Source organism: Malus domestica, chromosome 14, assembly GCF_042453785.1.
Source record: "Malus domestica chromosome 14, GDT2T_hap1".
In the NCBI taxonomy this organism is placed as follows: Eukaryota; Viridiplantae; Streptophyta; class Magnoliopsida; order Rosales; family Rosaceae; genus Malus; species Malus domestica.
The window spans coordinates 13119411-13191499 of record NC_091674.1 but is presented as its reverse complement, the minus strand read 5'-3'; the positions used below and the strand labels follow the sequence as shown (position 1 = coordinate 13191499).

The window sequence follows — 72089 nt, the reverse complement described above, 5'->3', positions numbered from 1 at the left end:
GTCCACAGCATCAGATGAAGGAGGAACTTCTTTTGCAATACTTCTACGAGGGGCTACTACCTATCGAACGTCAAATGCTAGATGCCTCGGCGGGAGGAGCCTTGGTGGACAAGACCCCCACGGCAGCAAAGACTTTAATTTCCAATCGTGCGTTGAATGCTCAACAATACGAAGGCGTTGGACAAATGAGTAACCCACGACCACATCAAGTCAATGAGGTAAGTGCCATAACCGAACTTCAAAATCAAATGGCTAACCTTACTACTTTGCTTTCTCAGGTAGTGGAAGGTCCAAAAGTGCAAAACGTGGCAGCTTGTGGCGTGTGTTCCATGCAAGGCCACCTTACGGACAAGTGCCCACAGTTGATAGAAAATGGAGGGTGGGAGACCCTCAATGCCGTGGGATTTGGCAACCAATACCAACCAAGGAATGACCCCTTTGCCAATACTTACAATCCCGGTTGGCGTGATCATCCAAATTTCAAATGGCGAGAACCCCTACAAGGCCAACAACAAAGAGGATTTAGGCAACAACCCCCGGGTTTCTATCAAAAGCCGTTTGCACCAACTCAACCCCAAGCACAATCTGCCCAAAAATCAGGTTCGTCTATTGATAATGATCAAATTTTTAATTTACTAACTTCTATGGCGCAGGGAATGCAAAATAGGGACAAAAAGGTGGACGAGTTGGAGAAACAAGTAGGGCAAATTGCCGAGTTCATGGGGCAGTTTCGAGAGCAAGGCAGGTTGCCTAGCTCAACCATTGCAAATCCAAAAGGAGGCTTTGAATCTGCCAAGGCAATCATGTTAAGAAGCGGGAAACAAGTTGGACCAGCCCCACCACCATCTAAATCAGCCCCAAACAAGGTGGAGGAAGTGATAATTGAAGAGGAGGAACAAGGGTTGGCCACGGCAAGGAAAGAGGTTCCTTTGCCGCAAGTCTCCATGGCTCCTAAGCCATCCAATCTGCCAAATAAAGGTACAACCGAGTCCAATTCCATTCCTACTAATGATTTTCCTTTGAATGTCCCCTTTCCTAGTAGGTTTAAGCAAACAAAGAAAGAAGAAGCTGAAAAGGACATTCTAGAGACGTTTCGAAAAGTTCAAGTCAACATTCCCCTTTTGGACGCCATCAAGCAAGTCCCGAGGTACGCCAAGTTCTTAAAGGAACTTTGCACCACAAGAAAGAGGATTTCGAACAAAGAGGTGGTTCAAGTAAGTGAAAATGTCTCTGCTGTGTTACAAAGGAAATTACCTCCTAAATGCAAAGATCCGGGAAGTTTTACAATTCCATGTGTTATAGGCAATACCAAATTTGAACATGCTATGTTAGATCTAGGAGCCTCAATTAACGTCATGCCATACTCAATTTATGCATCAATGAACTTAGGAGAACTTAAAAACGATGGTGTTATAATTCAATTAGCCGATCGTTCTAATGCATATCCGAAAGCAGTTTTGGAGGATGTATTGGTGCAGGTGGATAACTTGATATTTCCAGCGGATTTCTACGTTTTAGAGATGGAGGACTCACTAAATGTCACCCCATTGCCGATTCTACTTGGGAGGCCATTCATGAAAACAGCATGCACCAAGATCGATGTGTTCAAAGGGACGTTGACAATGGAATTTGATGGGGAGATTATTAACTTTAACATTTCTGAAGCTATGAAATTTCCTAAAGATTATCATTCTTGTTTTTCTATTGATATATTGGATGAATTGGCGCAGGATTATCTTGATATGTTGGAAGACGATCCACTCGAAACGACAATTGCACAAGGATTTGGCACAAAACCCAACATGGCCGTACCAAATGATGAACATGCCGAGCTTGTGGCTGCCTTGGAATCATTGCCAAAACATCATGGTAAGCCGTCTAACCCAATTCCAATTCCCGTTTCCACTAATACGTTGTTACCTTCTGTGATTCAGGCCCCCGTTCTTGAGCTTAAACCGTTGCCGGATCATTTAAAGTATGCATTCTTGGGAGAGGAAGAGACGTTGCCCATCATTGTCTCTTCATCACTCACGGCATTAGAGGAAGAAAAGTTGATTCGGGTGTTGAAAGAGCACAAAACAGCCATCGGATGGACATTGGCCGATATTAAGGGAATTAGCCCTACAACGTGCATGCATCGCATCTTTCTAGAGGAGGGGGCTAAACCAACTCGAGAGGCTCAACGCCGACTCAACCCTCCAATGATGGAAGTCGTGAAAAATGAGATTATAAAGCTTCTCGATTGTGGGGTGATTTATCCAATTTCGGATAGCCGTTGGGTCTCACCGGTTCAAGTTGTCCCAAAGAAGTCCGGAGTCACTGTGGTGAAGAATGCCGAGGACGAGGTTGTGCCAACCCGTATTCAAACAGGTTGGAGAGTATGCATTGACTATAGGAAGCTCAACAACACCACAAGGAATGACCACTTCCCACTACCATTCATCGATCAAATGCTAGAAAGGTTAGCCGGTCATTCTTTTTATTGTTTTCTTGACGGTTATTCGGGATATAATCAAATTGTCATAGCTCCGGAAGACCAAGAAAAGACCACCTTCATGTGCCCATTTGGTACTTTTGCTTACCGCCGCATGCCATTCGGTTTATGCAATCTCGGCCCAGTAAAGCTCCATATGTGGAAGAACTATTGATAGGAGCATATTTATGCGCCGGAGTTAGCTTGTTCTCATGCATTTATGTTGTTATTCCTTAGTTAATTATGTATTTTAAGCCATTTTCGTGTGTTTGTAGGTCCATAGGCCTTATGAAGCAATAAGATGCATTTTGGTGCATTTTGGAGCAGTTTTGGGCTTGGAATGAATAGCACATGCATGGAGCAAGGTGGATGGACGAAATTGAAGACTAAAGAGGCTAGGAATGTAATAAAGAGAAAGAAGAATTAATGTAAAAAGGACAAAGAGCTCAGCCACAAAGGGGTGTCACTCCACCATTCATCTTTCCATCATTGTCGTGCACCACCATTGCACTCCCTTTGGATTCCTATGCCGTGCATCATCATCCATGTTCCCTCCATTGACTCATTTGTTGCATCATTCCACCTCCCTTTCCTTTCTCTACCATGTGCACAATCATTCATGTTCCCTAGCTGCAACACCACTCCATTTTACCCCCATGCTTTGCATAATCACTTCACTTTCACCTTTGAATCATTTCGAACACCACTCATTGCACTCAATTGCTACACCACTCCATGTTCCCCTCCATTGCCATGCACTTCCTCTATAAAAGGAAGTGTGTGTAACATAAATTTAGTTCATACTTTGTTAGATCATTCACTCCCATTTTCAACACAACCTTCATCCAAACACATCCATTGATCTTCACATCCATTCCTCTATACAAACAAACCTTCAAACACTCACCAACATCTTGTGCCGTAGCAAAGGAAGGGAAGGAAAGTGCTTGGACGTGCTTATTGTCCAACTTGGATCGTTGGAGCATTTAGGTGTTTTCTTTCTTTTGTTTCTAATGTTTAAATTCATTTCCTTTCGTTTTGTTGTAAATATGAGTGGCTAAACCCCTCTTGGCTAGGGGTGATTTCAAAGCCATGATTATGTGTGCAATATAATTTGATAAATTCCAGTTATGAACTCTTGAATCGTGAATGCAATTAGCTTAACTATTTGATTGATAACTTATTTGTATTTGTTAATTAAGGGTCGACACTTAATTGGCATGCATAAATTCGTTGCTAGAATATAAAGAAGTTTCACATAATCGTTACAAACTTATATTCACATGTAGTGAAGGTCGCTTATAAACGATCGCGTTAAGTTCAATTCCTAGCATGAGTGACATGATGTCATAGTTGCAAGTGCTTTGTCAATGCTTATGATTTTCATTAAACGTAATGATCTTTGATTGTATCTCTATTATGATGTCATGTAGGGAACTTTTGAAGAATGTTTTGGGTTGTCGAATGATGTCATCCAATCCAATAAAACAAGGAAAATCTGAGAGTTAATTAGTGATGTCACGGTTAATTTGGAGCATTGTCATTCATAATTCAATGAAGCAGTAACTGGAAATTAAGTTATTTGCATACATGTCATGTGTGGAGAAAAAACCTCTAGCTATCACATCCATCATCTTATTTCTCAAATTTGTTTTACAATCTGTCTAGTTTTTCATACTTGTTTGTTTGTTTCAACTTCGTCCAAAACTCAATCCCCCTTTACTTTAGAGTGTCTAATTAGCTAGAATCTATTTTAATTTGTGTTTTTAAATGTTTTGATTCAAGTAAAAGTCAATTTTCGTTCAAAGTCATTCCTAGTGTCTAGTTTAAGTTTATTTAGTTGTTTTAAGCTGTTTTGAGTATTTTAAGTTTGCTTTGAGTCTTGTGAGTCTTGTTAAGTATTTTTAAGTTTAGTTTTATGTTTTTGAGTCAGTTTAGAGGTTATTAGCAAGCCCTCTTAATCCCCGGTCCAGAACGATCCCTACTTATACTTATACTACAATTGTCAAAAGAGGGTTAAATTTGTGTGTTAAGTTAATTTTCGCATCAACTATCCACAACGAAGAAGGCTTGCATGATTTGCTTGGAACCCAAGTCAACCTCTAGGGGCAATATCCCATGAGTTCTAGTAATAGCTCTGGAGAAATTGGAAACTGTTAGATCCGTGGGGATGAGATATTCCTCACTTTTATACATTTTTTTCATTTGCTTGTACGGCAAAACATTGACTGCAGCTCCTTCATTAATCAAAACCCTCTTGAAGGGTATTCCCTTCAGATGAGCAGTTACATAAATAGGCTTGAGATAGTTAGCTAGGGTTAAACTCGGGCGACTGAAGACCATTTTGTCTGAGTACACTTTCTCAGGCTCTTTCCTTGTAAGCTCGGGCAAACCTATTATGCCCGACCCTTCTCTTCCTACTTCTTCAACACTAACATGTGCTATCATAGGTTCTGTTGCCAAGTAATCACCCTCTATTGTGGCAGGTTGGTCATGCTTGGGACAAAACATGGCAGATAAAACATATGCCATGTTTATGTGGAAATTGCTATGTCCAGGTAAGTCCTCATTCTTGCCCTTCATGTGGCTCATGAATTCATTTAACCAGGCTTCTGCTTCTTCGGGTTACATTAGCTCGGGCAACCTTTATTCCTGAGTTATGCCAAAGTTCTGTGTCCATGTTGAGTTTTCACAGAAAGTATCAACTAGCAATGGTGCGGGCAACCCCCTTTCAGGTGCGATAGTTCCAAAGCATATTGGTTCTGAACTCCATCTTGAGGTTGGCATCATTACCATATCCTCTTGAGCTCTCTTCAAGATTCTGTACTTCCTAAGATGGGGGCTTTGCGACACATGATCTCATTCCCCTTCGGTCTTGCTATTAGCTTTCTCTACTTCTTTTTTGCTTTTCCACTGAAGTTGATTTCTTCCCCAATGAGGTACTTTCTCAAACTTCACATTCTCGGAGGTGTATGAGATAATTGGGACTTTTAATGAGTTCATGTGGGCTTTGTGCTGCCTCCGAACTCTCCTGATCATAGAGGCTTCGATTTCCTTGACGGGTTTCCCATCATTTCCAACCACATACCATTTCTGCCCGAGTCGGGTAGGATTCTTCTTTATGACTGGATTTCACTATCATTTCCTTTCTTCTGACATCTCCACCAGCATAGCTTGGTTGGGTTGGGTTCACGTCCACCCATCTTGGTGTTTTGGATTCTTTGTCTTTCACTTCTTCAGAGGCTTCATAATTTCTGAATACTTCTGACAAGCTCTTTGGTTGAGAATCTCCTCCTAACCTTTGGAAAACATTTCTTGAGGTCTCTTTCTCAGCTGTTCGCAAGAAACTTCTACGGGCTTCTTGTTCTTCTTTTTCTCTTCTTTTGGTCAACTCCTGATCAATGATAGCTTCTGTTGCTGGCACTTCTAACTCACATTCACACTGACACCTGATACATAATACCATTCCTTTAACTATGGTTGCTTTGGCCTTTCCAGGCAACTTGATGGCTCATTCTGTTGACCTGTCAACTACTTGTCTCCCTTCTGATTTTACTTCTTAAGTGGACTTCCCTTTCCCTTTCTCAGCCCATGTTAGGTTGATCATGTTTATTGGGGCCTCTGGGAAATGATCTGTGTCAATCATCATGTTAACCTATGGTTTCTCCAGCAGCAACTTTCCTCTCACTATAAGGTATTGTATCCAATCCCTAAACTGGACATAGTTGGCTATGAAGTGATTGAAGGTATAGTGCAGCTTGCAGTACTTATTTCCTTTCAACTGTTCTGGCTTAGGCATTTTTTGGTGCTGTCGGGCACAATTACCCTTGCTCGCACTAACTCCTCATAGATTTCCACGACCTTGGTTAAATCAAAAGAGTAACTTTGATATTTAGGGGGTTTCATGGGGACAAAACCACCATCATTCATTACCATTTTCTAGTCTTTGACTGGCAGGACTAACCCATTTACTATTAAAAGTTTAAAGGGGGTAGTCATCTCTGCTGCACAGATGTCCATTCTCTCTCTTCCATCATTTTCTTCTAGCTCTCCTTCAAACTCCATTTGGTGGATGGCAGCTTTGCTTTTTTAGAAAAGAGGCACGTTAGACGAGTGATTCACTTGCTGTTCTTCAAGCAACAACTTCTCATACTTTGTGGTAGCAATCACCAACTATTGTAACTTATTGAACTGCACATCATAAAACTTCTTCCTCAAAGGCAGCCTGGCAGCCTCAAGGCCTTTTAAGCAATGGATATAAGTTGGGCATGAGTGATAGAGAACTAGCACCTCATTCTTGTCCTTCTAAACCTCATCATTAAGTCATCTGTAGGCTCATGTTCATATTGTTTCACCTCTACAAAGTCATTGATAAGAGCATATTTATGCAACTTAGTTGCTTGTTTTAGTGCTTTTATGTTATTAGTTCTTAGTTATTTTAGTTCTTTAAGCTTCTTTTGTGTGTTTTCAGGTTCATAAGACGTATTTAGCGAAAGGATGCATTTTGGAGCCTTTTAGAGCAGTTTTGGGCTTATTATGGATAGCTTGTATATGGAGCAAGGTGGATGGACGAATTTGGAGTCAAAAGAGGTTAGAAACATGCTACAAATCAGAAAAGGAAAGTTCATGACAAAGAAGATAAGGAAAGTGCAAGAAAAGAGGAAACATTATCCAAAACCTTATCCAACCTTATCTTGTCCAAACCTTATCCTATCTTATCCTAACCTAACTTGTTCCACCTTAATCCTAGCTACAAGTGGACCTAAAAACCTAATTTCTAGAGGCCCTATTTGACCCTAAAAGGGTGCCACACCTTCCCCCCCCCCCTTTTATGCCTTCTAGAATACCCAAAATCAGCCATAAGACACTTAGTTTCTAGAAGGCCCAATTTTGGACGAAAATTCTTAAACCTATTTCTAATTGGATTTTGATTTTATTTGGCCCTTTTTCTCTTGGATTTGGATTATTTAAGTCCATATCTGAAACCAATTGGGCTAGGACTTAAGTTCCCAACCTTTGCCGCAAGCCCTAAGGGCCCTAATCACTTGTATCTGCTAGGTTTAACCGTAATTCTGATCCTAGGGTTTTTACCATGCTATATATATATGGACCTTATGTTGCCTCACCCCCCGACACAGAACCTAAGCAGCCATTCATCATTCATCATAGAAATTTGTCCATACACACCCTAGGCAGCAAAACACCCCAAAAACACCATTCTAGTGCCCAGAAAATACAAGCAGCGGCTCCACCTTCTTCCACCCTCTTTGCCGAGTTCTCCACCACCTTCCAACCATCAAACACTCTTCCACACTCACCCTACACCCCTTGCTGTGCCTCTACACCCCCCAAAATCCAGTCTACATCATCAAAACAGCCCAGAAACCATCAACACCCAATCTGCCGCAAGCAAGGAAAAGGGACAGATTCACTCAATTGTTTGGCTCTTTATTCTGAGTTGTTGAACAATTTTAGGTGTATTCTATCTTATATTTCAATGTCTAATTCATGTAATCTTTGTTTTGCTTTAAGTATGATTGGCTAAATTCGTTTTGGCTAAGGGTGTATTCAAAACCATGATTATATATGTGAAATAAGTTGATTACTTCCAGTTATCGTTGCATAAGTCGTGAATACAATTTGCTTAACCGTTTGATTTAGAACTTATTCTTGTATGTTGATTGAGAGTGCACGCTTAATTTGCATGCTTGAATTTGGTGCTAGGATATAAGTTTGTTTCATCTAATCGTTATGAATTTATATTCGCAAGTAATGAAGGTCGCTAGTCACGATCGTGTTAAGTAGATTCCTGGCAAGAGTATCATGCTTTTCATAGTTACAAATGCCTTGTCGATGCTTATGATTTCCAAAGAACGTAATGATTCTAACTTGTGTCTTTATCATGCTGTTCATATAGAGAACTTGTTAGGAATAATTTGTTTGCGATGCATATTCATCCAATTCAATGATTCTAGGGAAATCTGAAGGTTAATTTAAGCGGACCTAATTAACTTGGAGTGTCGAGGTTCATAACTTATTAAATTGATAACTGGAAATTGATTTACGTTGATTCATCACAATTTTGTCTTACAATCTGTTTTCTTTACAATCTACCCATTTAATTTAATTTCGTCCAAACACAATCCCCCCCCCATATTTTGTTGAGTCTTAGTCATTCAAATCTGTTTTATTTTGTGTTTTTAAGCATTTGGAGTCATAAACACTTTCAAATTCGTCCAATCAAGTTCTAGTTTCTTTTTGAGTCAATTTGATTGTTTTAGGCAGTTTTGAGTGTTTCAAATCTGTTTTGAGTTATAGTAGTCTTGTTAGAGTCTTTAAGTTTAGTTTTTGTGTTTTTAAATCAATTTATATTAGATTAGCACCCCTAGTTAATCCCCGGTTAGAACGATCCCTACTTACATCATTACTACAATTGTCACAAATAGGGTTTAATTTGTGTGTCAACATAATTTTCACATCAGTCATTAATGGATATCTCGGGCTACATCTTATAGAACTGCTCATGGAAGGCCATCTCCATTTGCCCCCAGTTAGCAATATAATTGGGGGGTAACAAAGAGTACCACTGAGATGCTAAACCAACCAACGAGTTCCCAAACAACCTCAACTTATAGTTAGGATTATCTTCAAATGCCACGCAATGGTTGGAGAACTTGAAGATGTGGTCTCTAGATGATACACTGCCATCATCTCCACTGAAAGTTGGGAATGCGGACATCTTGAAATTGAGAGGAAAAGGATTACGCTCATCAATATACTCTTGATATGGCTTTTGGTAGGTGATCCTGAACAGCGGGCGAGCCTGGGGTTGAGCATTCTAGGCTATCATCATTCTTAACTCGGCTAATTCATCCCTGAGCTGCTGGTGAGCTGTATTATTCGGCGGGGTATGAGGAAGTTCCCACTTCGGGCTACGATCATTGCCCTGAGGAAGTTCCCACTTCGGGTTATGATCATTGCCCGAGAAAGTCTCATTTCTTGTTTTGGGCTTCCTTCACTTGGTCTCCCCTCCTTTAGTAACCAATGGTAGTGGCCTATAAGGGGGAGACTTGTCTACCTTAGTAGGCTTGCCTTTTCCACTGGTCTCTCCAATTGACTAGGGCATCCCATACTTCTTTCTTTCTTACCCAATGTGCCCCTACTATCTAGTGAAAATAATAGGGGGTCGGGCAACTCCACTTCTAAAATCTTTTCCAACACTGGCTGATCAATTTCAGATCCCTCATTGTTCTTCCCTTTATCCCTTTTTTCCTTAAGCAAAGGAAATAGAGGAATAACTGGCTGCTTCACAGGGCTATCTTCTCTCATCATTTCTCTAGCATAACCATTCTTTGGAGTAGAGTACTCCAGATATAGTCTTCTTTGCAAATTCCTCACTAAAGAACAGAGTCTGCTTACTTCTCATCTGGTTTCCAAAGTGATATTCTCCATACTTCTTAATACTTATACCATGGTGGCTTTCAAGTCCTCATTGGTCACCTTCCTTCCTGATTTCTCATATGAAGTCGGGCTTTCTAGAATAGCTAGTCCTTACAGGGAAGGAAAATCCTTTGGATGATTTGTCATGCTTGCTTTTGGTAAATACTGGGGTGACCCATATTCTGTATTCCAGTTGAATGTTTTCTCCTTCCTTCTTCTTCTTGGCATACAAGACTAAATGAATCACATCAAGTGTGCCAAAACTAGGTTCGGGTGAAGATTTCTCTAAAGAGGGCTCCTCGGCTCTCAACACAACTCCCCAAGGGATTGTCACCTTAGATATGTAGTCGCTCTTGCCTGCTGATGTGCTGCAAGAAAAGGACAAAGTTAGTTTTGAAAGGTGCCTTTGTGGAGCTTTAGGTGTAGGCCTTGAGGCTCACAATCAAAACTAACTAAGTGTTAGGCGTGCCACTGCTATCTTAATATAGCAGATGTAGAGCAAGATTATGTTTAGTTGATTACTTGCGCCCCAAGTTACTCAGACTTTTTGTTATCAAAGGATTTTCGTAGATAGATTAAGTCCACATTAAGTTTTTTTTCTTGCCTTGTGACCAAGTACTTTCAGTTCATAGTCTTGTATATTCGAATAAGGGGAGTCCAGATCCCTTAAGTCATTTGTTTGGTTCTTGATTGGTTTTAAATGAAAACATATCTATTAAATTGACCTAATCCAAATGCAAATAAGACTTTTAAAGTAGAAAACAGGCAGATATGACTAATACATACTGGAGAATGCATTAAGTAATAGATCTACAAATTCATAAAGCAAACAAAGAGCTTTGGGCAAGATTTCACCTTATTTGGCAAGGTTGAACCTCTTGCAGTCACTTATCTTTGAGTTTATAGTGGTTTCTATGCTAGAAAGGGATGGATGGTAAACCAATTTACACAAAGAAATTGATACTATGCCACTAGGGGTGATAGCAGAGCTTCTAATCAAGATAAAAGATAGCTTTTGTGAGGGAGTTATCCTAAAAATGACTAAGATCTGGGTTGATTACAGCTTTTAGATGCAAATCTGGCTTAAGAGCAGAGTTTGTATGTTTGTTTGTTTAATTGGTTGAGTGTCCTTGTTTCTGGGGCCTCTTCCTTCTTTTATTCAAATTAGCCTGATTGCAGTGACTTTGCTCTTGCCCGAAAGCATTTGGAGGGTAGTGAGTCATTAGCTTTTTACTTGTATTGCCACCAAAAAGTGCTTTTTGGTTGATTGTGAGTTAGTCCCTGATAGGAGCATATTTATGCGCCTTAGTTAGCTAGTTCTTATGCATTTTCGTTATGTTTTCTTTGTTAAAGTAGTCTTTTAAGCTACTTTCATGTGTTTTCAGGTTTAAAGGACATATTACATGAAATGATGCAATTTGGAGCTTTTGGAGCAAAAAGTGAGCTTGGAATGAAAAGGACATGCTTGGAACACAAGGTTGGGATGAAATTGAAGAGTTGAAGATTTGAGGTTCCCTACTTGAAGTAGGAAAGCTAAGCCTAAAAGTTTCCATTTTGGGTTGATCTTTCCTAAACCGGAATGGCCTTGCGTTTGAGCAACATTAGAAGGTTCCGAAGCGTTGGAAGACACAAAGAAAGGTGTTAGAATATTTTCTCATCCTTGTCGTGGGTTAGGGCTTAATTTCTCTTGGTTTTGGGCTTTTTAGAAGCCCTATCCACTTTCCCACTAACCAGCCGCACCTTTCCCCTTCTAGAACACATATTTCCTTGCCTTGCAAGGCTTTCTAGAAGCCCTAACCCTAGCCCACTTAATTGCCGCACCCTAGGCCCTTTTCTCACCAAATTTCTGATTGTTTAACCTATTTTTCTGGTGGATTTGGATTTCTAGAAACCCTAATCTGATTTGCTAGGGTTTTTAAGTGCCTATATATATATTTCTACACCTAGCCGCACTCATCATGCATACACAATTCAGAAATTCATCCAACCCTATTTCCCTACCTTGCCGCAGCCACCATCACCCTAATATCTCTTAGCCACCACTTCTCCATCACACCAGCCACTTCCCCCTCCTTGCCGCAGCCATTCCTCTAATCCAGCTAATGCGAAATAGATAAGCACACAAATTAAACCCTCTTTTTGTCAAATTGTAGTAAAGATGTAAGTAGGGATCGTTCTAGACCGGGGATTAGGAGGGATTGCTAAACACTTGGAAACTGACTTAAAAACTCTAAAACAAGGTTTAAAACACTAAACTAGACTCAAAGAATGCAAAACTAAACTTTAAAACACTTAAACAAACCTAAAACTCAAAACAGCAACCTAATGACTCAAAACTGCCTAAAAACCACTTTCTGGGCAGTTTTGAGAACCTAACAAGAACTTGGACGAATTTGAGTGAAAACTTGAATCAAAACACTTAGAAACACAAATCAAAACACTTTCTAACTAATCTAAGACTTCAAAATAAAGGGGGATTTGTTTTGGACGAAAATTGAAAACAAAACAGAAACTTTAAACTAAACAGATTGTAGAACGTTTTTGGATAAAAAGGATGGATAAAAGGCTAGTTAGGAGGTTCTTCTCCACACATGTCACACTTACAAACAAAACGATTTTCAGTTGTTCTTCCAATAAATTATAAATACTCAACGCCCCAAATTAACCGTGAATTGCACTAATTAACCCTCAGTTTTTCCACAAGTTATTAAGTTGGATGATTGCATGCGACAACCCGAAACATTCCCTACAAGTTCCCTACATGAATTGCATAATAGAGATACAAGCAAGAATCATTAAGTTCTATGAAAAACATAAGCATTGACGAAGCATTCGTTACTATGAATTGCATGAAACTTATGCTAAGAATTCATTCAACGCGATCGTTTTCAAGCGACCTTCACTACTTGTGATTATAAGATTGTAACTATTAGGTGAAACTCCCTCATAATCTAGCATCATATTCATGCATGAAAACTAAGCGTGCACTCTCAATCAACATACACAAATAAGTTATCAATCAAATAGATGAACAAATTGAATCCACAACTTATGAAATAACAACTGAATGTAATCAAATCATATTGCAAGCATGTACATGGTTTCGAATTACCCCCCAACTAAGGGGGTTTAGTTCCTCATACTCACAACACAAAGTTTATTGAATTGAAACATCGAAGACATAAGAAAGATTACACCTAAAACGCCCAAGAATTCCACTTTGAATTTCTGCACGTCAAGCTTCTCTTCTTCTTCTCCTTGCTGCGGCAGAGATGGTTAAAGGGATTTTTGGATGTGGTTTTGGTTTAGGAATGGAGTTAGGATGATATGGTGGTGCGGCAAGGGGTATGGATGGTGTATGGAGGTGTATAATGGTGGCTGGAGTAAAGGATGGTTGCGGCAAGGAGGGATTAAGGTGATGGTGGCTGCGGCAAGGTGGGGAAAAGGGTTGGATGATTTTCTGATTTTGAGAGGGTGGATCCCTGCGGCATGGTGGTAAAACACATATATATAGGCAGCCAAACCCTAAAGAAATCAGGTTAGGCAAATAGGCTAGGGTTTGGGTGCGGCAAGGGGTTGGAAATCCACCAGAAAATAGGGTTTCTAGAACATTAGGTGCGGCATGGGCTTAGGGTAGATAGATTAGGGTTTAACTTGGCAGAAATTAAATGATTAGGCCCTAGGGTGTGGCTGATTAAGTGGGCTAGGATTAGGGTTTAGGTGCGGCATAGGCTTAGGGTCCACAAGGAGTTTAGGGTTTATGTCATCTAAAAGCCCAAAGCCAAGAATAGAAACTCACGAAAATGGAAACCTCCAAGAATAGAAACTTCCAACTTTAGAAACTTTGGTTGCCAATTCCGACTTCTTTGTTCTTCACTTCCATTTATTCATTTCTTAAGCTCCTTTGACCTTCAAACTCGTCCATTCCTTGTGCTCCATTAGCATACACTCCATTCCAGCTCAATTTTGCTCTAAAATGCTCCATTTCGCACCTCTTTGCATACTTTGCCCTTAGAACCTGAAAACACATAAAACTAGCTTAAAAGACTACTTTACTAAGTAAAAACACTATAAATGCACAAGAACAAGCTAAACTAAGGCGCATAAATATGCTCCTATCACCAGCCACCACTCTACACCTCCATACACCATTCTACACCTCCATACACTACCCATACCTCTTGCCGCACCACCATAGCATCCTAACTCCCTTCCTAAACCAAAATCACATCCAAAAATCCCCTAAACCTTCTCTGCCGCAGCAAGGAGAAGAAGAAAAGAGGAGCTTGACGTGCAGAAATTCAAAGTGGAATTGTTGGGCGTTTTAGGTGTAATCTTTCTTATGTCTTCGATGTTTCAATTCAATAAACTTTGTGTTGTGAGTATGAGGAACTAAACCCCCTTAGTTGGGGGGTAATTCGAAACCATGTACATGCTTGCAATATGATTTGATTACATTCAGTTGTTATTTCATAAATTGTGGATTCAATTCGTTCATCTATTTGATTGATAACTTATTTGTGTATGTTGATTGAGAGTGCACGCTTAGTTTTCATGCATAAATATGATGCTAGATTATGAGGGAGTTTCACCTAATAGTTACAATTAGCCTGATTGCAGTGACTTTGCTCTTGCCCGAAAGCATTTGGAGGGTAGTGAGTCATTAGCTTTTTACTTGTATTGCCACCAAAAAGTGCTTTTTGGTTGATTGTGAGTTAGTCCCCATCACTTGACATTTAAATCATAGGCACATGGCTTTTGCATTAATGGGAAGGTACCAATTTGTCTATGGGCTTGATGCTTGGGCTTCGGGCAAGTTTCCCTTTAGTTGGTATCTCTGGGCTTCCATATATTTGCAGCCCAATGTTCAAATATTAACCCAAACAATGAGAATTTTTCCATGGCAGAAAGCTTCAATGCATGAAGTCATGAAGAATCTGAGGCTCATGGTTTGTTTGTTTCCGCATATGTTTATTTTTTTAATTTTTTTTAGGCTAGTTACTGCTTAACTATTTAGTTTATGAGCAAATATTTTGGTTGTGTGATCATTTTTAGATGTTTGACAACCCTTTTAAGAATTAAAGGCTAGTTTCACATTCGCATAATTTTACTAGAGGTGACTTTTTTTACTAGTTTAGGTCCTGGTTTGGTACTGAGGTGTTTTTGAAAAAAAAAAAGGGTATAAAAAAAAGCTGGGAGTTTTTTATGTTTGGTAAACATTCAACTTTAGCTTTTTTTCACAGTTTTTGATGAAAAAAAAACCAAAAACACAAAGCTGCATAACCCAGCTTTGAAAAATCTTCTTTTTTTTGCTTGCCCAGCTTATGCGTAAATTGATTTAGCAAGAGGCGTTGAGGCCTTTAATGAAAATTTCCAATACCCAAAATGGCCTTTAGCAATTAAATAAATTATACATTATACCTGTCGACTTCGTCGCCGACCCCGCCACGTCTCTCTTCTGTCCTTTTTTACTCTAAGGTTCTTCGGATTTCTGGGACAGGAGCGTCGGGAGGTTCGTCGGATTTCTAGGTTTTGTCAAAATTCGGGGCCTCTTGGCCAAATTTCTAGGCTTTGTCAAAATCTGGGTTGCACAAAGAATGCTAGATTTGCACCCTTCTGCTTGACACCTAAAATCTCAATGGGAAAGCCACGACGCCTTCACCGCTAACACCGACTGATGCGAAAATTAACTTAACACACATATTAAACCCTCTTTTTGACAATTGTAGTAAAGATGTAAGTAGAGATCGTTCTGGACCGGAGATTATGAGGGATTGCTAATCTATTAAAACTGACCTTAAAACATAAAACTAGGCTTTAAAAACACTTAACTAGACTCAAAGAACTTAAAACAAACTTAAAATACTCAAAACAACTTAAAACAACCAAATAGACTCAAATTAGACACTAGGAATGACTTTGGACGAAAATTGACTTTTACTTGACTCAAAACACTTAAAAACACAAACTAAAACGGATTCTAACTAATTAGACACACTAAAGTAAAGGGGGATTGGATTTTGAACGAAAATAAAGTAACAACAAAACAGAAACTAGAATTAGACAGATTTGCACAAAATTGGGGGAAAATATGGGTGATGGGCTAGCTAGAGGTCCATTCTTCACACATGACACACTTGTACATGAATCGATTTCCAATTGCTTTTCAATAAATTATGAAGCTCAACACCCCAGATTAACTGTGATGCACTAATTAACCCTTAGATTTTCCTTTACTCATTGAATTGGATGAATGCATGCAACAACCCAAATTATTCTCCAAAAGTCCCCTACATGAATGCATAATAGAGATACAATCAGAGATCATTACGTTCCATGAAAATCATAAGTGTTGACGAGACATTTGTAACTATGAATGCATGATACATTGGCCAAGAATTCAATTAAGGCGATTGTGACTAGCAAACTTCACTACTCATGAATATAAAATTGTAACAATTAGGTGAAACTCATTTATATTCTAGCATCAAATTCATGCATGAAAACTAAGTATGCATCCTTAATCAACATACAAGAATCAATTTTGAAGAAAATAGTTAACTGAATTGCATTCACAACTTATCAAATCACAATTGGAAGAAATCAATTCATATCTCAAGGATGTTCATGGCTTCGAACTTCCCTCTAGCTAAGTAGGGGTTTAGTTCCTCGTACTTGCAATTAAACAGAAACAATTGAAATTAAACATTGAAAACCAAAGTAGAATACACCTAGAATGCTCCAGCAATCCAAATTGAATGACTAGCACAACTCCAAGCAATCCTCCTTCCTTGCAAATATGTGGCACAAAGGTGTGAGTGGTGGTTTGTATGGGAGAATGGCTGAAAGTATTGATCGGATCATATTTATATATATTTTTACTTCAAATTCACTCGTCTTTTCTTAGTTAGTTCCTTATATTTTTGAGCTATTTACGTTATTTTTGTGTTTATAGGATTTGTTATGCAAAGAAAATAAAAATGGCACAAATGAGTTTTAAATAATAAACAGAAAGAATGAATAAAAATTAAAAGGAGCTGCCTTTGCAGCTGGAGGAAAGCAGGTCAGCAAGGGACAAACAAAAGGGGGAATAATAGCATAGACGAGGAAAGAAGACAGTGGGAAGGTAGTGGAACAAAAAGAATGGCAGAAAATAAGAGGAAGTGGACAGAGTTAGGTGAGATAGAAGAAGAATAATAAGGGGGGAGGAGACGGGAGACAGGGGGGGTAGCTGCCTTTGGCAGCTCATAGGAAAGAAAATAATAAAAAAAAAAAAGGAAAAGAAGTCAGACGGGGAGAGGGGATAGAAACCGGGGAGGAGAAGCAGAAACCGAGGGGGCAGCGGGAGAGACAGGTGGAAGGAGAGAGGGCTGCCTTGGCAGCGTGTGAAGAAAAGAAAACAGAAAGAATAAAATAGAGAGACGTGCGGAGAGAGAAGAGCTTAGCTGCCCTTGCAGCTTTGAAAAAGACTTGCAGCACGCAGAGGAGAGCAGGCTGCTTTGAGCGCAGGAAACGGGCAGACTGGTGAGGAACGAAGAGGACTGCGCAGAGCACAAAGCAGAGGCTTCACTCCATTCTTCTTGGTTTTATCTTCTCAAACTCATATTTTACTTTTGGATTAATTTGATAATAATGTGTAACTAAATTTATTTTGGCTAGAGGTTAATTCAAAGCCATGAATATATTTGTAATATGAATTGATTACCTTCAGTTGTGATTTCTGAGTTGTGATTTAATTTGCTTAACTGCTTGATTGATAACTTATTTTTGTATGTCGATTAAGAATGCATACTTAATTTACATGCATGAATTTGATGCTAGAATATAAGTGAATTTCACCTAATCGTTATGAACTTATATTCACAAGTAGTGAAGGTTGCTAGTCACAATCACGTTAAGTAAATTCTTGGCATAAGTTTCATGCAAATCATAGTAACGAGTGCCTCGTCAATGCTTATGTTTTTCATAGAACTTAATGATTCTTGCTTGTATCTCTATTATGCAATTCATGTAGGGAACGTGTAGGGAATGTTTTGGGTTGTTGTATGCAATCATCCAACCCAATAACTTAAGGAAAACTTGAAGATTAAAAAAGTGTTGTTCACGGTTAATCTGAAGTATTGTGATTTACAATTTATTGAAAGAACAACTGAAAATCAATTTAGGTTGCATATGTGTCATGTGTGGAGAAGAACCCTCTAGATAGTCCGTCACCTATCCTTTCACCTTAATTTCATGTTTTTGTCAATTCTGTAATTTATTTAAGTTTAATTTACTTTTCATCAAAACCAAACCCCCCATTATTAAATTATATTATTTAGTTAGTTTTCATTGTTGTTAGTCTTTTAATTCAATTTCCGTCCATTTCAGTTCCTAGTGTCTAATTTGATTGTTTTCATTATTTTGAGTCATTCTAAGTGTGTTTCGAGTTATTAGAGTTTTTAGCTTAGTTTTGTGTCCTTGAGTCTTGTTTAATATTTCTAAATTAATTTAGAATAGATTAGCAATCCCTCCTAATCCCCGGCCTAGAACGATACCCTACTTACATCTATACTACAATTGTCAAAAAGAGGGTTAAATTTGTGTGTCAAGTAATTCTCGCACCAAGTATGTATGGTGGTGAATGTGTGAGATGATGGCTCCAACAAAGATGTTTGTGTATGGCTTTCTAGTTGTGTGAATGGTGGTGAATGGTGTGTATGGAAGTGGATGAATGATGAATGCCCCATGGCTGTTACACACACTTACTTAAATAGCAAAATATGTCAAAACACTAATGAAATACAGCTAGGGTGCTGCAGAAAAACCAAGGGAAAGAAACTAATGATTGTAGAAGGATTTTTAACTTTAAATCAAATCAGAATCCAAGGAAAAGGTTAAGGGGACAAGGAAGGGGACACAAGGCAAGGGAAAGGGAAAGGTTATGACACAATAGTGAAAGTGAAAGTGAAAGTGAAAGTTGTGGCAGAAATCTAGAAAAAAGGGGAAGGAGTGCACAGCTAAGGAAAAGAAAGGGAGTGGTGTGACAAGGAAAAGGGAAGGAAAGGTAAAAGGTTAAAGCTGCAAGGAGACAAAGGATGAATGCACGACAAGGAAGGGGAAGGGTGGTGGAATGGTGCAGCAAGGAGACAATGAAGGGGACAAGGGTGGTGTGCAAGGCAATGAAAGGGGAAAAGTGGTGTGACACCCCTTTGTGGCTGAGATTAGGGTTTCTAGAATCCTTTATTTAGTGTCCTAATATCTTTGGGAACTCTCCTTGTGGCTGGAACTTAGTTAGATTAGGATTAAGAAAGGTTAAATCAAAATAAGGTAACTTGACTCATGTTTCTTCTTTTCTTGCTGAGTTCCTTATCTTCTTTAAATTAATTCTTCTTTCTCTTTAACACATTCCTAGCCTCTTTAGTCTTCAATTTCGTCCATCCACCTTGCTCCATGCATGTGTTATCCATTCCAAGCCCAAAACTGCTCCAAAATGCACCAAAATACACTTTCTTGCTACTTTAGCCATTTGGACCTACAAACACACGAAAATAGCTTAAAATACTAAAATAACTATGAACTAATAACATAAATGCAAGAAAACAAACTAAGTCGCATAAATATGCTCCTATCACCGATGGTAAGTCCTAAAATCGAAATTCATCCATCGTCTACGAATCGGTTAATGCGACCGAGCCTTCCTTTCCCCATGACCTAGCTTTCTTTAGGATTAGGTCGAGAGAGACAAAGAGAGGCAGAGAGAGAAGGGGAAGAGAGGGAGTTAGCGGCAGAAGATAAAATATACATATGTGATGCGAAATATATAAGCACACAAATTAAACCCTCTTTTTATCAATTGTAGCAAAGTATGTAAGTAGGGATCGTTCTAGGCCGGGGATTAGGAGGGATTGCCAAATCACTTGAAACTAACTCAAAACGTAAAAACAAAGTTTAAAACACTAAACTAGACTCAAAGAATGCAAAACTAAACTATAAAACACCAAAACAAACCAAAAGACTCAAAACAACAAATAAACACTCAAAACTGCCTTAAAAACACTTTCTGGGCAGTTTTGAACACCTAACACTAAATTGGACGAAATTGGGTTATGACTTGACTCAAGACACTTAAAAACACAAACTAAATTGATTTCTAACTAATCCAACACTTCAAAATAAATGGGGATTGAGTTTTGACGAAAATTGAAAACAAGAACAAACTTTGTAAATTGAACAGATTCTAAAACGAATTTGATAAAAGTTAATGGATGGAAAGCTAGCTAAGGGGTTCTTCTCCACACATGTCACACTTGCATACAAAACGATTTCCAATTGCTTTTCGATAAACCATGAATTCCCAACACCCCAGATTAACCGTGAATTGCACTAATTAACCCTCAGATTTTCCTTAAGTTATTGAATTAGATGAATTGCATACGACAACCCAAAGCATTCCCCACAAGTTCCCTACATGAATTGCATAATAGAGATACAAGCAAGAATCATTAAGTTCTATGAAAATCATAAGCATTGGCAAAGCACTCGTTACTATGAATTGCATGAAACTCATGCCAATAATTTACTTAACACGATTGTGATCAACAACCTTTACTACTTGTGAATATAAGTTCATAACGATTAGGTGAAACTCCCTTATATCCTAGCATCAAACTTATGCATGAAAATTAAGCGTGCACTCTCAACCAACATACACAAATCAGTTTTAATTCATGTAGATAAGTAAATTGAATTCACAACTTATGAAACGCAATTAGAAGTAATCAAATCATATAGCAAGCATAAACATGGTTTCGAATTCCCCCTAGCCAAGGGGGGTTTAGTTCCTCATACTCACAAAGCAAAGATACATAAATTTAGACATTAAAATCCAAAGAAAGAAAACACCTAGATGATCCAACTTGGACAGCAGGTGCATCCACAAGTCTTCTTTCCTCCTTACTGCGGCACTTGGTCTAAAGTCAGGTTCTAGGGTGGTATTTGTATGGGAGAATGGGTAGGGAATGGTATGGAAGGGTTTAGGATTGATAGGGGGTACGGCTAGGGTAAAAAGAATCAGAAAAATATGAAAGAATGGTGAAGGAAGGCTGCGGCAAAGAGAGGGAATGATTTCTGGCGAAAATTCTGAATATGGAGGGGTGGTTGATGTGTTTTTGATGTCCCCCTATGTTCTTCCCTTCACTCCCTATTTATAGAAGCTCCAAAGCAAAGAATCACTCAAGTGGCTTCAATAAACAATACAAACAAAGACCAAAATGATGCAAAAACAGCTACTTTACATGCTCTTTTATGATTGTGTCTTGCCTTTAACAAAAGGCAATCATTCCTCTCTTGCTAATTCAACTCCTTTGTAGCTGTCCATGTGCCTTCATTCTTCAATTTCTGATGCATTTGCCTTGTATTCCATCCCTTTTCCACATGTACTAGATGTTAGACAACTTTCACACACATGTTTTGCATCATTTCATCTTGCAAACATCAACTTTCGGCCACTTTACACCTCTACACACATGCTATGCATCATTTCAGCTTGTAATTATGTTTGTAGTTGCTGAAAATGTGAATACAACTTGTAAAGCAATCCAACAAATGGCATTTTTCACTTCTTTTCCTTTCAAATTGTTCCTTAAGTGTATGTATCTGCACACTTCCACACTTCAACTTCATTATTCGGATTTTTGCATGTGTTGAAACCCTTTTTAAAACACCAAAAACGTCCATCCCACTTGCTCCATATGCATGCAATCCATTTTGGCCCAAAATTGCTCCAAATTGCACCAAAATGCACTTTTTTTCCAACTTTGTTATTAGGACCTACAAACACACGAAAATAGCTTAAAACACTCCTATTAATAGGTTTTGCACAAATAAAATAAGGACAAGGTAAAGAAGAAATGACTCTTAAAGAAAAGAATAGAATAAATAAAATTATAAATATCTCTACTAATTAATAGAACACTCATTGTCAACCAAAATCTTATGAAATTACCAGTTTAACCTTCTAATTAAAACAGAACATGAATAAGAAATATGGGGTAGAAATGTAATTTCACACAACCAAATTTTGCTGTTGTTTTTTTCAAAGCCTCACCTACATGTAATCCTAACATATCTCTAATAAAAAAAAGTTAAAAAAAAATAGAACTTCCCACTCCCACATTCTCTTTCACTCTCTTCCTCTCTCCTTCTATTTCAAAAACAAAAATAAAAAAATTTCTCACACACTTTGTATGTGCCCATATGCTAGTCTTAATAAAAAAAAGGTAAAAGTACATTCTTCAAAGCTTACAATTGTTTATAAATAGTTTATATAATCTTATAAATGTCATACTAAAAGAAAAGATAAAAAAATTATTATATAATATTCAACATCATATCTTGTTTAGTCATTTTACATAGTCGCAGCGGTTTTACATAAAAATTTACCGAACACTTTAACACTACTTTTTTTGTTAAAAGCACTTTTACAAAATGGTTTACCAAACACTCTATTGCTTTATTTCATAGCCATTTATTCTCACAGCACAATAGAAACAATTTTTTTTTTCAAAGCACAGCAATACCAAACTAGTCTTAAGTATCATCTTTTTTGCCTGTAAGCAATTGAACTGCATATCTCACACTTTTTCCAGCCTTTTTTTGTATCTCATTTGATATTGAAATTGATACTAGGTGGAATAAGTTGCAATTTAAAAACTATGTACGTGTTTGTCTGACTAGTCAGCAACACTCATCAACTAAGCTCAGATATGTTAGTTTACTTGCAACGGAAGAAGTCAAATTAAAGTTCAATTTATTAAAATGTTCCTAGTTAACTAAGGTCCAATTTAGTGTACATTTTAATATTGACAAACTTAGTTGCAAGGACTTATCTATTTGTGGATAATGAAGAGCATATATCACAATCAAAAGGAAGATAAGTAAACTAGTAAAGCGATAAATTGCACAGGATGTTTTTGGCCGGAAAAACCTACCTCTGGGTTAAAAAAAACCTAGGACTCTCCACTCAGTCTAATCCAATAGTGAAATCAAGATTCTTACAAAGTAACCACACAAGCTCAATTCTTAGATCTCTATCTAGGAACAGCTTAGACCTTTGTGCAACCTTGCCTTTCACAAGATGGACTTCTTCGATCTTCATGAAGTGGCAGCTCCTCATGAGCTCTTCATCTTGTGGCACCGAGAATCAATCAATTTATACAAATGATATTATGATGAAGTTTATGCAAATTTGGATTCGTCGTCTAGTCAATTTCATCGGTCAAACACTTGAAAGAAGAAACTGAAGCGAATCCAAAAAAAGGTCAGTTCAAATATTTGAAACTTATAAAAACTTGACTTGAAACAAAGCTCAAAATCACAAAAGCAATGCTACACTAATATGTAATGATGTGGGTGTTGAGTGCATGAATGTGATTTTGTGGCTAGGGTTTTTAAGTAAGAACCAAAGGGCAGTGCCAAGCTAAAATCAACCTTTTTTTTTCTTCAGAAAATAAACTCTCCTAGCCAAGTTGAAATGAAACCCTAGATGAAGCTTTTATAGAGGGCTTGATTCAGATAAGAATCGGGACAAGAAAAGCCATGTGTCATGTGCAAAAACAATTTGGAAAGATCTAGGGCTGAAAAACCATTTTCAAGAAAAAGCTGTCAAATAACCCATGTGGGTTGTCTTAAAGTGTGTGCCCAGCTCAGGTGATAGCAGCGAGAATATTTGACTAGACAGAACTGTTGGAAATGTACCCTAAAACCAATCATATGATGATACTTTACGGACATTTCACATGTTAAACTAATCTAGTTTAATATTAAGGGCAAAGATTATTGTTTTAAGCCGTCACATATAAATGTTATATGCTTAAACGATAAGTCAAAGGAATATGTAATTACGAGAACGTAATTTAAAGAAGTTAGATTCATGAGACCATTCTCTTTCGTATACATATCGTAAACGTTCCTGATCATAGGATTGCCAATTGGGCATTGACAGTCCGTTAAGATCAGTACGTGTTGTGTCTTCTCTCAGGAAGAGTGACTGGTCTCGAGTCATTGGTGTGATTGACACCAAGACAAGCATGTAGGTGCTCAATAGAGAATGAGTCCACTAAACACGATCAACGAGGAGTTCTCATACTCATGTCACATGAGAACTCATGGTTGGGATAATGCAAAGTAGTCATTTGACCTGAGGCATCATAGTTGTCTTGTGGTTACGTCCTTGATCTTTGACTATGACAAAATCACTCTGTCAGAGGGTGTCCACGACATAGTTGGGGTTAAGCCACTTAGCCATGGAGGCAAGTGAATGTGCAACAAGGGATCTCTAACCTTCAAACCGTTTGAGGGAGAATGCTCTTTGATATGATTAAGAATCTCTGGCCAGAGTATGAATGAAATTTGGGAAGTCGTTCCAAATCACATTCAAGGTAATCATATAAGTAAATGAATCACATTGGATAGTAGACATGATTAAACTATCAAACCAAACAATGTGGTCAAGAGTATTGTATTAGAGAAAGACCGTATTGCATTGTAATCCTAAACTGAATAGGTTATCCACCTCTTCTGATTAGCTTGGGTAACCATGGTATATTGCTAGGTGTCACTCATGGTTTGTGGAAGCCATAAACGTGTATAATCACTAAAGGGAGAATTGAAAGTAAGTTTCAATTCACAATTGATCGTTAAGAGTAACAATCGCCAACTGCCTTGCTAAAAGGAACCTAATGGATCGTACACCGTGTAAGGTAGAGATTGAAGAAACAACGGAGATGATTAAGGATAATTAAATGGTTTAATTATTTATGGTTAGGATTAATTAATATGTTAATTAATCAAACGAATAAGTTCGTTATAGACATAGGGTTAGTTTTGGGCCGCAAAGGCCCAATGGGATTTGAATGTCAAGCCCATTAACTCAAGTTGTATGACAACTTGAATAAACAAAGGGCTTGAAAGCCCAATAAACCCTTAAGGCCGGCCAAATAGAGGAGGATAGTGAACTTACTTTAACTGCAAGTTTGCCACTCCATTATGAGATGGTATAAAGGCAACTTTATAATCATTTCATCCTTAGAGTTTCTTTTGGAGAAAAGATGAGAACACAAGCTCCATTTTTCTCTCTAAGAGGTCGGCCACCCTAGAGGATTTTAGCTAGCAATCTTACTTCCTCTAGGTCACTCATCTCTTCTTCAAGTCCTACCTTAGTGTGGAGACTTAGAGGTTCTCAACTTTGGGAACTTGGAGAAACCTTTCAACCATCCTTATCCAAGAAATCCATGGTGCTAAGAAGCAAGAATGAAGGCCCTCTCCTTGGGTGATTAGCTTTTGCTTATGCAAAGAGGAATCAACAAAGTATAAAGTTTCTCAACTCACTTTGTTTTGAGTTGAGTCTTGGTTCACCCTTCTACTAGGCTTTGAATTTCATGGGTATTGTTTTGTTTTTGAGTGCATACAAGCATGATTCTGCCTTTAATTGTTAATTGCATGCCATAGATGTTGCTCAAATGAACATGTTTTTCACAAAATTTCGTTCAAGAACTTGTTGAGTGCATAAAGTTATACTTTTGCTTAGGTTTTTTACTTAAAATTTCTATGTATAACAAGATATTTTGTTGTTTGTATTGTATTTCAGGATGAAAGTAAGGGCTTGAAGAAATTATCTTATTTTGAATATTTTAAGAGCCTAGAATAGATAGTTTGAAGACCAACTCACCCAAGACCAGACCATAGCCCACAAGTGGCCCAAGATCCGCCAGAAAAGTCCCTCATAGAGCAGCCAACTTATGAGCTTTGCCCCAAAGTGCTCAGAACGAATTAGAAAATGGGCCATATATGGTTAGAAATTCCTAGAAGTCTTCTTTCTGAGGATCTTTACAGCTTGTGATTTGGAGGTCTCTACAAGAAATTATGACAGAATAAAGAGGAGCTGTTTAGTTACAAATTCTGATAACAGCTAGTTTTCAACTACTCCTATACAAAACCTGATTGTAATGAGCTATAAATGAGAGTTAATTCAAGGATGTAAATGTGTCAAATGTTAGAAAACTTCTAAGCCTTTTAATAAGAGAGAAATACACAGAATCTGAAGGAGATAAAAAAAGGAGATACACAACATCAAAGAGGATGAGGAGTCCTGCACCTTGAGCTGTTTCTAGGTTCTAGCTTTCCTAACTTTTTATGTATTTTGTTTTTATGTATTTTTTTATGTTTTTAATTTAGGTTATGGATACTTAGGGCTGCTTTGAAGCCCTAGACATGATTGAATTAATGTTATGATGCAATTTTAGTTTATCAATTTCATTTGCAAACTAGAATTAGTTTTCTGTCTCAATTATTTCAAGCACATATTTGATAGGAGCATATTTATGCTCCTATGTTAGCTAGTTTTTATGCATTTTCGTTATGTTCTCTTCGTTAAAGTAGTCTTTTAAGCTACTTTCATGTGTTTTCAGGTTTAAAGGACATATTACATGAAATGGTGCGAAATGGAGCATTTTAGAGAAAAATTGAGCCGGAATGTTGTGTAGGCTAATGGTGCGCGAGGAATGGACGAGCTTGGAGGTCATAGGAGCTTAAGACATGAAGAAATGGAAGTGAAGAACAAAGAATTCGGAATTGGCAACCAAAGTTTCTAAAGTTGGAAGTTTCTATTCTTGGAGGTTTCCATTTTCGTGAGTTTCTATTCTTGGCTTTGGGCTTTTAGATGACATAAACCCTAAACTCCTTGTGGACCCTAAGCCTATGCCGCACCTAAACCCTAATCCTAGCCCACTTAATCAGCCACACCCTAGGGCCTAATCATTTAATTTCTGCCAAGTTAAACCCTAATCTATCTACCCTAAGCCCATGCCGCACCTAATGTTCTAGAAACCTTATTTTCTGGTGGATTTCCAACCCTTGCTGCACCCAAACCCTAGCCTATTTGCCTAACCTGATTTCTTTAGGGTTTGGCTGCCTATATATATGTGTTTTACCACCATGCCGCAAAGGGGATCCCTCTCCACAAATCAGAAAATCATCCAACCCTTTTCCCCACCTTGCCGCAGCCACCATCACCTTAATCCCTCCTTGCTGCAACCATCCTTTACTCCAGCCACCATTATACACCTCCATACACCATCCATACCCCTTGCCGCACCACCATATCATCCTAACTCCATTCCTAAACCAAAACCACATCCAAAAATCCCTTTAACCATCTCTGCCGCAGCAAGGAGAAGAAGAAGAGGAGCTTGACGTGCAGAAATTCAAAGTGGAATTCTTGGGCGTTTTAGGTGTAATCTTTCTTATGTCTTTGATGTTTCAATTCAATAAACTTTGTGTTGTGAGTATGAGGAACTAAACCCCCTTAGTTGGGGGGTAATTCGAAACCATGTACATGCTTGCAATATGATTTGATTACATTCAGTTGTTATTTCATAAGTTGTGGATTCAATTCGTTCATCTATTTGATTGATAACTTATTTGTGTATGTTGATTGAGAGTGCACGCTTAGTTTTCATGCATGAATATGATGCTAGATTATGAGGGAGTTTCACCTAATAGTTACAATCTTATAATCACAAGTAGTGAAGGTCGCTTGAAAACGATCGGGTTGAATGAATTCTTAGCATAAGTTTCATGCAATTCATAGTAACAAATGCTTCGTCAATGCTTATGTTTTTCATAGAACGTAATGATTCGTGCTTGTATCTCTATTATGCAATTCATGTAGGGAACTTGTAGGGAATGTTTTGGGTTGTCGTATGCAATCATCCAACCTAATAACTTGTGGAAAAACTGAGGGTTAATTAGTGCAATTCACGGTTAATTTGGGGCGTTGAGTATTCATAATTTATTGGAAGAACAACTGAAAATCGTTTTGTGTGCAAGTGTGACATGTGTGGAGAAGAACCTCCTAACTAGCCTTTTATCCATCCTTTTCATCCAAAAACGTTTTACAATCTGTTTAGTTTTAAGTCTCTGTTTTGTTTTCAATTTTCGTCCAAAACAAATCCCCCTTTATTTTGAAGTCTTAGATTAGTTAGAAAGTGTTTTGATTTGTGTTTCTAAGTGTTTTGATTCAAGTTTTCACTCAATTTTGTCCAAGTTCTTGTTAGGTTCTCAAAACTGCCCAGAAAATGGTTTTTAGGCAGTTTTGAGTCATTAGGTTGCTGTTTTGAGTTTTAGGTTTGTTTAAGTGTTTTAAAGTTTAGTTTTGCATTCTTTGAGTCTAGTTTAGTGTTTTAAACCTTGTTTTAGAGTTTTTAAGTCAGTTTCCAAGTGTTTAGCAATCCCTCCTAATCCCCGGTCTAGAACGATCCCTACTTACATCTTTACTACAATTTGACAAAAAGAGGGTTTAATTTGTGTGCTTATCTATTTCGCATCAAAATTTTCAACCTTAACTACCTTATTTATGTTTGCTTTTTGTTGAGAATGACAAGGATGACTGCTATATCTTCTTTCATTTATTAGCAACATGTGGTTAGGTTCAGAACTAATCATGTAAACTAATTCTATGAAAATCTAGCATAAATGTCATGTTCTAAGGTTCATGTGATGGTCATAATCCTCTTCGTTCTTAAAGAGTTTCTAGGTGCTAAATATGAGTATATGCCATACTAGGTTGCACCTACAAATATAAGTTTGATGAACATGCCACACATCTCACGTGCAAAGAAAGTGAGGATTCATACAATCTAGTTATATGCCATGCTAGATATGTGAAACATCTTAGTTGTGCATTTGAAATGGATAAGTTAAAAGATCATCTCAATGATTCATGAACGTTTAGGGGAAGGTGTTAGCTCATTTTAAGTCAGATTTATGTCCTAAAAATATTAACCTATTTCATGTCTTAGGTTTATTTTTAGATAGTTCTAATTTTTCCCTTTTCTTTCTGTCTTTATTTCTTTTCCAAAATTACTTAAACCCCCCAATTTTAAATCATAAGAGTCATTAACTGATGCTAATATGTAAGATTCAAAGGTTTTACTAAGTTGTTTGTCAGTCCCTGTGGTTTGACACCCTTACTTGTGCCACTATATTATCCTTATATTTGCACTCGAAAGGAACTTCAACAAAACCACTAGACAAAATGAACTAGAAATAATGGCATGTAATGCATATGTATGAACAAACCTTTGATGAGACAAATTAAGCTTTTGAAGTGATATTTCCAACAACATGATACCAGAGAAGCAATTAAAACCCTAAAACTAACTAGAGCATATGTTGTACAATTTACATCATTTAACAAGGGAAGTCAAATAATAAAACTAGACTTCACAGATATATCTTTAATTAGTAGCAGACAAGATAGTCTCCTAATAAACCATTAGAATTTACTGGCCACTACATGCCAAAAGATTATTGCAAATCAGAAAAAAGAAATATGGTAGCTAGAGCGAAGAAGCTCTTGAATGTTTACCAAAAAGCATATATATATATGTGTGTGTGTGTGTGTGTGTGTGTGTGTGTGTGTGTGTGTGTGTGTGTGTGTGTATATGTGTGTGTGTATATATATATATATTTGTATATGTATATACAGTCGAGTAAAGCACTAGGCGTGCACAAAACTATAGGGTTATATAGCTTCAAAAAAAATTTCACATAATGATTTTTGTTTTTATTTTTTTAAAGTCTAGTGTTTGTCTGCAACCAAATTCCTAGACTTTTTCTTGAAGAGTTATTGTCAAATTATATTGGAAAGCGGTATGTTATCGCATCATGAAACCAAGTGTTATACTTTGTGTTTCTTGTTAAACATCCATGCACTACGTAACTTAATTGATAAAGTTTTAAACTACATATCAAAATGAAGAGGGGAGAGAGAGGAGTAATAATATACCCTCGTTTCGCCGTGAAACAGTCAGATGTGATCGGAAAGCTCCTTGAAAATCACGGGTTCGTCGGAAAAATGGGTGAGTTTTCCCCCGCGCTGTTCCTGTCTTCAAAACCTTGATAAAAACAAGATGAAACCCATCAAACATCATGCATGTATCCTCAACAATGATTAAGAGGAGATCTAAAGCTTACCCAACCGGAAAATTTAAGAAAACTCACCGGAGGTTCTTTTCCTGGGTTCACCGAGTTACGCAGAGATGAGAGGAAGATGAAAGGGATGAGGTTTAGATGGTGATTGTGTCTTCCTCGAGCAGGGAGTGCAGCTGGGTGTGTGGGTGTGTCTCGGTGAAGAGAGGGAGAGAGGTGAAATAGTTTGACAGAGAGAAGAGAGTGCAGAGGAAGAGAACAAAGGAGAAAAAGGTTATAGGGAGGGAAGAGAGGAGAGAGAGGGACTGGGGGACAAAGGTTATAAGGTGAGCCCCACGTGGCTTACCACTATGTCCCAAAAATATTTTTTTTTTTAAATTGAAACTCAGCTATTTTTGAAATTAGGGGGTGGGGTGTTACAGATTGTGCAATCATTTTGTAAATACATCTGCGATTACTGTTATGAAGCTAAAGACTGCAGAAACCCCATGTCAACGCTGCACCTAAAACCATGAAGCATGAAGTTTCACCATCTCCTGATAAACCGAAAGTCTCTTCAAAGAAGGGTTTAATAGGACCTAAGGAAAAGAACTTCTTTGTAAAGCATGTCACTTCTTCGAAGCCCAAATCTTTGGCAAGGAAGAAATGTCCATCTCCTGATATTTCAGGAGGTTTAACCGCTCTGAGAAACCGTGATTTATTGATAGTCCGAAGGACCGGGACCTCTTTCAAGATAAAATCTTCAACTTTGAAGCAAGTGGCTTCTCTTGAATCTGCAGAAGGTTTTAAAGGCAAATCTAAAAGTAATGGCAAGATAGGCAAGAGGGCTGGAGCTTTTGTAGTGACATTGAAGAAAGTATTGTCGTCCTTAAGAGCATCATTATCCCCCAAACCTTCTCTCAGGAGAGTAGCAAGCTTAAAAGCATGGAAGAACATGCCCGTGAACATTGTGTCTCCTCTTAAGAACCAGAACAAGATCAGGAAAGCTCAACCTAAGCCGCTATCTTGAAAATAAAAAGTGATCCACAATTGAATGTTCAGTCCCACATCTTTGATACAAGTTCCACTTTTGATGTTGATGCTGCAAACAAGTAAGCACCCACAAAACCTATCACCTATCACCAAATCTTCTAGCTTTCCCAAAGCCCTGAATCAAATAAGTGCACCCCATGACACATTTGTAACTGGTGACCAAAAGATTACTAAGAGCTTTTGCAGCTTCTTGAAAAGTTGAGACACAAACCAAACCTCTGCTCACTCCATTATCATCACACAAGGCTACAACTTTAGCCATTGGTGAAGCCATGATGAAAGACACAAGTACAATCCAGAAATCAAAACAGATGAATTCTTCTAGGCAGCAAGAGAATGACACTCTTGACACAAATGCTAAGGCAACAAGAGAATGACACTCTTGCCAAATTCTAAAGCAACAAGAGACTGATACTCTTGGAAAATTCTAAGGCAATAAGAGAATGATACTCTTGGCAAATTCTTATGGAATCAAAGAAAGAATGATACTTTCTTAACCATCAAGACAGAAAGACACTTTCTTGAAATTTCGTAATGCAACCAAATCACTAGATGAAACAGTAGTTTATCTTAGACAATTCATCCAAAAAACAACAAATAAAAAACCCAATTTTCAACATAAACCCATATCAGCAAGATCACTCCACACAAGAGAATAGAACACGAATCATGTGTCTTCACCAACTTCACAAAACAACTTTGAGCTGTGCATTTCTTCAAACATGTGGACTGCACGAAGTTAAGACATTTTCTCCACAACAGAGAACAGAACATGGATCAAAGTGGCAGATATAGAGCACAGAGAACTAATATGTGAACAACACCAAGAATAGACCATAATCTGAATAACCACAAAATTAGACATGCCAGAATGCAAGACTTCACACCCATTTCTCCAAATATATCAAGAGTTCCAAAAGGATCAAACGCAATAAACTTGCAGAATATCAGTGAAGCAGAGAAAGAACTGGACACCACCATACAAATTGCACTATCCAGCAATGACCAATATTCTTGAATCCAAATATCCCAAATATCACAAACATTGAAATTCAGAAGAAGTGGCTAAAAAACTTAACCTTCACATGAAAATTCTGAGCTGAGCATTTCATCAAACACTTGAGCTTCACTTCTTGTCTTCAAGCACCACTCGAGATGGAGAGATAGACCTTTCTGCTCAAACCAAAAGTCTAAAATCTAAATCTTTTCTTCCCCAAGAAAGACGGAGAGGTTTTGGATTAGGGACCCATATCTTGTTCTTGCCCACAAATTCTACAAAACCCAAAAGTACTTCTTCTCCAGTCACTTTCGAAAAAAAAAAAAAAAACAAGGAAGCTTCGTCTCTGATCTTGGGCTCTGTTTCTTGAGCTCCTTCATCAATTTTTTTTTCTTCGAATGTGGTGAAAAGATTCTTCTTGAGTTCCTTCAGCAATTTTTCCTCGAATCGATGGAAGGATTCACACTTTCTCGGAAAAATGGGATTCCGTCTCAGTTTTGGGATCTGGGTTCGTTTGCTTTTTTGGTTAAGATGATGGAGCATGTATGCAAGCTCTGCAAAAAGAGCTTTGTGAACGGCAGAAAAAATATCGAAATGTGCAGAGTGGATTTTGAGGTTGAAGACGATGATCACACTTGTTACGGATTATGAAGGAACCTGAAAATTCAACCCAAGAACAATCACGGATGCACCGAAAATCTAATGGAAATCGAAGAGAAACTAAACTTGGAAAAGAAAAAAAATGTAAACTACTGCGAAGAGAAACCACCAGGATCCATGGCTTGAGCCTGAGGCTCTAATACTGTGTTAATTACATTGTAAATGATTAAAAATTGGTACACATTGTAAAAGATGAAGAATTGGTACAAAGAAAGAGGAAGACGATAGAGAGAAAAACAGGAGAGATTGTATTGATTGTTTGAAGATAATGTATACAACTAAACTTAAGAAAATGATAGCTATACAATCTATTATATAACCATATATTCCAATTACAATAATACCCTTCTAACTATATTAACAAACTCAACCACTAGAATAATGCCATGGCATTTCTATTATATCAGTTATTAATTGTAACACATCATATCTAGGTATTTCATTATATGTGTTTATGTAAACTATAGGAACCATCGATTTTAACCAAAGTTATAGTAGCTAGCTAGTTTAAGGCTTTGAGAGTTGATTTTCAAATCCTGATCAATTTGAGAGATGAGTTTCGAAACTCATCGTCGTTGTTCACTGTTCCATTGGCAAAATTTCTAAGTCATGGGTCATTTACCAGTGGAAATTGGTTCCCATAAAAACTGCTGAACTCAGAAAAGTAATTAAGTTTGGAGTTGTAACTGGAAACTAAAAACGTGAACGATTATAACTTGATTCGTTAAGTGTATTTCCTTACATCAACTTTTTTTTTTATAGTATTTTCTATGTTATCTTTTTATACAATGGTGTATGGACTTCTCGTACTTTTTTTTATAGTATTTTCTATGTTATCTTTTTATACAATGGTGTATGGACTTCTCGTAAAACTGATTGGGAAAAAAAAAATCAGGTATTGAAATATTGTATTTTTTTCAATTCAGGGTAAATGGAAGAACACTTATAGATGGAACACAATTTTGGATCCTTTAAATGGGGAGCCATTCATCAGAGTTTGAGAAGTTGATGAAACATGAACTAAGGTATGCTTGGAGATTGTATAATACAAGTACTCTTTTTGTTTTTTTTTTTTTTTTGTTTTTTACAAATCTATCATTTCCTTTGTAGAGTGCATATACATTAAGCAAGTGAGCACCCATCTTGATTAATACAAGTATCATGTTCTATGTCAGTGTATGTGAACCGTAACGAATGTTTTTGGATTGCTGGATTGCTTTTTTTGGACAACTTGGATTGCTGGATTGCCATTGTGCTCGAAACATGGTCTTCACAATCCGTTCAAAGCACTAGAGATGTTTGTTTTATTACCATTTTGTTTCTCTGTCCTCATTTATCTTTAGGCATCATTTGTTTCTCTAGATTACTCGCATATTTTCATGTAATGCAGGAGGACATCAAGATTTTCATTAACTTTTCCCTTTTGAAGAACTCGACAGTGAAACTCTGCAACAATATCAATTAACAAATCTCTTCACCCTAACATTTTTCATTTGTTCCATCTGCAATAATGAAAATATAACTATTTTCAGAATTACAACAAAATAACGCACACTATTTCTAAAACTATAGCAAATAAACTTACACTTTATGAAATATACCAAAATAACCCACATTGTGTCTAGAAGGTAATAAAATAACACTATTTTAGAGACTATAGCAAAATAACCAAAAGTATTTATGAAAGTGAACCAAAATAATTCAAACTATTCTAAAACTATAGTAAAATAACCAACACTATTTTTAAAAGTGAACCAAAATAACTCATATTATTTCTGGAACTACATAAAAAAAAACTCACACTATTTATGAAATTGAAACAAAATAACACATATTATTTATGGAATGGAGCAAAATAAACATTATTTCTTGAACTACAACAAAATAACCCACACTACTTCCGAAAGTGAGCTACTATTTCTTGAACTACAACAAAATAACTCACATTATTTCTGAAACTATTGTATAATAACTCACATTATTTCTGAAAATGAACCAAAATGATTCACACTATTTTTGAAACTACAGCATAATAACCCACACTATTTCTGGATCTACAACATAATAACCCACACTATTTATGAAATTGAACCAAAATAACACATATTATTTATGGAATGGAGCAAAATAGACATTATTTCTTGAACTATAGCAAAATAACCCACACTACACTACTTCCGAAAGTGAGCTACTATTTCTTGAACTACAACAAAATAACTCACATTATTTCTGGTACTATTATATAATAACTCACACTATTTCTGAAAATGAACAAAAATAATTCACACTATTTCTGAAACTACAACATAATAACCCACACTATTTCTGGATCTACAACATAATAACTCACACTATTTCTAAAAGTGAATCAAAATAACCCACACTATTTTTGGATCTACATCATAATAACTCACACTATTTCTAAAAGTGAATCAAAATAACCCACACTATTTCTAAAAGTGAATCAAAATAACCCACACCACTTCTAAACTACAGCATAATACCCACACTATTTTTTGAACTACTACATAATGACCCACACTATTTTCGAAAGTAAACCAAAATAACACACCCTATTTCTAGAACTACAGCATAATAACCTACATTATTTCTAGAACTTCAACATAATAATCCACACTATTTTTGAAAGTGATCCAAAATAACTCACACTATTTATGAAAAGTAACAAAATAAACACAATTTTTGGAAAGAACAAAAGAACTCACACTAATTCTGGATTTGAACAAAAAATAACGCACACTATTGCTAGGACAATTACAAAGCTTTACACTATTTATGAAATTGAAGAAAACACACATTATTTCTTATGGTTCTACAAGATGCTAGGCGATAGTCGAGTGGCGAACTAGAGCTTAACGTCTCGTCGTGGTCTAGGCTGGGCCTAGGCAAATGTAAGTAAATTTATTATTTATTTTTAGTACTTTGGTGAATTTGATAGAATGAGATGAAAATGTAAATAATTACAACTCTGTGGTTTGTTTCTCTGAATATATGATAAAATCACCAGCCGAACTCTGGTTGTAAAAAAAAATTACTGACATTGAGTGGCAATCATGTAACTACTTTAAAATATAATACTATTTATAAAATGATTTTAGTCGACTTTTCCATTAGTACTTAAACTAAAAATATTCTTTGAATTTTCTCAAAAAAAAAAAAAAAACCTAAAAGATGCTAGGCGGTAGTCGAGTGGTGAACTAGAGCTTAACGTCTTGACGTGGTCTAGGCTGGGCCTAGGCGAATGGAAGTAAATTTATTATTTATTTTTAGTACTTTAGTGAATTTGATAGAATGAGATGAAAATGTAAATAATTACAACTATGTGGTCTGTTTCTCTGAATATATGATAAAATCACTAGCCGAACTCTGGTCGTAAAAAAAATTACTGACATTGAGTGGCAATCATGTATCTACTTTAAAATATAATACTATTTATAAAATGATTGTAGTCGGCTTTTTCCATTAGTACTTAAACTAAAAATATTGTTTGAATTTTCTCTAAAAAAAAAAAAACCTAAAAACATGGTATTACAGTTTTCCCCCTCAAGTTTAGGTTGCAAACCCATACATCATATTTACAACATTGCAATGTTGTACACAAAGTTGTGAATATAATTGTAATGTCATACATCCATTAGATATTTTGTTACATAAATTGTTAAGCGACAATGTTGTTAATATAGATTATTTCTACCCCAGAAATTTCTTAACCACCCCCAGGACCATTGTTTTATCGGTCAAAAGTCAAGACCACACGAACAAATCTAGAACCGCTGAACTGAAAAATGAAATTGGAATAATTTTCAATCGAAGTGATTCCTACAAAAAGCAGGTTCTAAATGGCAAACAAAATTAAGGGTGGTGGTTGATCAACAAAAGAATTTGAACAACCTAATTCATATAAGGAAATATATATATAACTGAAAGTTGGAATTGATTGGGTTTCTCAAGCGTATAAAATAGACGCCGCCCCTTAGGGGGGACAACAAAAAGAAAAGAAAAGAGAGAAAACCAACGGCATAAAAATAAAAATAAAAAAAATACAGAAAGAGAAGTAATTGGCTAACGTAATGGCATGTTTGTAAATAAAGGAAAGTTTATTTTTAACAGAATTAGCAGACAACATGAGGTTTCCGTTAGGGTAATGCTGGAAAAAAAAAATTTCATTTCGGGCTTTTACTTCAGTTCATGTGTGTTAATGTTTGTGGGGCTTGGTTGTTATAATTAAATATGAAGTGTTTTTGGTTAAATAATAGTATAAGGTAGTTTTTAATTAAATTAAACTTAACTCAAATATTTTTCATTAAAGCTCTCTAAACAAAAAGGGTTAATCTCAGTTTATTAATGTAAAATTTCGTGGTTTTCAACATTTAATACGTGAAGTTTTTTTCATTCTAGAGTCATACCTCAAGTCTTAATTTTAGAATAGTCTTATACATCCGTTAAGCTTGCTGTTAAGTCTGCTGTTAACTGACGTAGTGCCCACATGAACAATGATCACGGGACAACGTGTCATTAAGGGCTCATGTGAAAAATTAAAAAAATTAAAAAATTAATATAAATTAATAAATAAATAAAAAAATGTTAAAAAAAAAATTATCTGTCACCCAACCCTCTCTAATCCCTATTAGCCGATAAGAGGAGGATTCTCTACCCTCCTAATCTCTCTACCCTTCCATGCCTTCTTATTTGGAAGGTCACGGTTAAGCCACGTCAACATCTTATATTGATTTTTTTTTTATAGAGATAATGAGACAAAAATCAATGTGTGAGAGGGGGATGGAAGGGGGGGTGAATAGGAGGGTAGAGAATCCTCCTCCTCGCAGATAACCTCAATTGCTGGCAGCATGAGTAGCGACCCATAACCCCATCTAATTCCAGCGACCTCCTCCATATCTTTCTCTTCCTCATTCTCTCACTCTTACCTTGAAAGAGCATCGATTAGATAATCTTCATCACCTACCTCCATCCCACCCTCCCTGCACCTTTCAACCCTTAATCTCCACGCACCTTCCTCCCTCCCTGCACCCTTCATCCTTTCCTCGCCATGGACCAAACATTGCAAATCCCTACAGCACCATGGCTTGAAACAAAACCCAGCAAATCTAAATCTAAATCCTCTCTACAAAAAATTTCCCAAACCAACCGAAAACCTATCATCTTTCTGCTGCCAAATCCAAATTCAAATCTCTCTAAGCGGTGATGTGGTTCATCCTACGAGTCTACAATTTTCTGAGATCTCCGGCCGCCGACGAAACTAGGTTTTTTTTGGGTGACAAAAGGTCCATTGTCTTCGCTGTCTCGATGACATTTATGACCATCAGCACCCTCAGCTTGTACGGACGGTATGTGATAGCAATGGTGTGTGCGGTTCTGGACCACTGATGCAAAAATTAACTTAACACATAAATTAAACCCTCTTGTCTCAATTGTAGTAAAGACTGTAAGTGGGGATCGTTCTGGACCGGGGATTAGAAGGGCTTGCTAATAACCTCTAGACTGACTTAAAAACATATAAACAAAGTTAAAAACACTAACTAGACTCAAAGAACTCAAAACAAACTTAAAAGACTCAAAACAAGTTAAAAACACTCAAATCTGCCTAAAAACACAAACTGGGCAGATTTGGACTCTAAACACAACTTTGGACGAATTTTGGTTTTTCCTTGACTCAAAACACTTAAAAACACAATTTAAAACATATTCTAACTAGTTAGACACTCTAAAGTAAAGGGGGGGGGGGTTTGGTTTTGACGAATTTGAAAACAAAACAAGTAAATTAAAGAACTAATGAAATCTGCACGAATTTGGGTAAAACTATGGATGATAGGCTAGCTAGAAGGTTCTTCTCCACACATGACACACTTGCAAACAAAACGATTTCCAGTTGCTTTTCAATAAACCATGAATTCTCAACGCCCCAGATTAACCGTGAATTGCACTAATTAACCCTCAGATTTTCCTAATTTCATTGAATTGGATAATTGCATACAACAGCCCAAAGCGTCCCCCACAAGTTCCCTACATGAATTGCATAATAGAGATACAAGCAAGAATCATTAAGTTCTATAAAAATCATAAGCATTGACGAAGCACTTGTAACTATGAATTGCATGAAACTTATGCCAAGAATTTACTTAACGCGATTGTGACTAACAACCTTCACTACTTGTGAATATAAGTTCATAACGATTAGGTGAAACTCCCTTATATCCTAGCATTAGATTTATGCATGAAAATTAAGCGTGCACTCTCAACCAACACACACAAATCAGTTTTAATTCAAACGGATAAGTAAATTGAATTCACAACTTATGAATCACAACTGAAAGTAATCAAATCATATTGCAAGCATGAACATGGTTTCGAATTCCCCCTAGCTAAGAGGGGTTTAGTTCCTCATACTCACAAATAAACAAAGATAACTTAAATTAAACATTGAAATCAAAGATAGAAAACACCTAGAAACGCTCCAACAATCCAACGTCTTGAATGGCAAGCACGGCTCCAGGGACTCCTCTCCTTTCTCCTTGCAAATCTGCTGCACTAAAGGGATGTATGGCACGAAATTGTGATGGAAGATGGTCTGAATTGTGGTGAATGGTTGTTTGTACGAATTTGTGATGAAAGGTGGATGGTGTGGTGATCTGATGGTAGAGGGTGGTAGATTAATTGCTATACAAAGGTTTGTATTTATAGGGCTAGGGAAACCCACAAATTTTGGAAGGAAATGAATGTGTATTTGGCACAATTCATGAAGGAAAAGGACTAGGGTTCACCCAAATCTGAAGGGAAAAGGATTGCACAATCCTAAGGGAAAAGGATTGCAGGTTCTAGAGCTTCTAGAAAGGGTCCAGGCGCCATATTTGAAGGACAAAGGATAAGGCCTTCTAGAAAAGTTGTTTTGTGGCTGATTCCTAGAAAAACAAGGGATAAGGTTCGACACCTTTGTAGGAGTGGATAAGGGCTTCTAGAAACCTATTTTAATGTGTCCTAATCTGAAAATAAATCCCCCATGCAGCTGGAATTAAATTAGGATAGGATTAGGATATGATAAGATAAGATAAGGTTGGATAAGGTTTTGGATAATGTTCCTTCTTTTGAGCTGATTTCTTATCTTCCTTGACTTGGATTTATTTCTTCACTATTTTCAGCATATTCCTAGCCTCTTGAACTTCAAATTCGTCCATCCATCTTGCTCTATTCATAAGCTATCCATTTGGTGCCTAAAACTGCTTCAAAATGCTCCAAATTGCACTTTCTTGCCAACTTTGTCATATGGACCTACAAACACACGAAAATAGCTTAAAACACTATAATAAACACAAACAAACTATGAAAATGAAAGAAAACAAGCTAACTAAGTCGCATAAATATGCTCCTATCAACCACCACATTGGTAAGGCTGGCGGTGCTTGAGATCTGGTGGTTGTGGTAGAAACAGAGTCGTGGACACGGTTGTAGGAGCTGCCAGCATCAAAGATTATGGTTTAGCAGGGAAGTTCCCAATTTGATTGGTTCACCTTTTTTTTCCAAAAATTGGTCCAACCCAATACTTGAAATGCAATTAAACTACAAAGGGTTCTTGTTGATCATGAAAGACTTGTGTGACGGCATCTTCGGGAGCTCGGGAACGGAGGAACAACTTGCAGACAAAACCCTAGCTATTTTTTTTCTGGGTAATATGTTTCAGAAGGCACATATTTGTTTTTAGTTTGTTTTTAATTTTTTTAAAGAAAAATATTAAGAAGGAAGCATATTAAAAATCATTTTCCTTGTCATACAATTTTTTTTAACTTAATGGCCACATGGCGAAGCATGATTGGATGATAAGATGCATTTGAGCCCTATAATTTCCACGCCATTATTTAACTGGTAAACTAACAGAAAATTTAACAGAATGTATGATATTGAAATAAAATGATAAGTAATGTTTGAGATTAAAATGTTTTAAAATGTATGAGATTAAAATGTTTTCAAGATGTTGTATGAGGTTGCAATAACACCCAAACTTAAGGATGTAAACTGTAATTTACCATATATATATATATATATATATATATATTTCTTAAATTAAATTTAGAAAATTGATGATCGTAGGATTGATTGAGATTTAATATTGACTGTTCAATGTTTTTCTCAACCCTAAATTAGACTTCCTTTTATTCTTGAAGGCTTGAACTAAAGCAGCTGCTCTCTTTCTCCCTCGAGCTGAAGTCTCAAACTTCAACTCTAGTTAGCCACGAGTCCACGACCACCCCTTTCAGTCTCTCTCAACCACACCATTGTTACCACATATGACCTAGTAACCCACCACCAGTCGATCTACTACTTTTATCTTCGATTCTCTCTCTCTGGATCAAGCGAATCTCGAGCCATAATCGAGGTAATTGTTGATTCTTTCAAATTACTTTCAAAATATAGGGTTTTGTTTAGAATGAAGATTGGTTTCATTTCTTCAATTTGGAGTTTTTTTCGTTTCTAGGGTTTGTGAAAATTAGGATTTATAGTTTCGAATTAGTTTTCGAAGTAATATTATGTGTAAATTTAAAAAAAAAATTCTTAACGGGTCATAACAGGTTGGGTCATTTTACCTACTCGGTAAAATGACTTGACTTGTTAAGATAATGGGTGTGACATGACATGATCTGTTAAGATAACATGTGTTACACAAAAATGACAAACATGACACGTTTGCCAAGCCTAATTCTATGGCATCTGGACACCTTCCATATGTTTCTGTTATCTTTAATCTTTTGTACATGTGTCATTTTTTAATTGGTAAGGTGTCAGGTTCTATCATCTTACAGTATACCTGCGACACCAAATCAGTGCTCAAGTATTTTAGGGTTTGGGCACTTTTCTCCGCCTCCCTTTCTTTTTTGAATTCCGATCTCACTCACTCTCGAACCCTCCCTTCACTAAACCACCAATAGCACGCCACCGACATCGTTCTTCTCCTTCTCCTTCTCCTTTTGGTTCATTAGGTTAAGGTTTTTAATCAGGTAATCTATACTATTATTAAGAGAACCCTTCTTGTCAACTTTTTGCCCCCCTTTTTCCTATTTTGCCCTCACTTTTGATACATAATATTGACATAAGGAGGGCAAAATAGTAATTTGCATCTTTTGAGAAAATGACAATCATATCCTTATTTTTCCTATTTTAGCCTCACTCTTGATACACAATATTTACATAAGGAGGACAAAACAGTAATTATGTAATATTAAGGTAAACTATGCACTTATTAAGAGAAATTGTCCCACCATCATTATTTTATACTCTTTTTAAAATTTTAAAAACTAATCACACTCCTTAATAAAAAACAAAAAATAAAATGAAATTGTTCACACACACAGAGTGTGTGCTCATCTGCTAGTATGGAATAATTGTATGCTTTGAGATTCTAACAGAAACTTGGTATTTTGCTGGTTTGGGATTACAAGTAGAAGCTCAAGCTCCAGCAATGAAGAGTAAAAGGGAAGTAAGGCGTGGGCAAAAGACATGATTAAAGACAAGGACATGGTAGAAATTGGTAATGTTCTTGCTTGTACGCGACACACACAGATTCCATGTTTTCAACAATCAGTCACAATGTTGTTTCAAAATACAAAATAATATTGAGCTATGGTTTGTGGATCCATCACACATGTTAATACAGTGTTTAAAATATCAGTACGGGTAAAAATATCGATATGTAAATTTGTGGAAATATCAATATTGATATCGGTTGTTTTTTATGGAAATGATGAAAATTTTAAATGAGAGATTGTCAAACATTGGTTTGGACGAAATATAAGAGTTTTTCAAATTATTAATTCATATTTCTTGTTTAATTTACTAAAATTTATACCATCACATATATATCTGAACAAGTGTTTCTTTGGAACCCCTCTTTTTTAAGCAGCTGAACAAGTGTTTCTTTTCCCCGCTGTGTATCAGTTTATATTGGTGTTGTACTAGTTATTATGGGGTTATTTGATTGAATGTTTAGCACGGAGGATCATCAACTCTGAATGATTTTAATGTTTGTTTTGTTTTGTGTGATGATAAATCACTAATCAGCTACCGTGGAAGCACTTTTTCAGAAATTGTCTGCTCAAGAGATTCTATCTGAAACTTTCCATGGTTTCTCACTGATGTTCATGATTTGGTATTAGAACCAGAAGATCCCCCAATCACGAGTAAAAAAGGCGGTAAGAAGTGTGTAGCAGCAACAGATTTGAATCCTCCAACTCTCAAAGACATCCTTGAAATTGGTAAGAGTTTCCTATACTTGAGGCAGAACAAGAAGCACCATTTGAGATTTGGAACTACTGTCTGTCCTCAACCGCATCCAGTTCAAGACGAGGGATAAACAAACGAGAAATAGGAAAGGATACTACTGGTTCTGTGGTATCGAAATTCAGATTACTATAGCACAATTGTTATTACATGCTTTCTTAATTGTTTCAAATTATTTAATTTAGTTAGATAAACAATGGTTCGTGAACAAAACACAAATATTGAGCATTTGTATGTCGATACATTTACCTTAATTCATCTAGGTCATGGGGAGGCTTCAGATGGAGTTCTGGTTGACGATGATTTGAATGAACCAACTATGGGAGAAAAACATGAAAGTTTAGAATTATTAGACAATGAAAGACCGGAGAGCCATGATAAAGAGGAATCTTCTCTCGATCCAAAGCCTCCAAGTGCAGACTCAGTTCATATTTTACTCAAGCAAGCTCTACATGCCGATGACCGTGCCCTTTTATTAGATTGCATATACACCCAAGATGAGAAGGTAGTAGCTCTCGTAGTTCGTATTGTTTATATAATACCGATGCATGATGAGAAGTGCTGATGTGGATTATACAACTGGTGTTTTAGGTCATTGCAAAGTCTCTCTCACTTCTGAATCCATCTGGTGTTTTGAAGCTCTTATAATCTCTCATTTGTATCATTCAGTCGAGGTAAGATATCTAGTGGTACGCTGTATATGCTGGATGATCTCTTGGTATATCTAATGGATTTGTACGCTTTATTTTTTACTCCAGGTGTGCAATTTTGGCAGGTGCGCTTCCATGGCTTAGAAGTTTACTTCTTCAACACGCAAGTGGTATAGTGTCCCAAGAATCTTCTTTGCGTGCCTTGAACTCCATATATCAGGTAAGAAACTTGTTATAGTGGCATGTTCACGTGCGGTTTATATTACTAGTTGGTTTTTGGATTTCTGATCCTCTTTGTCTTAAGAAATCATGGTAGTTCTTTTTTTTTATTTTTTTATTGAATCTTAATGGGTATGCAACTCATTGAGTCCAGAGTTTCAACTTTCCGCTTTTCAGCTATCGAGTGTCTTAGACGTGCATTATATAGGGTAAGAGCGTGGGTGTTAGTGAAGTTTGTGGCAAGTGAAATATTCTTGAATACCTAATTAATGCAAGCTTTTTGAACAGGTTATTGACGATGTTGATGAGAATGTGACAATAACTCCCCTTATTTACGAGTCCGATACAAGCGACGAAGCCGATGAAGAGGAAGAGGAACCCGATGGCGCCCTTGATGGTGTTAGTGATTTTGATGGAATTGAGGACACGAGTGAGTGATGCAAATTTTGAGATTCGTTCTGGTTGTATTCAGAAGTGACCAATATGTTTAAACTTATGATGAAGATGCAATTTAGAAGGAATATATAGAGAGAAAGGACAGTCTGGAGATGTGTTTTGCTTGCTTTGGACCTTTGGTTTTCTGCTTCAGAAAACACAGCAAAGCACCCATTGGCAGCATAGCAGATAGCAGTAATGCCTGTAAACAGGTTTTCTTTCAGTTTTTTGTATTTCTTTTAAAAAAGGGGACCAAGTTTAATGAGTATGAGCCGTATGGCTCCTGTGGGACTGGATGGACTGTGGAGTAAGAAAAGAGATCGACTTACACGAGACCACGTAGATTAGTATCGGACGTTCTGATGAAATAATAGAATCGTGCATTTTGATGAAATAATGAATTATCAAGTGAAGAGGAATTTATATATCTAAATAATTTATCATATTGATCACTTAATATTACGGTCTAGTAGTATTTTTCCTTCATTTGTAAGTGAGAGGTTTTACGTTCGATTTTCGCCAAATACAAGTTTGAATTACATTATTACTAACCTATTATGAGGCTAAGTCTACAATGTGACCCTCATAAAAATCAGATCACCGTCAGCTCTGCTGCCTCTGCAGTCTGATCTTCCTGTTCATATTTATTACATATTAATCCCACCGCATTTATTTGGGTTTTCTAGTTCTGGACCTAACTCAAACCAAGAACCCATCTTCTTAGCATGCTAATTGTCCCTTTTATTTTGATTGAGTACCTAAAAACCATCAACTTTTTGGTGTCATCCTAAATTGGTTTCAATCTTTTTAAACATTTCAAATAAGTATCAAACTTAATAAAAATGTCATATCCTTTAAGCCCGAGTTAATTTTTCCGCTTAATGTATGTGTGGCAACAATGAGTCCTACTTTTTAGCTTACATGGACAATGTTGATGCATAAAACTTGGTCGATCTTGGACCAACTTAAAGTGTCAAGGTGTGACCTTTGCAAGGTTGTTTTGCTCACAAGTGAAGGCCATATGTAAAGAGATAAAGATAGAGAAGTAAATACAAGATGTACGTAATTCACCCTAAGTTGGACTACATCCACGAGGGTAGAGAAGTTTTCATTAATAATGTAGAGTTCACATGATACAAAGGTTTAAGCATAATCATCATTAGTGAGTTCTAATAATGGATTAAGTAGCATAAGATCATCATGAATCAATTGTGGGATAATGATCTAGGGGTATAATTTTCTTATCAAATTACTGTACCAACCATACCATACCAAATTTGCACCAAAATTTTGTACCAATTGGTAACAATATAGTATTGTACCAAACCATATATTTTCAGTACGGTAATGGTATTGAAGACAATTACCAATGGTGTACCATACCGAACTGGTATTACTAATATGTATTGTAATATTAATTTCAATTTTTTCTTACTCACCTAGTCGCTGACTGCCTCTCCCTTGGTGTTGGCGTAATTCCAGTCCACAAATTTAAAATATAAAGATGAAAAAATACACGCGCATGTGGAAACAACAAAGTTATACCTGGGAGTAACAGTAAATGACAGTTTTAAAATCTCTGCCTCCAACCTGTCCCTCATCTGTTGAGTCCACTCTTGGAAGACAACTGAAGCCATCCAAATTTAAAAAAGATGTCTTAGCATAAATTGAATGAACAAGGATGTGCAAGATGTTCTAGTACCACTTAACTACCTCATTGTTTCCGATAAGATACGGAGGCTATGAAAACAACTGATGCTCAAATCCAAAATGCAGGAGAGCTTGAATACTCGAAAGTTATTTATACATATCATATCCCAACAATCAAGTTTAGTATAAGCAGATCCACTACACAGTATTTGTAATCAATCAATTTCAACTTTGAGCTACAAATTCAAGTTGACACACAACAAGATGACTATAGCACTAAAGGCTCTAGTTTGCATAAGCAAGCAAAGATGTTGGAAAGACCAACGGTTAAAAGTGCATCGACATATTATATAGCACCACACTTACATGACTTGGAGGGATTTGCTTCCCACTTAGCAGATTTAGAACGACAGTACCAAAGCTATAAACAACATTTTCTGGAATGACTCACTCCACAGTGTAGCATATCTCAAGCATAAAAAGTTATTTAGATATAGTAACAACAGATGCCTAGTATTTAGACTAGAAAAGTTATGTGCTGTAACTCTTCCCATCCCTACTATTTCTGCTCAAGCCAAAACCTGAAAGGTGAGGATCACCATCCTACAAGTCCATCCAAATGCTACATTATCACCCCCATAAAAGGGCAATGGACACGGATATGACTAGACCCGACAATTTCTTACACGATACGAAAATAACGGGTTTCGGGTCAACACGATAACTAATTAGGTCATTATCGGGTGACTCATTAAGAACCTGTTAATAATAGGTTCTTAACAGGTACACATGCGGGTAACCGTTTCGACCCGTTAAGAAAAATAAATTATAATTTTAAAGTTTAATTACTAAAAAAATTATTATAAAATACAATAGCCATATTGTATGTATTGGTATATTCTATATTAAATATATATTTTTGTATTATTATTCTATATAAGTTAAAAAAGTTAAGTTTTATTCATTTATTTATTTTTATTATGAGAGTTTCTTATTATCATTAATAGGATAAATTTTACTTAACATGTTGTCATCCAAAATTAAAATCAACTAGTATAGTATTAGTATAGGCAATAAGACATCCCTACAAGTATGAAAAATATGAAAGACTATATAAACACTCGTGATTCATCATTCCTCCACGAGTAGACAATGGTTACACTTAAATTATCGTTTAGATTTTTAAAACCCTCCAAACCGTCATGAATGGTGTTTTTTATTTGAGTGTAAAAGTAATAAAATTAATAATAATTATTATAGAAGTGTAAGAAATGTAAAATATATATATATATATATACACACACAATTACTCGTAGTGACAAGCTTTACAACTTTCATGAAAGGGTCAACTTCGAAATCCGACACTATAATCCATAAACCTTAAATTTGTATTTAACTGTTGATTGTCGTTTAGGCATTATTCTTTATATTGAATTTCATTTTTAAAATTTTCATTTTTGAAAACTTGATCTTCTGGGGGGATGTAGGAAGATGAACAGTTCGGATCTTTGATATCACGTCCCAATATTTATGGTTAATTGAAATATGAGTTGATGTTATATAGTTTGTAGAGACTTTATAAACACCAAGCAATATTTTCACTAATGGTAAAACTCTGAACATAATATCAACGATCCGAACCGTTCATCTTCCTATATCCTCTAATAGATCATGTTTTCAAAAAAGAAAATCTGAAAAAACAAAATTTGGTGAGAAAAATGAAGCATAAATGTAAACAACAATCGACGGTTAAATTTTGATCTATGATTTATATGATTATAGTGGCACATTTCAAAGTTAAGCCCTTCACGAAAGTTGTAAAGCTTGTCATTATGAGCGTTTATATATATATATATATATATATATATATATATATATTTTCACACTTCTACATTAATTAAAAACCTATTAAAGACTTTACTTAAACAATAGCCATAGGATAAATAGGAAGAGAGGGCTAATGTAGAAAGCCTCACTGAAAATATCATCAATATAACTCTTGAATACAATATATCGAACCAAAGTTCCAATACTGTTTCCCATGGTGATTGATGAAAATTGAAGAGCTTGTTTGTAAGAAAATGTGCAAGGTTCCAAACCTTGAAACATAACTCCCTTAATTTTGCAAATCTTTGAACATTTGATATTTTGTAATGTTCTAATGTTTTTTTATTTTATTATGCTCTTATTTTGGGTATGTAAATATGTAATACTTGAAAGACAGATGCGTTTTTATGTTTTGAATGTGATAATATGATATGTATATACTTATTTAGTATTATGTTTTTCATTTGATTATTTATTGGTTTAAAATATATTTTCCTTAAAGGCTAACGGGTCGGGTCATCTTACCTGTTAATATTATCGGGTCGATTTTGGGTCAGGTCATTTTACCCGTTTATTTTAACGGGTTTTACACGACACGATCCGTTAAGATATTGGGTATGACACGAAAACGACACGAACACAGAAAACACAACACGAATACCAGGTCTAGATACGACTGAAAATACATATATTTTTGAACCAAGATGATCAAATCTGGAAAAAAAGAAAAAGAAAAAAGGAATACCTCCTCAAAGAGACCCTATAAGCATTTAAATCATGGTCTAACGGATGACCCTCAGTGTGATGACCCGTCCCTAATTCTATGATTTTATAAATTTTAAAAGTGTGATTCGACGAAAATGCCTTTAAAGGTAAGGATTTTGACTTCCGTTGACTATTGTTTAGAAAAACGTATGACTCATTCTTTTACAGTATTCTCCAAGTACTTGACAGTATGAAAGCGTAGGCGCAAGAGGAATCGAAATCAGAGTTACGGTTAAAATTTTACGAAACATCGAATACCGAGGGTAGATTGGTAATTTCATGATCAGAGATATTTTGTTTTGTGCTGTGAGACATGTGGGGCCCACGCCACATTCCTTCACCACCCTTGTGTCTCCCTATCTCTCGGGACATACTCTTTCTTTCTCTCTCTCATTTTTATTTCAACTTTCCCTCACATCACTTCTCCACCATTCTTTGGCTGCCACCTTACCTTTCCCTCTAACCCTCTCAGCTCTCTCTCCTCTCCTGACTCTCTTGCTCTCCCTCTCGAACTCCCTTGCTGCAACCACTGGACAGAAGGAGTAAGCTAACCATAGTGACAATCACAGCCATTTCATGGTGGAAAAATGTGCAACCACCATCGTCCTCGCAGCGGGCAACCATCACCACCCTCACCTGCCATTTTTCACGGCCACTTTCCACTGTGTACCACCAAGGTAAGTTTGGAATTCCCCAACCTCAAATCCTTTTCATTTTGAACTCCTGATGATGTGAAATATTCTAACACTCAAATTAAAACCCTATGATTGTAGTATATGAAAGTAGGGATTGTTTTAGGCCGGGGATTAGAAGGGCTGCTAATCAACACAAATAAGACTCAAAAACACTAAACTAGACTCTATAAACTTAAAACTGACTTAAATGACTCAAAACAACAACAAACAATAAAAAAGACTCAATTCTAGACCTAACAAGTGATTTAGATGAAAATAAACTTAACTTGACTCAAAAGATTAAAAGAAAACAGATTATGACTCAACTAACAAGACTTAATGAAAGGGGGATTGTTTTTGACGAATTTAAAACTTAAAATAGAAACTTTGCATAAAACACTTTATAAAGACAAATTTGGTGAATTGAAAAGGGTTAAAGGATAGTTAGAGGGTCATTCTCCACACATGATATATGAATACAAACCAATTTCCAATATTGTTTCTTTAACTATGAATGACAACACCCCAAGTTAACCGTGACAACACAAATTAACCTTCGGATTTTCCTTATTTCATTGAATTGGACGGGATACGCATCACAACCAAATTATCCTTCTTAAGTCCCCTAACTATGAAAAGCATGATAGAAAACATATCAAAGGTCATTAAGTTCTTTAAAAATCATAAGCATTGATGAGACATTCATAACTATGAAAAGCATGATACTCCTGCCAAAGATTTACTTAACACAATCATAACTAGTGACTTCCACTAATTGTGAATATAAGTTCATAACGATTTGGTGAAACTCCCTTATACTCTAGCATCAAGTTCATGCATGCAAACTAAGTATGCATCCTCAATCAACATACATAAACAAGTTTTGATAATTTAGATAAGCAAATCACATTCAAGACTCAAGAAACAATAACTGGATGTAATCAATTCATATAAAGCATATAATCATGGCTTTGAATTCACCTCTAACTAATAAGAAATTAGTTCCTCATGTCTTTGAAAACATAAAACCAAATTAAAACAAACATTGAACTAAAACTAAAGACGTCCAGCAATCCAAGCTTGAATGGCAGGCATGGCTCCAAGGGTCTCCTCTCATTCCTTCCTTGCAAATTTGCGCACAAGTATGTATTTTCTTATTTTTTTTGGCTCTTGTATCTGTATTCCATGAAATTGTGGTGATAAATATGTATTTATAGGCCTAGGGTACATCACAAAGGTTGTAGAGGAGAAGGATTTGCATAGCAGATTCTTAGGGGGAAAAGAATTAATGTGTCTAGATGGATTAGGACTCCTAAATTCAGATGGGAAGGATTTAGAATAGGATAAGGACTCCTTTTGCAGTTGGAGATAAGTTTAGATAATGTTGGATTAAATAGGATAATGTTTGGATAATATGGGATAAGATAAGATAAGACTAGATAAGTAAGGTTTGTTGAGGATAAGGTTTTATAAGATAAGGTTTGATAAGATAAGGTTGATTTGGATAATATTCCTTCCTTTTAGCTGATTCTTTATCTTCTTTGTCTTAAATTAATTTCTTCAACTCTTTAACACATTCCTAGCCTCTCTTGAACTTCAAATTCGTCCATTCCTTGTGCTCCATATGGAAGTTATCCATTCCAGCCCAAAACTGCTAAAAAATGCTCCAAAATGCACTTTCTTGCCAACTTTGCCATTTGGACCTACAAACACACGAAAATAGATTAAATAACTATAATAAATAGAAACTAACTATGAAAATGCAAGAAAACAAGCTAACTATGTTGCATAAATATGTTCCTATCACTTGACAATGTTTTAAACCTTAAATAGAATATTTATGGGTGATTTAATGCAAATTGCATCTCGGGGAAGAATTTCCCCACATTTCTAGAAATGAACCATGGCCATCTGACCATTTTCAGATCAATTTCCTAGCCAACATTGACCACTATTGGCCTTCCAATAGGTATAGATTGATTCCCTACACTTCTAGCTTCACTTGGGTTTTTGTATCATTGAATTTGGTTAAGTATTGAGTTAGAAATTAGCTCTAGAATTTAGGAAGAAAACCTACAAAACTGCAGGAACTCACGAGAAAGGCGAGTACAATCGTACTCGCAGGCGCGTGAGGGAGCCAGTGTGGTGGCGCGTGCAATGCGAGGAGGAGCTCAAGGTCCCTCCTTAGGTTTCTCGAAGTGTCGGACTCGAATCCGCCCTCCGTTTTACGAAATTCGACCGTTTTAAAATAGTTTCTTTATTAGCCATACTTTGTACGAAAACGCGTTTATACGTTAGCACGTTACGTATTTACATAAATGGTTTCATTTCTAGGCGAAACGCATCAAAAGGACTCTTGATGCTATGAGGTGGGTTCGACTCGATGACATGAAATGTGAGTGGTTCTTTTCTTTGACATACAATATATATATATATTGGTTAGTTTCCATATATACTTTTATAAATAAATTCTCTACGTGATTGCCATGATTAAAATGACGTTTATAAGAAATGCCTTATGGTTGGGAAAGTATGAAATAATCCTACAGGATGCTTAGGTAAGCTTTCCTATAAGGGGATGCCTTAATTATATTTATATTCATGAATAATGTGATGTGAACTAGAGTTATCGAATCACTGTGGCATGACTACTTTTATGTTATCTGCTCATTATTTGCTGCACTAGTGTTAGTAGTCGCTCGGAACAAGGCCAAGCTTTCACGTGTATGTGCACATCGCACTGTACCCTCACTTTGGATCCATTGTAGGTGCCAATCATGTCCTAGATTGCTATAGGCAATTGGGACTTGTATGTGCTGCGCATACCGCTAGTCTTCACGTGATTGTAATACTAAAGCGTATGTCATTGTTACACTTAGTCATGTTCATGTCATATTACCTCTGCATGAACTCGTGTGTCAGCACGTGTCAATGAGCACTCGATGTGATATGTTCATTTACGTGAAAATATGTGATTACGGATGTCAAGTATTTATTTACCAAAGTTGTGACGTTTGGCATCATTGAAATACTGTTGGCTACGGTAAACATTTTTATACTATACGTAGTATGTATAATTTGAAAACTATACTTGTTTTACGGCGAGGGGTTATAAAGTTTTCAAAAAGGTTTTTATAAACCTTTATTTTTAGGCCCACTCACCATTGTTTTTTGCCCTTCTAGGTTTTAGTAGCTGAGCTTTCGTATGAACGAGGATTCGTGGCAATTCTTGGTATTGGAGATTACCTTCGATGGTATCATTCTCATCTTACTCTACTGTACTTTACTTATGCTCTAACATCACGTGTGAAATGAGTTCATTCCCGCTCACTAGCGCACTCTTATATTTAGGCACTTTTAGGTTTAAATTTTCTCACATTTTCCACATTAATACACATTATGGCTTTGTCACCCTCCAGGTGTCGGCCAGCACAACTCGATTCGGAGTCCAAGTAGACATTCCGATTCGGGGTGTGACTCAGTACTGGAATAATCTAAAGCTTCATCAATATAAATAGCCACTCTTAAAAGCATGGTCCACTCAATGGTTTGATTCTCCCTTTATGAAAAAGTAGAGACCAAAAATTTAATCTTCGACAAATGAAGCCACTAATTCTCAATTTGGAGGAACATAACTCAAACATTGAATTGATTCCTTATGCAAATCTTGAGAAATTAGCAGTACGAAGACAAGCACAGTACATCTACACTAGATAGAAGACTATACTAAAAAGTAAAAACCACGCCCCGCCACGACTTCTCCAAACGAAAGGCAATGTTAAACATCATATAGGGTTAGCAATACTACCAGGTAAGATTAATGGCCTAACCATTTCTTGTTATAGAAAACTAATGTCAGTGCCATCTTGCATTTCATTGATTGTCTAAATACTATATATTCAGAGGTAATTCACAAATGGGTCATCCAGAAACCTAAGCTAAAAAATAGCATTCTTGATACAACAGCTCAAGCCCAAAGACGAAAAAGAAAAGAAAAAAAGGTTGGATTTTGTTTGACATACAGTGGACAAATGCTTAGCTAAAGCCCATCACGACAATACCCAATCAAATACGCAAGTCGCCGATGCCGCAGCTTCCCACCAAGCTTCCTCCTGCAAAACCATAACCCAAGAATTATTTCACACACCCAATTCACATAACGATTGAAACCCACAAAAAATAAAACCAAAAACTCAAAAACCCAAATGGAGCAAAAGCACAAAAAACCAAGCTCACCGCTTCGTATCAGGCCACGCCATTTCAAACAAATTTCAGACGGCTGCGAAGCGAGACTCGATGGGGTGGGTCTTTGGGGAAATTCGAAGTATACGGGCAATATAACAATCTTCTCCTCCGCCAAGGGTATCTGCGAATGTAGAACTTCGTGGTGAATCTGATTCAAGTCACGTTCGGCATTGAAATAGGAATGGCGCTGATGGTGGACTCGAGCTTCGTGGTGAACCGGATCCATTTTACAGTATTATACGGGTCCTGAAGGCCCGCCTCCTCCAACCCTTTACCCAGCTCTCGCTCTTTCCCTCTTTGAGGCGCGCAAATGCCCTTGTTGAAGCTACTCTCTCCCTCCAAAAGAACCCATCCAGTGAACAAAAAATAAACTGTACAGAAATACCGTGTACTCATCAAATCATAGACGTCAAATCGTCGTTTGCACGCAAGGTCTGCACTTAAAAGTCCGCACCTTTGAAACGCCTAATATTTCATCAACTTTTTACTAAGATAGTAAGCAATGATCACGGGTGGTGCATACAACTTTAGGTGAAATTAATAACCCATGCTCGACCTAAAAAATAGTCCATACAAAAAGCAAAGTAAAATAAAAAGAACAAATATCCGTTTTAGCCTCATACACACCAATGTGTAGTTCAGATTGTTATTTTGGTTTGCTTTATTCAAATTGATGGGTGTCAATGCAAATTCCTGCCGTCATTTGCTTTGACGAAAATGTACACGCAAAACAATCAACACATCAATGACCAAAAGCCTTATACGCCCATGATGAGTGGATGGTTTTGGCCAATGGATTTTTGATGCCTAAGTTAGTAATTGAAGAGAGTGAGTGTTTAGGGTTTTCTGTATGGCAAAAAGCTTACCGAATTTTGGTGGAGAAATAAGGTATTTATATAGAGAGTGGCTGGCCCTAGGTTGGATTTTTGTGAGAATATTCCCAAGATATTGTGTAAGTTAATGCCCTTGACTTCTCCCATGTGAAGACAAGCTTTGAGTAGTCGTAGTCCCCTGCCTGCATGTCTAGGGATGCTGAGCTGTGCGTGGGGAATATAAATATGCCCTGCCCATTTAATGAGGGCAATCTTGTCTTTCTTGGCTAAAAGTCCACTTGATGCCTCCAGAATTTTGTGGATTATTTTTCGCTCCACAATGGGCAAAAAAAAATAAAAAAAAATGAGCATGTCAAAGGCTGTAAAAAGTGTACAAAAATCATTTACGCGAAAATATGTGATTACGAACGTCAAGTATTTGTTTACGAAAGTTGTGACGTTTGGCATCCTTGAAATACTACTGGCTACGGTAAGCATTTTTATACTATACGTAGTATGTATAATTTGAAAACTATACTTGTTTTACGGCAAGGGGTTATAAAGTTTTCAAAAAGGTTTTTATAAAGCTTTATTTTTAGGCCCACTCACCCTTGTTTTTCGCCCCTCTAGGTTTTAGTAGCTGAGCTTTTGTATCAACGAGGATTCGTGGCAAATCTTGGTATTGGAGATTACCTTCGATGGTATCATTCTCATCCTACTCTACTGTGCTTTACTTATGCTCTGACATCACATGTGAAATGGGTTCATTCCCGCCCACCAACACACTCTTATATTTAGGCACTTTTAGGTTTAAATTTTGATGCAGGGTGCAGCAGATAGAAATGAAATAAAATGACAAATAGGATTGATAGGTAGTGTCCATTATCTCCTAGTCCGAGGAGAGGCCTGAAAACCCTATAAACTTTTGTTCTAGTACCAGCCTACAACGTAAACACTAGAAATAACAAAGCAGCAGACTCTTACAAAGAGAAAGGCATAAATATGAGATAGAAATCTCTTTGAATATTTCATTCACCAACAAAAACGTTCAACTACCTCAACCTACAGAAAGAGATTGTTTTTATAACCATTTTGTAACTTACATTCAAAAATTGAAAGACAATATGATTAAATTGACATAAAACTGAATTAAAGTCACATAAAACTGAAAATCACATAACTAAAGTAATGCTATCAGCCATAAAACATCTTGGAAGTAAACTAATAAGCCAATATATATTAAACCACCCTCTTTATTCCAGCAAATAAATTTATCTTCCAATAATTTATTGTGCTCCATGCTAAATGAATCTTTTATTTCCCATCCTGCATCATTCTCCCTTTCTCAACTTGTCCTTGAGTTTTGTTTGTAAGAACAAGTATCCAAACCACAAAGTGCTGCAACCATTTTGCCTTGCCATGCTTTATTTTCTTTTTCACACTTACAAATAGATTATTTGCATAGAATATATAGAGGTTAGACATCTCTTGGAATCGAACTATAGTGTTAGGATATGAACAAAATGCATCAATATTCAAAACTTTAAACAAATCAATCCTTTCAATCAACCTCTTGTTGATGGAAACATGTATACAATCCAACCAAACTAGATCATGGAATTGAAACTTAGCAAAAGTTTCCACCACCTCTGTCAAAATGATTGTGTTCATTTGTTTTCTTTTGTGTTCAATTTTGAATTAAAAAAATAGATTGTTGTCATCATGAATATCCTTGATAGAATTCAAATGCATCTCTTGATTATCCACTCCACCTGCTGAGAAAACTCTTGGCCACCAGTACCGTCATCAATTGTAGGATCATCAACAACATCACCATACATAAAATTATAATGACATATACCACAACAAATTTCACAAGAACCATCTAAACAAAGATCAAAATTTGGAGGAAGGTCAAGATTTAGGAATCTGTCACCTGAAAAATCTGAAGCACTTGTTTCTTGGAGAACATAGAACATATGCTTCCTTAAATACTGACTGCAACGACATGTTTTAGTAAAATGAGAATATTGTTTTGTACAAATAACGGATTGGAAACTGCTTGAAGATTTGGAAACTAGACTGGAAAGGCTTTCCAATGATATATGGCTTGATGGTCAAGTAATTTTTAATGAACTCGAAACCTTGCCCGTAACTCAGATGATAACTGGTTTCGCGCAGCACCAACGTTTTGTGGTGTTTTGCTAATATCAGTTCACAAAAAACTCTGTTTGATGCAAAGTTTGTTGCATTGGAATTTAGACTCCCTGAGCCTTTCGATGATGTATAATTCTCAAAATAAAAGTAAAGGAAACTGAACCAGATTTGACGACCAACATAGATGATGTGCCAGTTTGAAGAACGTCTCAAGCTCTGATAACCAACTAATGTAAGGCACAGCGGTTAGAAACGAAATAAAATGATAGATAAGATTGATAGGTAGGTCCACTATCCCCTTATGCGAGGAGATGCCTGAAAACCTTATAAACTTTGGTTCTAGTACCAGCCTACAACGTAGACACTAGAAAAAACAAAGCAACATACTTTTAAACAAGAGGAAGGCACATAAAAACGAGTTTACAACTCAAATATCAATATGATAATTCAAACAACTTCCTTCCCTTTTCTTTACAAATACATGAATTTATAGATGCTTAAACCCCCTTTTAATAATTATTGATACACATAGTTTATGCATCATTACTAGAATTAATGAACTCATTAGTATTAACACGACTTAATCTAGCCCACTAAATATAATTATTACATAAGATTCATTACTTCAGAACCCTTGTATTCCATGTATATCGGCTGAATTTCAAAAGCCAAATGTATTGAATCTTTCGATGATCTTATTTCATGTCTTGGATCATTCTCACCAGGTCGGAGAGAATTCGTCCTCGAATTCAAATCACCATCAGCTTTGGAGACAAAATATTGATATCTTCCACTCCAAACAAATAGATACATTGAATAAATGATAAACTTTGAATAGCATAAAATATGCTCCACAGCCAAGGTCTTGATATGGACGTCTTCCCAATAAATCTTCATTTGATTAGCTGTATTTGCAAAGTTCCTTGCAGTACTTGAATTGAAATTACCAACTTCAATCAAATCAACATATTCAGAAGTATCAGTCTCCAAAATATAAATTGTGTCATGTGGTTGGACCAGTGTTAAGGTTTCATAGAGAATTAAAAGATCATGACAAACAAATATTTTGGAAGCTTTGACAATGAATTCCATATTCTCCTCTTTTGAGTTGTAGTCTTTCTCTCTCTCTTTTTGTCTTAAAATTGAAGTTGCGTTACAGATTTCACAATCATCAAAACAAAGATCAGACAATGGAGGAAGATCAAAATTTAAAGAATTATCACGTGAAGAATTTTCACACATGAAACATTGACGTGGTAGAAACTAACACACAAATTAAACCCTATAAATTATGTAATCGTAGTATGAGTAAGTAGGGACCTTTCTATTTCGGGGATTAGAAGGGATGCTAATCAACACAAATGAAACTTAAAAATTGAAAACTAAACTAGACTAACACAAAATAAGAACTGAGGGGGGGGGGGTTTTGGACGATTTTTAACAAAAATAAAGTAAATTGCAGTAAACAAATTGAGTTGTGAAGGAAATGTGGGTGTAAAGCTAGCTAGAGGATTCTACTCCACACATGAAACATATGCATACAAATCGATTTCAAGTTATTCTTTCTATAAACCATGAATGACAATGCCCCAAATTAATTGTGAATAGCACTAATTAATTCTCATATTTTCCTAAGTTCATTGAATTGGACTCAGCGATGCAACCAAATTATTCTTCTCAAGTTCCCTAACTATGAAAAACATGATAGAGACACATATCAAAGGTCATTAAGTTCTGTGAAAATCATAAGCATTGATAAGGCATTCGTAACTATGAAAAGCATGATACTAATGCCATGGATTTACTTAACTTAATCATGACTAGTGACTTTTACTACTTATAAATATAAGTTCATAACGATTAGGTGAAATTCCCTTATATTCTAGCATCAAATCCTTGCATGCAAACTAAGTATGCATCCTTAATAAACATACAAGAATAAGTTCTCTATAAAACATATAAGTAAATCGCATTCATGTTTTACGAAACAATAACTGGATTTAATCAGTTCATATAAAACATATGATCATGGCTTTGAATTCACCTCTAGCTAAGAAGAAATTTAGTTACACTTGTTCATCATAATTGAAAAGCAATCTAAAATAAACATTGAAACTAAACAAGCATAGAAAGAACTCTGAAAATCTCCAATGGTTGAATACAATATGCAGCACACTCCTTCTTCACTGATCCTTGCAGGTTGCGGCACAAGTTTTGAATAAGGCATGCGGCACAAGACTTCTCCCTCCAATTACTACGGCAGAAATACATATATATAGGGTAGGGTTCGGCAGAAACCAAGGAGAAAAAGGATTAGGGTGTTTGAATGGATTAGGACTCCTATAATCAGATAGGAAGTATTTAGAATAGGATAAGGACTTCTTTTGCAACTGGAGATAATATGAGATAATGTTGTATAAAATGGGATAATGTTTGGATAAGGTTAGATAAGATAAGGTAAACTTGATAAGATAAGATAAGTCTGGATAAGATAAGTCTGGATAAGGTTGGATAAGATTATATCTTTCCTTGTCTTCCAAGCTTCCAAACTTGATTCCTCTAGATTTTAGCACATATTTAGCACATGTTAAACACCAAAAAGGTCTAGCCCCACTGCACTACACGCATGCTATCCAATCCAAGTCCAAAACTGCTCCAAATTGCTCCATTTAGCCATTTATTGTCATCTTTACGAATTGGACCTACAATAATAGGAAAATAACATAAATTACCAAAATAAATGGAAATTAACTAAGAAAATGCAAAGAAATAAGATAACAAAGTCGCATAAATATGCTCCTGTCAATATTAGAGCATAAGTTGGGCAATATTGCATTCATCACATGCGTGATGTAAGCATTCTTGGTTCTTGAACCTAAATGGCGAATCTTGCTACCTCGTCGAATACAAAAAAAAAAAACATGTTAGGCTTTCTTAAGTTTTGGGTGGATTAGGCGATTGACATGTTAGAAGAACACTTTGGCGACTGCCTCTACACTTTGAATGAAGAATTTCCTTGTCAAGGAAAGATGTAAATTTGAGACAAGTTGATGGCCCTAAAGCAGGGCTACTATATTGATAATCGTGCATCATGGGAGATTTAACCACCAATTCCACTACCATCTAGTCATTTCTACCAACCCCTTCGAGTTGGGAAACTAAAAATAGTTTTGATTCCTTGGCAGTATCCATTAATATACCATTGTTATGTTCCTTCCTAGTGCAAAAATATGGTTAGTATAATGGCACAAGTAAGGGTGTCGAACCATAGGGACTGATTGGACCTCTATAAATTACTAACTTCGAAAAAACCCTAACTAAAGAATGAAAGTAACCAATTGAGAGTAGTTTTTTGTGCTGTAAACTTAAATCACTTAAAATGCAAGAAGAATGTAGCAACGAATAATATAGTGATGTAGAAACAATGGCGATGAGGCCATGGATTTGAATTCACCATTACAAAACCAATTCCATGTTCATAAAGTTATGCCGCATTCAACTACCAACCTGTTTCCTGAGTTCATTTTACATATATATGATCAGCCATATGATGTGTGGTTTTGATCAAATTCTCCTAATCTGGAACCTAATTGGGATGTTCAACTTTGGTTCATAATTAAGAGTCTTTAGCATGCAAGAAAACATTAAAGAACCAAAGAAAATACATGGCAGAATGTTTGCATAGCATTCTCTTCATTCATTCACATGTCTACCAAGATTAAGCATGATGTTTACTATAATCTTGATTAAATGATCTGTAGTTAGCCCTAATGGTGATAAAAAATTAAAATCAACAAACAAATTTAACATTAGATTCAGTGAATGAAACAGGAAGCAGATTGATAAACTAAATACTTTAACTTAAAAACATGGATCAATTTTGCAAGGCTACATCGAAATCCCTAGCTATGAACTTAGTTACACATCATGTTCACATAAATTAAAACAAAAATACACAACATGAGTGAAAATAAATTCAAGAGAGAGGAAACCCTTGAAGCAATTATGTTGTTGAACTTCTCCAAGAACAACCCGTTGGGATGAGTCTTCGGTGATGTTGGAGTGTATATAATGGGTGGAGTTTTGAGTGTGAATGAAATGAGAGAAAAATAGTGACTGGAGTTGTGAAATTTGTTCAAAATGAAAGGTTTGTGTAAAAGTGGCTGAAAGCTAGGTTTTATGATGTTAAAGAGGTTGTTACAGATTGCCAATACATTCCAGTAATTGGGCATTTAATTCCCACATTTTTTTGCTGTTATTGGCCTTATAAAGAGCCATATTCAGTTTCCACTTTTAATTCTTTGTCTACATCAGCATCTTTATTCAATTCTCAACTTTTAGCACCATTTTGCCTTATTTGTCCTCAACTGAGCTCCAAAATACGATTAGCAGCACACTAATACAAAAGAGGGTAAAATTCAACTAGTTTAACTCAAAAATATCACAAAGGGACTAGGAATGGATGATATAAATGTATGAAATATATTATTTATCAACCATCTATCAGAATTCCTACGAAGTTTACTTTCGTCGAGATTTCTAGAAATGTCTCGTGTGACAATGTGGTGCTAAAGTGGTAGCACTCGACAGAAGAACATCTGGGGGACAGCCACTTTTGGTCCCCAATAGCACTAATCTTTTCAAACACACTAATGATCATTTTGGATCTTTAGGAGGAAGATCGATTTCAGTTTAAGTCCTTTCTAAAGTAGATTAATAACAACTTCATTTTCCGACTTTTGGACATTCCAACCAATACTAGTTTTCCAAATTTCTTTTGGTGATGTACTCGTCATTTTGCCAAGCATAGGCATAGGTGTACGAATTGTTATACCTACTGTCAGTAGAAATCCCCGAAGTAGTAAGTATTTTCATTAGAATTAATAAAGCAACCTCACAAGACCAGTTCCTTACCAATCATATGAAACCATCAACCCGAGCGGGCTCTAACCTGTAATCAGCCTTTATGGCACTACTAATTGACGATATTGTCCGATATCCAGGAATTGTCAACCAGTATTCAGGCGGTATGATTTTTGATACTTGACACATGTACTAGTATCTAGGAGTGATACCCTTATGCTAGAATGTCGGTTCACAACTTCAGGGTAGCGAACAATATTAAAATATCATATGTGCGTTAATTAGCGACGAGACTAATAGACCGATTAACAGTAACTACCTGAGTTGAAGAAACTTAGGAGCAAGCTTTCTATTAGGACAGTAAACTCATTGTTGTTTTTACTTTATCACTTATCTAGGTAAACAAAACCTCTTCGACTAGCCACCTTTTCGATCACTTCCATAGGTAGATAGTAGAATTGAAGTTTGAGTTAATTCCCGTTGTAAGAACGAATTGAGTATCGAGAAAGCTGTGATGACCTATTAGCACGTGTCGTAGTGAAATGAAGTGGTATGGTGCGTTTCAAGGAGGTATACTTTTGGTGTCATTTCTCAAAATTTTTACCTGGGAAAGTACCAAATGGTGAAGTGATGTGCACCATCGATCCACTTTCTCGTACTACACCAGTTTTCCTTGTATCTTCTGAACAACTCCTACATCTTTGAGGGAACTTAGTTACAAAAGCTTACCGATTAGGAATCTATCTATCCAACAAAACACCTCATCTAGGGAACCTTAAACTTATTCATGAAGGCGAAAGACCGAACCTTAGGATCGTACCTAGATTTTAGCAACCCAATCGAGTGATGACTAAAATCGTAAAAACCGTACTTGGAATTGATGGTTTACCCGAGCAACCTTTGTAACCTGAGTTTTTTTTCCATAGCCTAATGAATTTGTAGTAGTCTTATTGATGACTTTCCCATCTATCCCAACAACGAGATTAAATTTTCTAAACACCAATAGTCAGCTTTATAACAAATTCTTCAAATGTTAAACTTGTTTAGAACATGTACGTTTCTTGGGAGCCATGCTCTTAGTGGATGACATTCTTTTCTTTTTCCCAAAAGGTTGTAGCAGAAGAAAGTTGAAATTCTCACAAAGTGTTATGAAATTCGAGATATCTTTGGTCTTATTGATTTTGTCAACAATTAGTTAGGGATTTCGGTTATAGTGTTTTTCTCACTTTTTGACCGAGGAAAGTTAGGTTGGTTTGGGATATTGGATATGAATAAAATTTCTGATCACCTAAGTGTTGTCTCTTCCTGAGCATTATTCTTACATTTTTCGACGACGTTGATAATTTGGAAATCAACAATGATGTTTTATCTGGATGTTTTGGCGGTGTAGATGCAGCATGACAGAGCATCACATTTGTTTCCCCAGCGTTTGGGGTCGAGTGAAATGAACCATCTTAATCATGACTTAGAGTCAACAATTACCATTTTTACATAAAAACCGGATGACACTTCTCTGTGGAGAAACGTGTCTAGAACCTTCACCAATCTCACAAACTTCTCAAATACACTTTTTTCTTGAAAATAGATAAATTTCTGACAGCGACAATGGAGAAACCAAATCAACTTCTATATTGCACTATTGTGTATCACCCCGGTTGTTCAAACGTAATTACTATTTACCATAGCAAAAGACTTATCTACTCTTAAACACCTTCAGTTTGTCCTATTCCATTTAAGTTAGAATTCACGAGTATTGATATGGCGTTACCTACAAATCATCAAGAAATCATTTGAGTGGTTATAATCACTTCTTGTATCCAAATGGAAATGGGGAAATATCACCATAAGCTCCCAATTGATGTGAAAATTAACTTGACACACAAATTAAACCCTATTGATGACAATTGTAGTAAAGATGTAAGTAGGGATCGTTCTAGACCGAGGATTAACTAGGGATGCTAATCAACACAAATAAGACTCAAAAACACTAAACTAGACTCTATAGACTCAAAACTGACTCAAAACACTCAAAACAACAACAAACAATCGAAAAGACTCAATTCTAGACCTAACAAGTGGTTTTGACGAAAATAAGACTTAACTTGACTCAAAAGACTAAAAGTAAACAGATTATGACTCCATTAACAAGACTTAATGAAAGGGGGATTGTTTTTGACAAATTTAAAACTTAAAATAGAAACTTTGCATAAAACACTTTAAGAAAACGAATTTGGTGAATTTAAAAGGGTGAAAGGCTAGTTAGAGGGTCCTTCTCCACACATGACATATGTAAACAAACCAATTTCCAGTTATTATTCCATTAAACCACGATTGACAACACCCCAAGTTAATCGTGTTAGGACAAATTAACCATCAGATTTTCCTTATTTCATTAAATTGGACGGAATACGCATCATAACCAAATTATCCATCTCAAGTCCCCTAACTATGAAAAGCATGATAGAAAACATATCAAAGGTCATTAAGTTCTTTGAAGATCATAAGCATTGACGAGGCATTCGTAACTATGAAAAGCATGATACTCCTGCCAAGGATTTACTTAACACAATCATGACTAGTGACTTCCACTACTTGTGAATATAAGTTCATAATGATTAAATGAAACTCCCTTATACTCTAGCATCAAATTCATGCATGCAAACTAAGTATGCATCCTCAATCAATATACATAAACAAGTTTTAATAACTCAAATAAGCAAATCACATTCAAGACTTAAGAAACAATAACTGGATGTAATCAATTCATATAAAGCATATAATCATGGCTTCGAATTCACCTTTAACTATAAAGAAATTAGTTCATCTTGTTCACAATTAAACAAAGACAATTAAATTTAAACATTGAAAACAAAGATAGAATGCACTTAGAAATGCTCCAACAATCCAACGTCTTGAATGGCAAGCACGGTTCCAGGTGGCTTTTTCTTCTCCTTTGTTGCACAGTTGAGGCACAATGTCGATTTTCTAAATTTATGGCTCTTAGTTGTGGTGGATGGTGTGGTGATCTAATGGTAGCGGGTGGTGCTTTTATTTGTCTGGCGGAGATGTATATTTATAGGGCTGGGGTACGGCACAATCCCTAAGGATTAGGCTAGGTTTCAGAAATCAAAGTGGGACAAGGATTGTGTAACCAAAACCCAAGTGGAATGGGCTTAAAATAATCATAAACCAAGGCTAACATGGATAGGGGATACATGGCTTCTAGAAAGAACACTAAAGGGATCAGGCGCCAGATTTTAAGGACAAGGAATAGGGCCTTCTAGAAAACTTAAAGGAAAGGTCTTCTAGAAGGGATAACTGCGGCACCAATGTAGATAGGGATAAGGCTTCCAGAAACCAATTTTAATGTGTTTTAAATGTAAAATTATCCCTTAGAGATAGCTGGAATTGATGCGAAAATAACTTAACACACAAATTAAACCCTCTTGTTGTCAATTGTAGTAAAGAATGTAAGTAGGGATCGTTCTAGGCCGGGGATTAGGAGGGATTGCTAAAACACTTGAAACTGACTTAAATATGTGAAAACAAACTTAAAAGTATGAAATTAAACTTACAAGACTCAAAACAAAGTCACAAGACTCAAACAGATTATAGAGACTCAAAACTGCCTAAAAACAACTCTAAGGCAGTTTCTGCCACTAACACAAAGTTTGGACGAAAATTGATTTTATCTTAACTCAAAACACTTAAAAACACAACTAGGACATATTCTAACTAATTAGACACTCTAAAGTAAAGGGGGATTTGGTTTTGGATGAATTTAAGTAAAAACAAGTAACTAAAGACTTAAAACAAATTTTGGACGAATTTGGTGATTTGAATGGATGATGGGCAAGCTACTAGAAGGTCTTTCTCCACACATGACACACTTGCATATAAAACGATTTCCAGTTGCTTTTCAATAAACCGTGAACCTCAACACCCCAGATTAATTAGGTACGCTTAAATTAATCCTCAGATTTTCCTAATTTCATTGAATTGGATGATTGCATACAACAACCCAAAGCATTCCCCACAAGTTCCCTACATGAATTGCATAATAGAGATACAAGCAAGAATCATTAAGTTCTATGAAAATCATAAGCATTGACGAAACACTTGTAACTATGAATTGCATGAAACTTATGCCAAGAATTTACTTAACATGGTTGTGACGAACAACCTTTACTACTTGTGAATATAAGTTCATAACAATTAGGTGAAACTCTCTTATATCCTAGCATCATATTTATGCATGGAAATTAAGCGTGCACTCTCAACCAACATACACAAATCAGTTTTAATTCAAATGGATAAGTAAATTGAATTCACAACTTATGAATCACAACTGAAAGTAATCAAATCATATTGCAAGCATGAACATAGTTTCGAATTCCCCTCTAGCTAAGGGGGGTTTAGTTTCTCATACTTACAAAGCAAAGATAAACAAATTTAGACATTGAAAACAAAAGAAAGAAAACACCTAAATGCTCCAACGATCCAAGTTGGACAGCAAGCACATCCAAGCACTTTCCTTTCCTTCCTTTGTTACGACACAAGGTGTTGGTTTGTGTTTGAAGGTTTGTTTATATGGAGGAATGGATGTGAGGATGAATGGAAGTGTTTGGATGAAGGTTGTATCGAAATGGGGATGAATTCTCTAGCAAAAATTGAATGTAATGGCTGCCACACACACTTCCTTTTATAGAGGAAGTGCATGGCATGAAGGGATGGATTGTGGTGTTAGCAATGATTCAAAGGTGAAAGTGAAGTAATGATGCAAAGCATGGCGGGTGAAATGGAGTGGTGTTGCAGCTATGAATGCAAGTGGGGAACATGAATGATTGTGCACATGGTAGATAAAGGAAAGAGAGGTGGAATGGTGTAGAAATGAGTCATAGGTGTAGGTGGATTCATGATGCACGACATGGGCAAGGAAAGTGGAGGAGTGGTGCATCAATGAGTGCATGTAGTGGAGGTGAAAGTGAATGAAATCTGATGGGTGAAGGGGATAAGGGATGTGCACCACTTGAGTGCAATGATTAAATGTAATGGTGCATGAAAACAGAAATAATGAAGGGGACAAGGGTGAGTGTTGTGGTAATGAGTGAATGTAGTGGTGTATTTTCTGCCCATGCCATGCCTTTCCTTTGCCCATGTGTGTGTGTTTCCTTTGCCCATTTGCACACACATGTTCCTCATCATTTTAACCACAAAACAATCACATTTTCTGCCCTCCAACCTGTCCATGCCAAGCTGTCCATGTGTGTTTTTCTCTTTTCCCATGTGTGTGTGTTTCCTTTGCCCATTTGCACACACATATGCTGAATTCTAATCTTCCCAAAACGTCCATCCTCATGTCTCCAAGTGCATGCAATCCATTTCAGCCCAAAATTGCTCCAAAATGCACCAAAATGCACTTTTCTTGCCAACTTTGTTATTAGGACCTACAAATATACGAAAATGATTTAAAACACTCTTATAAGCAATAACTAACTAAGTAAGTGCAAGAAAACATGTTAACTAAGTTGCATAAATATGCTCCTATCAGGAATTAAGGCACAAACTGATTTAGACAAGATAAGATAGGATAAGACTAGATTAGGGGAGGACAAGATAAGATAAGGTTAGTTTGGATAAGATAATGTTGGATAAGGTTTTGGATAATGACTCCTTCTTTTGAGTTGATTCCTTATCTTCTTTGTCTTGAATTAATTTCTTCATTCTTTTCAACACATTCCTAGCCTCTTGAACTTTAAATTTGTCCATCCATCTTGCTCCATTCATAAGCTATACATTTGGTGCCCAAAATTGCTTCAAAATGCTCCAAATTGCACTTTCTTGCCAACTTTGTCATTTGGACCTACAAACACACGAAAATAGCTTAAAACACTATAATAAGTAGAAACTAGCTATGAAAATGTAAGAAAACAAGCTAACTAAGTCGCATAAATATGCTCCTATCAGTTGCACGGCACAAATCTCCTGTTCTTCTTCCCTTCCTTGCTACGGCACTTGATGAAGAGTAACACTTTCTACCTTATGACAAACATCTTGCCATGAATCATCTTGTCATGGAATGCCTTTGACTGCTCTTTGTAAATAAGAGCATTCTATTAGTTCCAGCCGCATTAAGGTCCAAATTGAACGTTTTAACGGCCCAATGTGCTTTGCGCCCCACTTCAACCGGAAGATGGCATGATTTCCCATAGATGAGCTGAAATGGGGACATTCCAATTGGTGTTTTGTAGGCCGTACAATATGCCCACAATGCATCATTCAAGCGCAAGCTCGTGATAGGAGCATATTTATGCGACTTAGTTGGCTTTTTTTCTTGCATTTATGTTGTTAGTTCCTAGTTATTTAAGTATTTTAAGCTATTTTAGTGTGTTTGTAGGTTCAATGAGCTAAAGTAGCAAGAAAGTGCATTTTGGAGCATTTTGGAGCAGTTTTGGGCTTGGAATGGATAGCGCATGCGTAGAGCAAGGAGGATGGACGGAATTGAAGTTCAAGAAGGTTTAGGAATGTGCCAAAAGAATTGAATCAAAGATTTTGAAGAAAGGAATCAGTCAAAGAAGAAGGAAACATTAATTTAAAACTTGCCTTACTTTCAGAGGACACTCAAAACACCTTTCCTTGTCTTAAAAGCACTAAGCCTTCTTAAAAGTCGAAGAGTCAACCCTTTAAAGCCGTGTCCTCCCATTCCTTTTCTCTTTAGGTTTTTGCCGCAAATTCCCTTCCCCTTTTCCCTATCCTTGCCGTGCAAGATATCTTCTTTCCTATTTTCCTTTCCTTTATTTTCTGCCGCATATCTCCCTTTCCCTTTCTCTTTTATTCTAACATTCAATTACCTTATTTTCTGGAAGATTTGATGTCCTATTCTATCTTAAAAATTAACTAGGAGTTTTGGGTCTGATCCTTATTAATTTAAGCTCTGGCCGCACCATTAAGGGGGTTCTGATCATCCATAAACACATCCATCCTTCACCATAACTCACCGACATCCATCCACCACCACAATTCACCACTCAACCTTACACCCATACCTTGTGCTGCAGCAAAAGAGAAGAAGGAGGACCCTTGGACATGCTTGCCATTCAAGTTGGATTGCTAGAACGTTTTTAGGTGTTTTCAATCTTTTGTTTTCAATGTCTAAATCTATGTATCTTTGTTTTGTGAACATGAGGAGCTAAACTTGTTTTAGCTAGGGGGAATTTCGAAACCATGAACATATCTGCAATATGAATTGATTATTTCCAGTTGTGATTCTATGAATCGTGAATACAATTTACTTAACTGTTTGATTGATAACTTATTCTTGTTTGTGGATTAAGGTTGCAAACTTAGTTTGCATGCATGAATTTGATGCTAGAATATAAGGGAGTTTCACTTAATCGTTATGAACTTATATTCAAAAGTAGTGGAGGTTGCTAGTCACAATCGTGTTAAGTAGATTCCTAGAAGGAGTATCGTGCTCATCATAGTTACGAATGTTTTGTCAATGCTTATGATTTTCATAGAACTTAATGATCTTTGATTGTATCTCTATTATGTTGTTCATGTAGGGAACTTTTGAAGAATAATTTGGGTTGTCGATGCGTTATCCGTCCAATTCAATGATTTAAGGAAAATCTGAGGGTTAATTAGCGTTGTTCATGGTTAATCTGGGGTGTTGAGATTCATGGTTTATTGAAAAGCAACTGGAAATCAATTTGTATGCAAGTGTGTCATGTGTGGAGAAGGACCTTCTAGCTAGCTTATCACCCATACTTTATCCCAATTTCGTGCGAAAATCTGTCTTAAGTCTTTAGTTACTTATTTTACTTAAATTCGTCCAAAACCCAATCCCCTTTACTTTAGTGTGTCAAATTAGTTCGAATATGTCTTAGTTTGTGTTTTTAAGTGTTTTGAGTCAAGCTAAAATCAATTTTTGTCCAAAGTCACTCTCTAGTGTCTAGTTTGAGTCTATTTGATTATTTTGTGCTGTTTTGAGTTGTTTAGCTTATTTTGAGTCATATAAGTCTAGTTAAGAGTCTTTGAGTCTAGTTAAGTGTTTTCAAGCCTAGTTTTGTGTTTTAAAGTCAATTTTAAATAGATTAGCAATCCCTCATAATCCTCAGTCCAGAACGATCCCTACTTACATCTTTACTACAATTGTCAATAAGAGGGTTTAATTTGTGTGTTAAGTTAATTTTCGCATCAGCTCCAATCTTTCCGGCTTGGCCCAATGGTCTTCTCTAAAATCTGCTTGATCTCTCGATTAGAAACCTCAGCTTGCCCACTTGTTTGAGGATGATAAGGTGTTGCCACCTTATGCGTAACGTTATACTTCTTGAGCAGTGCCTCAATGGTTCGATTGCAAAAATGGGAGCCCCCATCACTTATGAGAACTCTTGGCATTCCAAATCTAGCAAATATGTTAGTTTTCACAAAATCTGCAACCACTTTAGAATCATTAGTACGGGTGGCTTTTGCTTTCACCCATACATAATCAACCACAAGTAAAATATAAACAAAACCATGAGATGAAGGAAAAGGACCCATGAAATCAATGCCCCAAACATAAAAAAATTTCGACACAAAAGATAGGGGCTTGCGGCATTTAGTCTTTTGAACCAATGTTTCCGGTTTTTTGACAACGATCACATGTTATACAAAAGGTTATAGCATCCTTAAAGATAGTAGGCCAATAAAAACCACATTCAAGTACTTTACATGCAGTCCTTTGAGTGCCAAAGTGACCTCCACATGTATAAGTGTGATAAAAATTTAAAATTGAATTAAACTCAGAATCATGCACACACTTACGAATGATTTGATCAGGGTAATATTTCCACAAGTAAGGATCATCCCACACATAAAAACGTGCCTCTTTCTTAATTTTCTCACGTTGGTGATTGTTTAGAGTGCTTGGAACCTGTTTAGACACTAAATAATTCACTAAATCGGTATACCATGGCATAATTACCTCAATGAACAGTAGCTGCTCATCTGGGAATGTTTCTGGAATAGGCACGGCATCCTCTTCATGCACCATACAACTTAAGTGGTCAGCCACGACGTTTTCACTTCCTTTCTTGTCTCGGATTTCAATATCGAACTCTTGGAGAAGAAGCATCCAGCAAATAAGCCTTGGTTTGGCCTCCTTCTTCGTAAGTAAATACTTCAATGCTGCATGATTAGAATAGATTATAACTTTAGTACCAAGTAAATAAGAATGAAACTTATCTAAAGCAAAAAGAACAGCAAAAAGTTCTTTTTCCGTCGTAGAGTAGTTCAATTGAGCGTCATTCAAGGTTCGAGAGGCATAGTATATGATGCATGGCTGCTTGTCCTTCCTTTGTCCTAAAATAGCCCCTAATGCATAATCGGAAGCATCTCACATAAGCTCAAAATGAAGGCTCCAATCTGGTAGAACAATGATGGGGGCCGAAGTTAGCATTTTTTTTAGGTGTTGGAAGGCCTTCTCACATTCCTCGTCGAACTTGAATGGGACATCCTTTTGTAGGAGATGGCAAAGGGGGTTGGAAATCTTTGAAAAGTCCTTGATGAATCGCCTATAGAATCCTACATGTCTAAGAAAAGAATGAACCTCTCTAATCGAAGTAGGAGAGGGTAAGTAACGTACAAGATCTATTTTCGATTTATCAACCTCAATTCTCCTTTCTGAAACGATATGACCTAAAACTATACCTTGTTTTACCATAAATTGACATTTTTCCCAATTTAAAACAAGGTTAGTTTCAACGCATCGTTTCAAGATTAATGTGAGATTATCCAAACAATTATCAAACGAATCACCAAATACACTAAAATCATCCATGAATACCTCAATAATCTTCTCAACGAAATTTGAAAAGATACTTACCATACATCGTTGAAATGTGGCAGGTGCATTGCATAAACCAAATGCCATGCGACGATAGTCAAAGGTACCAAAAGGGCACGTGAAAGTGGTCTTTTCTTGGTCATCCGGAGCTATGACAATCTGATTATATCCTGAATAACCATCAAGAAAACAATTAAAAGAATGACCGGCTAACCTTTCAAGCATTTGATCAATGAATGGTAAAGGTGAAGGAAAAATTTTGTCCTAGCTAAGAACAAGTATGAACATTTGAATACACATGCAAGCTATTAACACTTTAAAGTAGGAATGCATCCAAAAACAATTCATAAAACCCATGACTTTCAAAGCCTAGTATATGGTGAACCAAAATAAACTCTTTAACAACATTAAAGAGAAGTAAAGATTTAGAGTTTCTTTACCCTTGAAGCTCATCCTTGTTTACACAAGGGATTCACCTAAGTAGAGGGCCTTCAAGTCACCTCCAAGCTCCTTGAATCCACCTTGTGTTTTCCTCCCTTTAGTGCTCATTTGAAGATTTGAGGAAATAAGGATTTGTTCTCCAAAACACCAAAAGCTTGATGTCTCTAAGTCTCTTCACCAAGGATGTATCTTGTGAAGATGATATGGATGACTTAGGGAAGAAGAGATTGCTAGATGTCCCTCCCCTTAGTGGCCGGCCTCTTAGAGAAAAATGAGAGAAAATGTTTCACCCAATTTCAACAAGAGAACCCCTATGAGAAAATTGCTATAAAGTTGCTTTTATAACATTTTCTTTGGTGAGTGGCAAACTTGTAATTAAGCAAACTTGCCCATTCACCCTAATGGCCGGCCTCTCCTTGTTATTGGGCTAATTTGCCCATTTTGTTTTTGTTGTCATACAACTTAAACATAATGGGCCTTTTGGACCAAAACGCTTTTGGGCCCCGAAACCCAAAACCAACATATAAGCTCAATACGAACCTTTCGTAAAATTAATTAACTAATTAATTAATCTTGACCATTCTTCAATTAAACCATTTAATTGCTTATCCATTTCATATAATTTCTTCACATACATCCTTACT

General features: G+C 36.4%; 1 long non-coding RNA gene and 1 pseudogene across 1 annotated transcript; one reads left to right on the top strand and one right to left on the bottom strand.

Moving 5' to 3' along the window:
* Positions 1-42924: 42924 nt before the first annotated feature.
* LOC103441381 (uncharacterized) lies at positions 42925-44447 on the top strand (annotated as a pseudogene).
* An 8483-nt stretch (positions 44448-52930) lies between these two features.
* On the bottom strand, positions 52931-53759 carry LOC114821113 (uncharacterized). Its single transcript, XR_003768528.2, has 2 exons — positions 53335-53759; positions 52931-53210 (listed from the first exon to the last, which is right to left on the bottom strand). It is a non-coding gene; the product is annotated as an uncharacterized lncRNA (long non-coding RNA).
* Positions 53760-72089: the final 18330 nt, after the last annotated feature.